General features: G+C 34.5%; 3 protein-coding genes across 9 annotated transcripts in view; 2 read left to right on the forward strand and 1 right to left on the reverse strand.

Annotated features, from left to right (window-relative positions):
- The first annotated feature begins 4934 nt into the window (after positions 1-4934).
- On the forward strand, positions 4935-15405 carry LOC112004055 (receptor-like protein EIX2). 7 transcript variants are annotated; one of them, XM_024036277.2, is made up of 7 exons: positions 4935-7681; positions 11010-11266; positions 12376-12450; positions 13303-13402; positions 13775-14040; positions 14499-14701; positions 14928-15405. In XM_024036277.2, the coding sequence occupies exon 1, from the start codon at positions 4984-4986 to the stop codon at positions 7657-7659; it is 2676 nt and encodes an 891-aa protein (XP_023892045.1). In that variant the 5' UTR covers positions 4935-4983; the 3' UTR covers positions 7660-7681; positions 11010-11266; positions 12376-12450; positions 13303-13402; positions 13775-14040; positions 14499-14701; positions 14928-15405. The 7 variants fall into 7 exon arrangements, with proteins under 7 accessions (XP_023892045.1, XP_065635552.1, XP_023892043.1 ...); XM_065779480.1 differs by lacking the exon at positions 13303-13402 and having other exon boundaries at positions 14457-14701; XM_024036275.2 differs by lacking the exon at positions 13303-13402.
- Positions 15406-16620: 1215 nt separating this feature from the next.
- Positions 16621-21068, reverse strand: LOC112004054 (glutathione synthetase, chloroplastic). The gene is made up of 3 exons (XM_024036274.2): positions 20468-21068; positions 19512-20046; positions 16621-18897 (listed from the first exon to the last, which is right to left on the reverse strand). Exons 1-3 carry the CDS (start codon positions 20482-20484, stop codon positions 18667-18669), a joined length of 783 nt encoding a protein of 260 aa, XP_023892042.1. The 5' UTR covers positions 20485-21068; the 3' UTR covers positions 16621-18666.
- Positions 21069-54538: 33470 nt separating this feature from the next.
- LOC111985143 (protein EXPORTIN 1A) overlaps positions 54539-59427 on the forward strand; it is a gene marked incomplete in the record, with an annotated part of 30212 nt that continues 25323 nt past the window's right edge. Inside the window, 2 exon segments of the mRNA XM_065779500.1 lie at positions 54539-54883; positions 56422-56538. Of these exon segments, the coding sequence (XP_065635572.1) occupies positions 54785-54883; positions 56422-56538 (216 nt within the window).

The following is a 59427-nucleotide window of genomic DNA, read 5'->3' on the forward strand; positions in this document are numbered from 1 at the left end:
ACCAGGAAGACTTTCAACTTAGCAGGAAGGAATCAGCTTACTTGGGAAAAATGACAAAGGGAAAGGTAGCCAAAAGCTAAGTCTGAAAAGGTGGGAACTAGAAGCCTTGGAAGGAGAAAAAACCAAGGTCAGCTCTTCAAGACATACTAGGACAGAAAGGCAGCAGGGGACTTTGGAGAAGAAACACCAAAAGAAGAAAATTAGGAAAGGACCAGCCACCAATGTTGCTGGCACAACATTGGTTCTGGTACCAGGGGAGCAAATGGGGAGAATCAATGGTATCCCGAAAACCCTAGGATGACACTATAAAAGGGGAAAGTAACCAATAGTGAAGGGCATTTAGCAACAGTGAATTAGAGTAGAATCATTGAGAAAACTCTGTTAAAAAACTTAAAGAAAGTAGGGAAAGAAAGGCAAATTTAATGGAACATTTACATTGTTTTAAGGATCCCTAACGTTTACTTTGTGTCTTTCTTTATCGCATTGCCCCTTTACTGTTTCTTACTGTTCAATGCATATATATTTCTTGTTTGCTAGTATGTATGTACTGTAGAATTCCTGCTTGTGCACCACTTGGTTCGTAATTAGCCCATTTAGCTGTGGTGAATCAAGCCCAATCCCTTAAAACAACAACTAAAATGCCCAGGGTCCTTGCTTCTACTTGGGCCTGGACACTGTCCAAAAAAGGACCCGCACACAACACCTTATAAACATACAACATTAACATCAAATACACTCTTTTTTCTATTATGTGAACCCTCTTATGACTAAATAAATTCACACATTGCACAAATCTAAACCAAAAATAAAAATAAAAATTGTAAGAAACTTTAGATCCAAACGTAATAACATGGGAAGAATTTATTAAAATAGACTAATAGAAAAGTTAGAATTTGCTTCATTTCTAGGGATCTATCACAATCAAAGTGTTAAGAAATGAGAATCAAGATACATAGTACATTTGTTTTGGCAACAAGCCACATGAGTGGTGAAGATTTTTGTGATTTAGTCCTCTGGAGTTGTACAAGTCCACGTTACAAGTGTTAGATATGGCGGTATCTAGCCCTCAAATGATGGTGATTTCTTTTTCAAATCAACTATCCTACCAATTCTTTTGAATTCTTGTCATGCTATTTTCAAGTAACTTTAAATATTCCTGAGATAAAAAGGAAAAAAAAAAAAAAACCTTTTATCTAAGTACATATATTGATGAAAAATACCATTTTATATAATCATTTTTATTGAATGTAAAGTTTTTTTTTTTTTTTAATTATCAAATAGTAGACATTAGATTGAATCTCGCCTATATATATATATATATTTTAAACGTATTGATGCGTTTGTAGGAAAAATAATAATTATTATTTAATGATTATTATATATTAAAATTCCATGTACTAAATTGGGCAACGCACCAAATGATGTTTTGTAGTCGGCTAAGAAAAAGCCATGATTTCTTTTTCTATCTTTGGTACATGCATATTGATAATCTTTAGCTTTTGTAGGTTGACTTGAGTAGCATACTCAACGAAGCATTGAACCTCCTTCCAGCTTTATATGCTTTTGCGCAAGATGGACAAAAGATTTCAAATTTTCAAGCTAGTAGTCGGAGTACAAAAAAAAAAACTTTAAATAAGCATCTATGTAGTATTAACAAATTATGACAGATACACAAAATTAAATTTTTTTTAACATATAGATACAATTATCTACTACTAGAGACAAAAAATACAAAATATCATTGTTTTTAAATATTTTATAGTGCAATTATCTATGCAATCTCAATTTATAGATTTACTAGTTTTTAATTTATGAATTTATCTAGTTTAGTGATCTAATAATCTTGGAGGACAAGGGGCCAACTATAAAAAATAAAAATAAAATGTCCAGTTAATGGATGCTCTTAGGGCACACATTAGTCATCTATTTTAGAAAAATTTTTTATGGAAAATTTTTTAGGAAAATACTTTCCCATAAAAAATTTTCTAAAATGATTTACTAACATATGCCCTAAGGGTATACAACCCATAAAAAATTATACTTAGACAAAAAAAAAAGTCATCTTTGGGTTAAGGGGGACTCAGACCCCTTTGTCCCCCTAGGTCGGTCCATATTTTGTGGAAGAAGATGAAGATTGTATTTCCACAATTTGTCTCACACTTTTTTCAAGTTCACGCCACCTTTAACGTTCAACTATTCTTTTTATTTTATTTATTTGAGAAACAAATTAACTGCTAAACACACACACACTTAATTACATTCTTTTACCAAATGTCCTTAACATGAGTTTCTAGCCGTACATGAAAATTATGCCCCACAGTGGAAAATATTGCATAATGGATTAAAGGTCAACAAGTCACCCAACAAAAAACAAAAAGTTGTCAACAAGTCAAATTTTTTATGATTTTGATATTGATGAAAAATCTCTACGTGGTTATGTGAAAGATGGTCATCAGATAGATCTAACACTACATCTTATCACTTGTGTGTGGTGAGCATTGATCTTTGCTCTTTGGGGGGTTTGGCTTAAAGTCTTTTATCACTAAGTCAATCATGTCATTAAGAGCATAAACACATGATATTTTACTCAATCAAGACTTTTACACAAGTGTCCACAATATGAATCTCTAGCCTTACATGAAAATTATGTTGAAATATTGCATAATGGATTAACAGTCAACAACTCACCCAAAAAAAAAAACATGAAAGTTGTTAACAAGTCAAATGTTTGATATTTTAATATTGATGAAAAATCTCTACGTGGTTATGTGGAAGATGGTCATCAAAAAAATTAACTGCTAAACACACACACACACACACTTAATTACATTCTCTTACCAAATATCCTTAACATGAGTTTCTGGCCTTACATGAAAATTATGCCCCACAGTGAAAAATATTGCATAATGGATTAATGGTCAACAACTCACCCAACCAAAAAACAAAAGTTGTCAACAAGTCAAATTTTTGATGATTTTGATATTGATGAAAAATCTCTACATGGTTACGTGAAAGATGATTGTCAAATGAATCTAACACTACATCTTATCACCTGTATGTGATGAGCATTGATCTTTGCTTTTTTGGGGTTGGCTTAAAGACTATGTTATCACTAAGTCAATCATGTCATTGAGAGCATTAACACATGATATTTTACTCAATCAAGACTTCTACACAAGTGTCCACAATATGAATCTCTAGCCTTACATGAAAATTATGCTGAAATATTGCATAATGGATTAACGGTCAACAAGCCACCAAAAAAAAAAAGTTGTTAACAAGTCAAATTTTTATATTTTAATATTGATGAAAAATCTCGACGTGGTTAGGTGGAAGATGGTCGTCAAATGAATCCAACACTACATCTTATCACTTGTTTGTGGTGAGCATTGATCTTTGTTCTTTGGGGTTTGGCTAGATGGTTACGTGAAAGATGGTTGTCAAATAAATCCAACACTACATCTTATCACTTGTGTGTGGTGAGCATTGATGTTTGCTCTTTGGGGGTTGGCTTAAAGACTGTGTTATCACTAAGTCAATCATGTCATTAAGAGCATAAACACATGATATTTTACTTAATCAAGACTTCTACACAAGTGTCCACAATATGAATCGCTGGCCTTACATGAAAATTATGTTGAAATATTGCATAATGGATTAACGGTCAACAAGTCACCCAAAAAAAAAAAATTTGTTAACAAGTCAAATTTTTGATATTTTAATATTGATGAAAAATCTCGACGTGGTTACGTGGAAGATGGTCGTCAAATGAATACAACACTACATCTTATCACTTGTTTGTGGTGAGCATTGATCTTTGCTCTTTGGGGTTTGGCTATGAGGTTACGTGAAAGATGGTCCACAAATAAATCCAACACTACACCTTATCACTTGTGTGGTGAGCATTGATCTTTGCTCTTTGGGTTGGCTTAAAGTCTATGTTATCACTAAGTCAATCATGTCATTAAGAGCATAAATACATGATATTTTACTCAATCAAGACTTCTACACAAGCGTCCACAATATTAATCTCTAGACTTACATGAAAATTATGTTGAAATACTGCATAATGGATTAATGGTCAACAAGTCACCCCCCCAAAAAAAAAAAAAAAAAAAAAAAAACAAAACAAAACAAAAAAAAAAAAACAAACAAAAGTTGTTAACAAGTTAAATTTTTGATATTTTAATATTGATGAAAAATCTCGACGTAGTTACGTGGAAGATGGTCGTCAAATGAATCCAACACTACATCTTATCACTTGTTTGTGGTGAGCATTGATCTTTGCTCTTTGGGGGGTTTGGCTTAAAGTCTACGTTATTACTAAGTCAATCATGTCATTAAGAGCACAAACACATGATTGTTTACTCAATCATAACTTCCATACAGTTTTTTAGCGTTTAAACATGTCAAATGATTCATCTTTATTTCTCATTAAATACACATATGTAAATCTAGAGAAATAATCAATAAATGTAATGAAGTATCTTTTATCTCCTTTAGTTATCGAAGAGTCTAAAATTAATTAAATTATATATATATATATAAAATATATGAGAAATCATCACAAATTTAAAAAAAAAAATGTAAAGATTAAAAATATATATATATATATAAACTAATAGCATGAGTAATTTGAATTTCTTCTAAAATTTTTTATTTTCCTCGTGCATTTACACCAGACTACAACAATAATATTTAAACGTTGGAGGGAACCAAAACATCAACTTGCACTGGCCACACATGATTAAGTAAGAAACTAACTAATGAACCTTACCTAATCATGAAACAAACGCGAGTATTGGTGTTTGGCATTTGGCTTAAGTCAACAAGTCAAAGTCTTCTTTAAAATAATATAATAATAATCAAAAATAGTTGAAGAATCCCTATATATTATCACGAGCTGCAGTAACATTCAATTACATCACCTCCACTACTCACAGTTCAGCTTCTCTTCCTTCAAACTTCTCTTCCTTCGTTACTATGGCTGCCTCTTTTGCAAATTTTCATGTGCTTTTCTTAATATGGTTCCTTTCCGCTACCTTCAGTTTAAGCTTCTACTTCTTCAAAGCAGAGTCAATCTCAAATGTCTCTTGCAATCAAAAAGACAAGCAAGCCCTTCTAACTCTCAAACGTGGTCTCACTGATCATGGACATGTCCTCTCATCCTGGTCTGACCATAAAGATTGCTGTATATGGGACAGAGTTTTCTGCGACAATAAAACTGGCCGAGTCTCTGAGCTCCACCTCAGTTATTCAAGGTTAGGCGGTGAGATTAGTGGTTCGTTGCTCCAATTAGAACATTTGAATTACTTGGATTTGAGTGGCAATGACTTTAATTGTACTCCGATCCCAGCTTTCCTTGGTTCAATGTACAGTCTCACAGATCTTGACCTCTCAAACGCTAACTTCTGTGGACTCATTCCTCATCAGCTTGGGAACCTTTCAAGCCTTCACTATTTGTTTCTTTGGAATAATTCTAACATCTATGTAGATAACCTTCGTTGGATGTCTGGTCTCTCTGCCATTCAATACCTTGACCTGAGCTCAGCTGACCTTCATAGAGAAGTTGATTGGCTTCAAATAATGAGTAAGTTCCCATCTCTTTCAGAGCTATACTTGCAAAATTGTCAACTTGATAGCCTGAATCCATCTCTTGGATTTGTCAATTTCACGTCTCTTCGAGTCCTTTTTCTTTCTGAAAATCATTTCAGTCATGAGATACCTAATTGGTTCTCTAATCTCAGTACAAGCCTTTTAGAGCTTGAACTGTACAACAGTTCTTTGAAAGGCAATATACCACCTAGCATTTTCAATTTAGAGAAATTAGAATATCTAAACTTGGGTTTCAATAAGCTAACTGAACAGATTCCAGAGCCGTTAGGCCAACTTAAGCTTCTAACGTATCTTGACCTGGGATTTAATTCTTTAAATGGTCCTATACCTTCTTCCGTTGGGAATTTATCTCGTATAAGGTCATTATACCTCGACCAAAATCAGTTGAATGGCACCATTCCAAAGAGTCTTGGGTTTCTCTCTAAGTTAGAGACGTTTTTTGTCGGAGACAATTCTTTCACAAGTACCGTAGATGAAGGGCATTTCACAAAACTCTCAAAATTAAAGAGTCTCTATATGTCTAAAGCAAGTTTGATCTTTAATGTCAATTCCAATTGGGTTCCCCCCTTCCAACTTAACTATGCCTCTATGAGCTCAATCAAGATAGGTCCTAATTTTCCTTCATGGCTACAATCACAAAGATCCCTCAGTTTTTTAGATATGTCCATGTCAGGAATTTCAGGCAAAGCTCCGGGTTGGTTCTGGAATGGGACTTCAAACATTACATTTATCAATCTCTCTAACAACCACATAGAATGTGATGTATCAAACATTTTTTTGAGTTCTTCTGTCAAAGTGCTCAATATAGCTAACAACTCATTTTATGGACCCATTTCTACTTTCTTATGCCAAAAGAAAATTAGAAAGAATAAATTAGAGATTTTAGATGTATCAAACAATCTCTTATCAGGAGAACTTTCTCACTGCTGGAAGTATTGGCAGTCTTTGATCCATTTAAACTTAGGGAGCAATAATCTAGTAGGTAGAATTCCCTACTCCATGGGGGCATTGGTTAACCTCCAATCATTGCGTTTACAAAACAATAGCATCTGTGGAGATATTCCTTCATCGTTGAAAAAATGCTCAAATCTGAGGCTCATTGATATGGGTAATAATCATTTGTCCATCATACCACTATGGATTGGAGAAATGACAAATCTTTTAGTTCTTCGTCTAAGAATGAGTGAATTCAAGGGTTATATACCTCAACAAATATGCCAACTTTCTTCTCTTAGAGTATTGGATCTTGCCAATAATAGCCTATCAGGATCCATACCAAACTGCTTGAAAAATATTAGCGCCATGGCATTCCCAAATTCCTATGATATTTCATTTTTTTCTATGTCTTTTTCGTATTCGTATGCATATGAATACTATGTTGCGAATGTTCAGCTGGTTCCCAAAGGGAAAGAAATGGAATACAAAGAGAATCTTAACTTAGTTAGGCTCATAGACCTTTCAAGTAACAACTTGTCTGGATCAATCCCTGTTGAAATTTCAGATCTTTCCGAATTACGTTTTTTGAATTTGTCTCGAAATCATTTGATGGGAAAGATACCAGAAAAAATTGGGAGTATGAAAGAGTTAGAGTCAGTTGATCTCTCACGAAATCATTTATCGGGGAAAATTCCTCCAAGCATGTCTAATTTGACATTTCTTAGTCTCTTGGACTTGTCATACAACAACCTCTCAGGGAGAATTCCTTCAAGCACCCAGCTTCAATCATTTGATGCCCTTAGGTACATTGGAAATCCTCAGTTATGTGGTGATCCTCTTCCAAAAAACTGCACAATTGAGGAACAATTTTTGAATAGATCACCAATTGGCAGTGTTGAAGATGATTCTAAAAACTCCAGCTTCTACATTGGTATGGGAGTTGGATTCGCAACTGGCTTTTGGGCAATTTGTGGAGCTCTCTTCTTTAATAGGACTTGGAGGCATGCTTATTTTAGATTTGCCGATGAAATAAAAGATTGGATTTATGTGACTACAATGATAAAGATGAATTTACTGGAAAAGCTAAGAGTCTGCCTTAGTAAGTGAGGCATCATTATCTAGCCAAAAGGTATTGCTTCAAGTTATATGTCCTTAATATTGTTTCTTTCATATTAATGTTGTAGTTAGCTACTTTGAATATACAATTTATTTCATAGATAAATGTGATAGTCATTTGGATTTTATTTCACAAATATGACATAACATTGGCCTTGGTTTATGACATAACAATTTTACTAATAATACTGTTCCCTATTTCAAAAACGGGTTTCTCATTTTGGAACCAACAAACACTACTCAATTGAGCCAAATCTATGACTTTTATTGAATTGAGTTGGGTTTTTGATAGCAATACTAGTCATAAAGATTAAAACTTTCTTTCATTTGAGCTATACCTTCTTTTTTTTTTTTTTTTTTTTGGTGCATTTGTATGACCCTTTTGCTCTTTTGCAAAAAATATTCACAGGCTGTGAAAACTCTTGCAATCCAAGACAATTACAATTTGATGCAGACATAAATAAATTGTTTTTATATACCGGGTCAATGTAACTATGACTTTGTCGTCTGAATTATCTTGTTTGTTAGCTCTGCATATGAACTATATGCAGCTATTGGTACTGGCTAGTTTCACTAAGGATGTTTGTAGTGCTAGTCATTTAAAGAATAATTATTTTTCCATCAGCATAAATTCATAGTTCAGGTCACTGAACAAAAAATAGTGCTTCCTGGACTCATTGATTTATTTCACAATGACTTTTCTATTCCACAAATTCCAAGAGGCCACTCTTTCTTTCTCTCTCTCTCTCTCATTTTTGTTTATAGTTTTACTAAAAATACTATTCCCTATTTAAAAAATGGGTTTCCCATTTTGGAACAAACAAACTCTACTCTATTGAGCCAAATCTATGATTGTTAATGAATTGAGTTGGGTTTTTGATAACAATATTAGTCATAAAGATTAAAACTATCTTTCATTTATGCTATGTTTGCAATTTTGCATTTCTTCTTCTTTTTTTTTTTCCTCGTGCTTTTGTATGACCCTTTTGCTCTTTTGCAAATGATATTCACAGGCTGTGAAAACTCTTGCATTCCAAGACAATTACAATTTTAAGCAGACATAAATAAATTGTTTCCATGTACCAAGTCAGTGTTACTATGGCTTTGTCATCTGAATTATCTCTTTCGATACCTCTGCATATGAACTGTATATGGCTATTGCCCATTGCTACTGGCCAGTTTCACTAAGGATGTTGTTTGTGTTAATGTTCTAAGATAGGGACCATATCAGTAGTGTAGACCATTTGATTGGTTTTTATTAACCTCTTGAATTAAATTTTTACCCAATTATGTTGATATACATGCTTATGTTGATTCAAAACATATTGAAGCATAATATAAAAATAATAATAATAATAATGAAAAAAAAAAGACTAGATGCTATGGTTCAACCCTATCAATTTCCATATATTGTGTCAGATCTATTTGTAATAAGTGAATGCATTAGTTAAGGATTTTTATTTTATTTATTTATTTTAAATTTACTTAAAAAGAAGTGGTAAATTATCATTGAGATTGTGTTTGGATGACCTTTTTTTGACTGTCTTACTTTGTTTAAAAATACGACTATAGTTAAAAAAATTGAGTCTTTAAAGATTTACGTAAGTTGTTGGTGAAATTAAATTGACATTTTAATCTAAAAAAAACAGAACCTTAGCATATAAAGTTCATGATAGGCATCGACTTTTTTCTAGTTCCTACTCTATGGTATTTAAAGGTAGAATGTAGAATTATAATAACTAGCCACGAATTCGTGCGTTGCGCATGATAATTATTTTTATAGTGATTTTATTAATTTTTTTTTTTACAATTTAAACCAATCTAATAATGAGTAATGTATTTCGCAATTATTATTTTTATTTATTATAGGAAAAGTCATCAATGTAATATAGGAACAATCCAAAACACCAAAAAAACGTAAACTAAAAAAAATTAATAAAACTTAACAATGATTAATTGAACCAATATTAGGATGAAATTTTGTTTTTGATAATCTATTGAGGTTATTATTGTCTTTGTAGAAATTATAATTTCGGCCACCCAAAACATATTATCAAATAAATAATTATTAGCAAAATCTAAGAATTAAATTTCTACACATGCATTGTTATAAAATAATAATAATTAAAATAAAATTGCAAAAGTTAAAATTTGTCACCTATCCGATTATTTTCATTTGGCTAACCTTTACTTTTCTTTTAAAAAAATGGCATTATAGAGTACTTCTAATATAACTATTAAGAGTACTTTGTCCATCACAAAGGATTAGAAAATAAACAAAAATTAGTAAAGTCTCATAGTTTAACATCTAAATTGAGCACTGCAAAAAATCATGATATGTAACAGAATAAATACCAAATTATCCAAATCATGCTATGTAATAGAATATTATTATATTTTTATATGCTATATTTAATTCTTTAGAATGCAATAGGATAACATTTGACAATCAAAGAGAGAAAAAAAAAAAAAAAAAAAAAAAAAAAAAAAAAAAAAAAATCTTTTTTTTTTTTTTTTGAGGAAAAACTATGCATAGAAAAGAAGAGACAGTGACAAATTTATAGTAAGAGAGTGTGAATAAGAAGAGACAAAAGTAAAGGAAGATGAAGGAAAAAGGAAGAATGATATTAATGCAGAGGGTGGTGGGGAGATAAAAAGGGAAGGGAGGGAGAAAGATTGAAGAAGTAGTGGGGAGATGAAATGGTAAGGCTCACACAAAACCCTAAAGCTGAACTAAAAAGGCTTTGTGTTGGGCTTGATGATGAAACTAAATAAATAAGAGGTGGGCTGGATTAATTATACAGATTTATTATAGGATGATAGTGGAAGTAAATAAATAAGTAATGGACTGGATTTATTATAGGGTGATAGTGGAAGTAAATAAATAAGTAGTGGGCTGCATTTATAGGGTTGAAAATTGTAAAAACTATTTTAAAATTGTAGGACAAATTATATTTATAAAAAAAGAAACGATGTGGCAGCTAATGTGGCGCAACGTGAGAACAGCAACATTAAACGCTATGCTTTAACTTTTAGTAATATATAGATAGATTAAGAAATTTAGGTTGAATCACCACTTTTAAGTATACATTTTGTGCCTATTTTGGTTTCAAAACTTCTTAAATCATAATTATTGAAAAAGTTGTATTACTTGCATAGTGATTAAGCCAAAATTGAACTTATAAATCATGGTATTGCATTTTGAGTAGATGTTATTTTGTTTGTTCTCTCTACTTTACCACTTGGCTTCATGTGAATTTATGCTACTTTTGTCATCTAGTGTACTACTTCATTGGTTGTCCTTTAATCTCAATTTTTTTTCTCATGAACCGTTTGGGAAGGGATGTCGATGAGGCAAAAGCAGAGCAGTTCAATGAAATGGCTTGTAAAACCTCTCTTGCTGATCAACAGAAGCAGCTCCAAGAAAACATTCATGCTCAGATTAAAAGTTTTTCTTTGTGTATAAATGAAATTCTCCTACTTTATACTAAAAGGATAGCTGAGGCACAAGAACTGCCTCCACAACCAATAGCTGCTCCATGTCAGAGTGGCCTTGGTTTTGATATTGGCAGGAATGGCCAACCTACAGACCCTCCTGGTAAGATTCTGTTTGTAAAAAAAAAACTTTTCCAATGTTGCATTATGAGCTTAAAGTTGTGTGAGTGTAGCTTGAGATGTTTGGGATCTTTGAATTTTCTTGTGACTCATCCTTGAAGTAGGGGGGTTATCTTGATTCGAAGGAATGATCTTTTGATTTGTCCATTGATTACCCTAACTTCTTTAATTGTTTCCTTAAACAAATTTAGTTGTTTAAAATATTTAAAAGTTATTCAAGTAGAGTTGAAGTCAACATCCAATCATTTTTGAACTGAAGTGTCAACAAAAGAAGTCTACATTTGGGCAGCGAAGTGGATGGGAAGATGCCTTGGGGATACTTAACTTGATTTTATGGAAGGCATCTTCAATGAGTATTTAATTACTATTTCCAGAATACCTATTTGGAGTTTGTTGGTGTATCTAATGCTCTATCTGTTATTTCTAGCTTCTATAAGCTCTTTCTTGAAATCATATTTTTGTGTTTGTGATGTGATTCATAGGTAGTTCTATACTTTTTAACCTTTGTACTTCTAAATTAATATTCTTAGGTGAACTGTTGATTATATATTTATTGGAATGATAATATGCTCTAGTTGTCAGATTTCTTGCAAACTTCAATGTTGCGAATAAGTATTTCACCCTCTTTTAAGAACAATGTGGTAGGTGAGATTGAGGGTTCAAGACCCACCCATATGTTTAACTTACCAATAAAACAAAAAGATTACTTGCAAGCTTTGATGATATTAATACATTATAGAATATCTCTTGGGTTCTTTTCATTGAAGTTAAAGCTCTAAAATAGTATTCATTCTTTTTTGAATGCCATTCTAATTAAAGCTAAACAAGAAATTCAACCAGTTTGTAACCTAGAACATGACATTATTTGGGTTGAAACCTTGGAAATCAAATTGATTATAAAGAATATGTGAAGTTCTCAGTTTTGATTGACATTCGTCAGTGCCTTGATTGGAAGTGTATTGGAGGTAACACATATAGAGGTCCAGATTATGTTATTGCAAGAAAGTGCTAGATTGTGATCAATTCTCACTTTAGTATTTGGATGGCATGTTGCTGGCTAACAAATACATGGATATGTGGGAAAAAAAAAAGGGGATCAATATCTCTAGAAGTACAAGGATGTCCTCCAAGCTGGACTAATGCCCTCCAGTTTAATCTCCTTAAGTGGTAAGAACTAATTGTTTTTCTTTTAATTATATGGTTAATGTTTCAAACTTTTTCCTGAATACATTTCCCAATAACATCAAATCAACCCATGCCGCATTGGAGGTTGGATGAGAGGGCTTCAACTGGGTGCCTGTTTCGTAATACATAGCTGTCAAATATGTTTGATTGTTACAAAATTCATTACAATTGCGCATACAAGCCGTACCCCATATCATAGTCTCTATACTAAAATCAAATTAGAATGTTTCAGCACCCAGATTTGATTGCAAGACTATCACTTTTTGCTTAATGTACTAGACTATATGTATTTGTTTAGCTTGGATAAATTTTGAATTACAGGAAAACATAAAAATCCATAAATTTGTATTGTTGTCTTCTGCTGAGTTGCTTGTCCAACAATTGTGAAATTCCTTAGGTTTCCCTTGGCGGTAACATTGCTTTGCGTTGTCTACTGCACTTAGTTTGATATACTTGATCATGTATCGCCACACTCTTTTGCATCTTGTGGTGCAGAGGCTCTCAACATTTCCATCATCTGACACTTTCATTTGATTTTTCTTGTTGAACTTGCTGTCTTCAATAATTATTGAACTGCTCCTTGTATTTAATAAGTTGTTTTTTTTATCAAATTGTCAACAATGAACTGTTTTTACTAATGCCACTATTAACGTAGCTAAACAATGCCCTTTTTGGCCTACATGTAGGAAACACATGAAGTTAGAATGCAATTTATGTCATTAATTTTTATAATAAAACTTATGAATTTGTGAAGAGAATGGTTTATATGTACAACGCATATTTTTTTGACCATAATTGCATTATTTGGGTTTTAAGTACCTATCTTCTGTTTAGGTACAGAGGAAGTCTCAATTAATTATTACAAAATTTCCACATTTGGTTCTCATTGTTTACAAGCTTGATGGTGAAATACTTCACAAGGAAGCCAGCCAAGGTATATGTTTGGATGGTGAAGCTGATGTTGGTACTGTCATAGCCTTCTAGCCTGGTGTAACTTTGAGAATAACCCATTTTTAATAATCAAAATCCTAAGCTCTTTTTGTAATAAGTGAATAAATTAGTTGTTAAGGCCTTTGTTTTAATATAAATTATGTTTACAAAGTTAAAATTAAATAAATTTTCACAATTGTGTTTGGATGAGCTTATTTTGACTGCCTTACATTGATAAAAAATAAGCAGTAGAACAGTACAACTATTCTCAAGAAATTAATACAACTTTTGTTTGTTCCCTACTTTGCCACTTGGCTTCATGTGAATTTATGCTACCTTTGGGTGTGCTTTAATCACAAATTTTTTCTCATGACAGAATTGAACATCCAGCTACAACCATTTGGGAAGGAATGCTGAAGAGGCATATGCAGAGGTGATCATAGAATGGCTAGTAAAGCCTCTCTTGCTGATCAACAGAGCCAAGTCCAAGAAAATGTCCATGCTCAAGTAAAAATTTTCGCCATGTCTATGGATGAAATTCTTATTCCTAATAATAAAAGGATAGGTGATGCACATGAATTGCCTCCACCATTAGCAGCTGCTCCTCGTTGGAATGGCCAACCTACTGACCGTCCTAGTAAGGTTCTATTTGCAATCCAGAAACTTTTTCCAATGCTGCATTATGAGCTTGAAGTTGTGTGAGTGCAGCATGAGATGTTCAGGATCTTTGAATTTTCTTGTGACCTATCCTTTCTATGTTTGAAGTAGTGGGACTATCTTGATTCAAGGGAAAGATCTTTTTTTTATATTTTTTGTTGATTACCTTAACTTCTTGACTAGTTTCCTTGAACAAATTTAGTTATTTAAAAAGTTGAAAGTTATTCAAGTAGAGTTAATGTTAACATCCAATCACTTTTGAATTGAAGAGTCGGCAAAAGTAATCTACAATTGGGTAGCAAAGTGTGGGAACTATTTCTTGGGGATACTTAAATTGCTTTTATGGAAGGCATATCAAGGAAAACTATTTCTTAGGGATACTTAAATTGATTTTATGCTAGGCAGTGCTGAAGATGACTCTAAGAATTCCAGCTTCTATATAGGTATGGGAGTTGGATTCAAAACTGGCTTTTGGGCAATTTGTGGAGCTCTCTTCTTCAATAGGACTTGGAGGCATGCTTTTTTCAGATTTGCTGATGACATAAAAGATCAGAAGTATGTGACTACAGTGATAAAGATGAATTGGTTATCTAAAAAGGCAAGAGTCTGCCTGAGCAAGTGAAAGACATCATTATCTACCTAAAAGGTATTATTTCAAGTATTATGTCCTTAATATTGGTTGGTTCATGTTAATGTAGCTTTGAATATATGATTTAATTTGTAGCTAATGTTATAGTCATTTGGATTTTGTTTCACAAATATAGATTATCTTTAACTTTAGTCTATATTTGTAGTTAGCCCATTGTGTTTGAAATAAAGTTCATTTATGAATTTATACTTTGTTTTAATGTTTTGAGACCTTTTTTTGATAGGTAGATAGTGGAGGAGGGGAAGATGAGTTTCAACTACAAATGAATCATGCACCATAAAGGATACCATTACCACTATGCTACTATTGGACTTTGTTTAGAGATATTTGAAGTGGACAAAGAGGGAACTCATTGGAATACCCTCAATAGAACGAAAGTTGTACTATGACAGTAGAAATTATTTCTCATATACATAATGCATCAAATAGGTGGTGTAGAGCATTAGTAGTATCATCAGCAACACTTTAAGCCTTAAAGATCTATTTCTTAGTCGTTTTTTCTGTTGGGTTAAAAGAGACTGTAATGCAGTAGCCCATAATGCTGCCAGGATCTCCCCTTTATCATCTAAGTCCTTTATAAGTTGCAATAAACTCAGTCTCCCTGATGTTCTTAGATCTGCTTGTAAGGTTGACTGATCCCATTTGTATCCTGCTCCAGTTTGATTAATGAAATTGAAGATTATCCCAAAAAAAAAAAAAAAGTGGTGTAGAGTACCCTTTTTTTTCTTTTTCAAATACAATGCGTAGCATGATTTCTCACCTCTTGTTGTAAGCTTTAATTCCATAGGAAGATTTACTAATAGAATATCAAATAGGTGGGCTTAACATGAATTCTCATAATTTCGACATGGCGTTATTTGAATTGAAGTTATGATTGATGCCTAGATATTCATGCTGCTAACCTAATACTCACATCACTATACTATTGAATATTGAAATTCATTGTTTATTCTTCAGGAGGTGATACTGGTTCATGCTCTTTTTACAAAAGAAAACTTCTTGATCTTATTTCATTCTGATTTTATCATAAAATACTCATGAACAAAATGAAACAGACTATGACTCCTGTATAGGATGTGTAAGAAGTAAGAACTATTTATCCATATAGTGCTAGTCACTTAAAGAAAAAAAAAAATTGTTTATCTTTTTCCTTATTTTGACTAAGTTAAGTAGATTGACTAAGTGTTTCTTATGTACTTGTATATCGTAATTGTTTTGCTTGTAATGTAAGCTCGTTTTGGTATTTGATTAAAAAAAAATACTCTATAGTCGCAAATATATGAATAATGATGCTGTCAACCGAGTAAACTCAAAAGTTTATGACATGGTCACTTTTGCATATTTGAGGGATAAATAATTTCCTATCAAAAATAAATTATTAGCGTGAAAGATATATTAATTCTACCTTTTTATTTTCTAGTCCCTTAAAACTTAAAAGTCAAATGAACATTCAAAATGTGACATGGTTAGTCTTGCATATTTGAGTGTTTAATAACCTATTAGTCTGAAATATAGAGAGAGACTTACGCAAGCCATTGATGAAATATTCAGAACAGAGAGAGAGAGATATATATGTTGCAGATTATAGAAGCCGCTTTTTGAGTTTTTGGTAACGAGCTATATGAGAGTGTTTTATTTATTTATTTCGCGGTGGTGATGGTGTTTTTATTTTATTTTTTTAGGGTAAAGTAATTAATATGTATTAAATTTTTAAATATGAAATTTGAAGTGTATTAATTTTGTATTAAAATATTTGAAGTTTACCGAAAGATGTAATTCCTATTGCCCATTGGCATTTAGTCACTTACAAAACACATGACACAAGTAACTGGCAACAGTAGAGGCTAAAAATCAATGGGATACTTTTTTTTTTTGGGGGGGGGGGGGGGGGGTTGTTTAGAATGATCACAGCATCATTAAAACCAAATGTATAATTGGAATTATTTATAATAAAAACCAATTATGAAATGTAAAAACCTTGTTACTATACCACATGGATTCTCAAATGACACTTTAAGCTTGTTGGCCTTTGCTTCTACTTCATTCATTCTGACTTGTAGCTTTTCCAGCAACATCTTCTTCTCTTGTACCTCCTCTATGGATTTTCTAGAAAATACTCCAAGGAATATGTGTGTGTGTCCACACAATAATTAATGGAATTATGAGTATTGGTGAACAAACTGAGATTTCTTGATGAAGCTTGTCAACATTCGATGCAGAAGATGCATTTGCTTCAGCACCATATGCATTCTTTACATCTTGCAGTGCTAGTTTCTTAGACATTAAGTTACGCTCTGCATTCAGATGCCGCCTCTAGACACAAACAGCAGAAGCAACAGATGACGACCATTCCAGTAGAAGTAGAATATGTAGCTCTTTTTTTGCCTATAGGTTTGGCCTGAGGCAACTCCAAAGGGCTCTTCTTTAAAAGGGTTCACTACTTTATCATATATATATATATATATATAACCCTTACTAGTGATGAATGACAGTGTGTGTGTGTGAGAGAGAGAGAGACAATTTGACCATAGTGTTGGTGAAAGACAATTTGACCATTTCATCAAACTTAGGTGATGATAAGTTGCGAAATGCATTGGAAGAAGGAAATAGACTCTACAATCAAATTTTAGTCATTCAGAAGGATACGTGTTCAATGTAATTACCTGTCTGTAAAAACTCAGGCGGAGTGTAAGCTAAATTAGTACTATGGCTTTTGCCATCTCGACTATTTTTCATAAGACCAGAACTAGACAAATAAGGGTCACCATCCTGACATGTGAATAAATCAGTCATAATCTAACCAACCAAAAAAACTTTACAGTTTGACATACTATTTGGCCAAAGAAATTGCACATTGATGTTTTTTACCAAATGATTGTGTGTGTGTGCGCACATAGATTCTCAGATCGTGATAACCAAATATGAAATGATTCTGTTTTATCTTTCATCACTTTTATGAGCACACTGTACCCTTCATTTAACAAAACATACAAGTAACTATCATTCTAAATGTATTTAAGTATTTTCTATAAAATCTTTTTTTTTTTTTTTGAGTGATAGGTAAATTACACATGTGTCCAATGGGTTTCGAACCCACAAATTTGCCAACCATCCTGATCTTAATGGTAGAAAAGTGCTACTTGAGGTAAATTCATTGGCTATTAAAAGAAAATCTCATTTATGTACCCTTAAACTTTATAAAAAAAGAATAAAAAAAACACTCAAGTAAATGACCAAGTAGCTCTATAAAGATCAAAAGAAAGCATCTCACAAGAATTTAAGGAAACACATGTGATAAAGACAAGGACAAGCTAGAGTGGTGGTGAAACTATTTTATTAATATGCCATGCAGATACCAAGGACATAGTAGTGCAAAACACATTGATGCCAATCATTAGAGGGAGAGATAGAGAGAGAGAGAAGGGCTAGATGGAAAGCTTAGAAATGATTGGATGGACAGTAGACAACAACAACAAAAAAAGCATTAATCCCACCTTATTGGGATAGTGAGCACAATTGATATGAGCATGTTGACATGGAAGAGTGGCACAGAAAGAAAGTTAATGTTTAAATCTAGATATATTTGCAAGAAGTTGGTGGTAATTCTCAACAGGAACAAGAAGAAAATGGTAGAGATGCTTCAAACTATGAGTCGACTTAATCAAGTCAGTGATTCAGCAATGGAAACCTAATAGGGTGAAATACTGGAACTTGTTTGGTTGGATGATGCTTTGTTCAATTCAATAAATTAAGCTATTTGTTAATATTCATGCAATCGCATACATAATAATAATTGGACCATGTGTTTGTGTGTAGCAGAGAGAGAAAGAGAGTACCTGGACAATGAGTCCTTTACAAATTTTCCATCCAAACTTACTCGATCAACAAGTTCACTGAATATATTGGTTGGATGATGCTTTGTTCAATTCAATAAATTAAGCTATTTGTTAATATTCATGCAATCACATACATAATAATAATTGGACCATGTGTTTGTGTGTAGCAGAGAGAGAAAGAGAGTACCTGGACAATGAGTCCTTTACAAATTTTCCATCCAAACTTACTCGATCAACAAGTTCACTGAATATAGGGGCCAACTCACACGCTTGAGTCCAATGACTTTTTGGGAATGGCACGGGCAATAAGGCAAATGGAGCATGTACCAAGCCTACACTAGGCACTCTTCCTGATCTCTGTAATTTGAAGCACCCAAACATCAAATTCTAGTCTATATTGACAACATAAAGGGCATAATCTCCTACATTGTGTGTCAAGGCCTATACCATCACCCTCCCAAAAGAAAGAAGAAATTCAAACTTAATCTCCTTTGCTAGGCTACCAACAACTTAATATCAATTCCTAATCAGAACAATTAAGATGTAGCTCTCTAGTTTTTTATGAAAATTATTATAAACTCAGAATGTGAGCACCATAGTACCAGGCTCATACGAAAATCTATACATTTTACATTATGCTTTTGATTCACATGAAACTAAAATGAACTATACCCAATCATCAATATATTTAGTAAATGCTGAACCAAGTTGATATTCTCATTTTTTTTAAAAGAAACTACAACATAAATAAATAAATAAATAAATAAATATATATATATATATATATAAATTTGATATTCTCATTTTTTTAAAAGAAACTACAACATAAATAAATAAATATGAAACTTATATTAAACAACCAGAGGGACAGCAAGCCAATCTAAAACAACCAAAAGAAAATACCTTAAACGCCACAAAAAGTTAACAAGAAAGAGAGAGATTCAAAAGGATCATCCTTTATGTCCACTGACCTTAGCAGACTTGTCACCAACAACAAGGCCATGGAGAGAGCTCCAAACAAGAGAATCATAAACCATCTCCTGAATCAAATCCTGATCAATCCCATGATAATCAAACATGGGTGGTGGTTTTCTCACACACCTCTCTTCCTGAGTCTCCACCTCCTCAACTTTCCCACACTTCACAGCCAAACCTGAACAAGGAAAAGAGGTCTGTGCCATAGTTTTTATTGGTTTTGCCAAATGGGTATTGAAGATTTTGTTTGTTGGGTACAAAAATGTGTTGAACTTTGATTCAAGATTGGATTTTGATGAGGCTTTGGTGGTGATAGTAGGAAAGGAGAAAAGGGCCTGAGAGGAAAAAGTGAGGGAGTGAGTGAAGCAGGAGGAATAAGCAGCACCAATGAACAAGCAGTGGAAGAGATGCTTGGACAGAGTATCATTGGGCATGTACTCAGCTACCAAAAGTCGTTCATCTCCTTCAGCACAGCAACCAATCAGATTCAATAATCTCTTATGCCTCATCAAGAAATCCTGCCGCCTCTTCCTGATGACCATGACCAAACATTTTTATCAGCATCATACTCAAAACCAATTTGCTCAAAAAGCCATAAAATGATTAATTTTCACTTGAATGTCCTAAATGATGATGAACTAAAGGCCAAACATTTCACTTTCCTTTTTAAAGTGGTCATAAAATAATTATGAAAAGCCCATATAGAATTGAAAGAAAAAAAATCCCAAAACCCTTGTTGGTTCATAATCCAAGAGTCCACATTCTAATTCCATTTTTTTTTTTTTTTCACTTCATTATTAACCAAAGCAAACAAAAGCATAAACCAAAAAGACATTTTCCATCTCTTTTCCCAAACAATATTTTACCTGTTTCTTTCTTTTCCTCAGCAGCCAAACAGGAAAACCAAATAAATAAATAGAAGAAAAAAGAGATTTCATTTTCTTTTCCTCACCACAAACTGTTGAGCATCGGGCCAAGACTGTTTGGAGAAGCGTTTGACAGCGACTAAGCGGTTGCTGTCGAGCTTGCCTTTGTAAACCACATTGGGAGCTTTCTCTCCACTCTCGGAGACAATGTAATCAGTGCTGAACCCATTGGTGGCCTTGCGGAGCTCATTGAGTCCGTACCCTTTGAATGCTGGGACTTGGAGCTCTTCATTAACTTCAACCCCATTACCTTCAAAACCCAACATTTATCATCAATATTTCAATGTCACTCATTACAACCCCCCAAAAGAAAAAAAGTGAGAAAGCGAAAGAAGCTTTTAGCTTCAAAAACCAATAAATAAATAAATAAATAAACAAAACCCATCAAAAGAAGCTTTTAGCTTGAAACTGATGAAGTTCCAGCTTCAGTGGCTGTAAATGGTGTCCCTAGCTCTGGACTACTAGTTGGAGTCACTACCGGCCCTTGAATAGAACTTAAAGAATCATTCTTCTTTTTAGGATTCTTGTCAGACTCTTTGTCTATCTCTGAGGGTAATGGGCAGGCTACTTCAGAATCAAGGCTTTTAAAGCTTCAAAATCAAGGCTTCATCATGCTGGTCTTTTAAAATTTTATGTGGCATTTGATACAGAGTAATGTTTTAAGATTTTTAAGAATGTTTAAAGATTTTCATGTTTGGTTATAAATCACGCTAGAGAATCAGATGCCAGGGGAATCTAGATTCTCCCTTAAACCCCTCTCAGTTAGAATGTGGATTCCCTTTAAAACAGGTGAGAATCCAGATTTCTAAGCTTAAAGGAAATTGTATTTTTTATAAATTGACAATTTTAACCCTTTTTCCTTATCATTTAAGCAATTAAGATAAAATATAAAACAAATCATCAATATCTTTTCCCTTGTTTTTATCTTTTCCTGCCAAAATAATATAAATAGGATAGACAACTCTGTTGATATATTCTTTAACAAAATTTTATTTAGGTTTCACGTGTGAAAAAAAAAAAGTTTGAAGGAGACTCTCCATTATTGCCAGGTATTCACTTTTGCTATTGTGTGTGTGTTGCTGAACAAATTATTAATGGATTTATTTTCATGGAAAATAAATAATTTTAATGAATTTGTCATAATTAATAGTTTATATTTGGTTTTTCATTATTTATTTAGAGGAAGATTTTTTTTTTTTAAATGACTTGGTAGTTCACATTCAAATCTAATGATAGAGTGGGAAAAATAAATAATTCATTTAAGATTCCTGTGATAGAATAGGAAAAATAAATAATTCATTTAAGATTCTTAGGAATAAACCAAACATTATCATCTCATATTCCTAGGAATTTTAAGAGATTCCCAATGAAACCAAGCATAGGAATAGCTACATTCTTAGGAATGTGATTCCTAGGATTCCTAAGAATCTGGATGCAAGAGTAATGTGGATTCTCCCGTACCAAACGCCACCATAAGGTTTCAACCAAACAGAATGAATGACACAATTGTAAAATATATAATTTTACAAAAACCAGAAATATTACAATGTAGAAGACCCAGGGTTCACATGCTTGTCTTAAATTCAATTAAAGACTGGGCTAGCGTATCAATCCAGCCCCAATAACCCAAGAAACAGAACAAGAAAAAGATCAAGTACATTCCTTATCATTACAGATGATACATTCAATCAATACCAACTCAACTGTTAGTGATCAAACTGTAGCACTTTTGACATGAGGCAAAATTTGATAGGCCAAAAAATAAATTGACCCTTATGATAAATTAACCAATTAATTTAGCCAAGTGAATTAATTAAATTAATTAACATGCAAACGTATGGTAGCACAAACAAATCACCAATAAACTTTATGCAGCGAAAAATAAATAACATGGTGATTTGTTTACGAATGGGGAAAACCTAATAGCAAAAACTCTACCGGGTGATTTTCAGGTCACCACTTCCCAAATTCCACTATTATCACAACAAGCGGTTACAAGTAAATGAATCTTAATACCTTATACCAACCTACAGTTGAACCCTTACCCCAATATCTAATTGGACTTGTTCTGTAATGACAATTTCTCCTTTTGATGCACGGCTCCTAAGTACGTGACTAACCAATTGCGCGGATCCCAATACGCGACTTCAATCACCAACTAGAGAAGATTGTTGGCTACAAAGTTCTTCAGTTCATCCCAACGATGACGATCAAGAAGATGCTTGGTCATAAAACCCTATGGTACACATACAAAGCAACTTCTTCAAGAATGACGAACTAGGGCGAAACTTTGTCTCCGGTCATAATTTGCTTGAATAGAGTTTGCTCAATGCTTATGCAACTTCTGAACCCTTTTACGGCCCTTAAAACAATCATTTTATATGTTTAGGGTTAGGAGAAAAGAAGTGTTAGGTTCTAAAGATTTAGGATTTTATGTATTTAGAACTTTAATGTGTAATGTTGGCAAACTATGATCAAAACAATATGTTTAGTCTTGTTTAGGCTTGCTCAAAGTATGTTTATTTGTAAAACTAGAATCGAGTGATTACAGATTTATTGGACTAAATCTGTAAGGCTCGATCGATCGAAAATTAGACTCGATCGATCGAACTACGTATAGATTTATTTTTCTGCAGAGTTCCAGTTCAGCCCAAACTCTATTTAAATGTCTTGGGGATCAAGTAAAACACTCCTATATATAAGGAAAACCCTAAAACGTTTTTGAGACTTTTGGAGAGAGATTAGAGTGCCTCTTGTGCCTCCTTTTATTTTTAGGGTTTTGTACCCAAACCTCTCTAAGTCTTTGTTGCTCATATTTGAGGTTTATGTGAATCTCTTGTGAGATCCTTAAGGAGTTTTCCTTCACATATACTTAGGGTTTTCAAGGTAGAGATATTATCTACATATTGATGATTAACAAGGTTCCTGCCATTGGAACTTAAAGAATAACAAGCGTGGGTGCTTGTAGCTGATTGGAGAATCCAAGAAAGAAAGAGTCCATGGATTCGGAACTTGCACGTGGTCGTGTCAGTAAGTTCTACTGGTAGGTAGCATTAGGAAGTCAAGCGGGGAGCTTGTAAGTCCTTTTGTATGAATTTCGATTCTTTCGCATAGTGGATTCAGTTTACCTTGAGGATAGCTAGGTTAAATCCTCCCCAGGTTTTTTACCGATTTGGTTTTCCTAGGTAATCATATCATTGTGTTATTTATATTTCTGCTGCTTTATATTTTTTGATATGATTGTATGTTTGTGATAACCTAGAATTGCATAATTTGACTAAGTTAATCACTTGACTAATTAACTAGGTTAATCTAATTGTGTTTTAAGGGGTCTAAATTTTCAACATGTGGTATCAGAGCGGGTAGCCCTTCTTGTTGTAGATCTTTTGATCTAAGAGCTGATCCTTGACCCCTGTTGTCATGGATAATTTGAAGTGTCTTTCTGATCATGTTTCTGCTCATGCTTCTGCTGATTTTATTAATGCCTGTGATGTTTTGAATAAAAAGGACACTACTGTTTCTGTTGATTTTTTTGATGCTTTTGAAACTCTTCGTAAGGAATTATCTAAATCTTTGAAAATTTCTAAGAAATTCAAGGAAGAGTTAAAATTGGCTAATCTTGAAAAAGAGGAATTGATTGTTAGATTAGATGAATCTAATAAAAAGAATGAATTTTTGAGAAATCAAATTTCCTCTCAAGATGAGAAGATGAAAAGTTTGGAACAAAAGTTAGCTGAGGCTGAAGCTAAATTGGAAAATTTGTGTAATACCAAACTTACTGATGATAACAGAAGTGTTTCTGTTTCTCTTAAGTCTAAAACTGAGAAAGTTTATATCCCTCCTTTCAAGAGGAATAATAAAGAAAAGACTTATTTTGCTAGGTTAGACAAAGGAAAAAGTTCTAATGTAGACGCTGAAGTTTCTAAACCTAAGTCTAAACCTACTGTTAGAGAGCATAATAAATCTGTTTTTGTGCCTACCTGTCACCTTTGTGGTATTGTTGGTCATATTAGACCAAACTGTTCTTTGTTGAGGCAAAAATCAAAATCTGAGACTAGATTTGCTATTAGGAATATTGATATTCCTAAATTTGTTCTTGTTTGTCACTTTTGTGGTGTCTCTGGTCACATTCGTCCTAATTGTCATAAATTTAAATTTAAATTTTCTGTGTTTCAATCTAGGATATGTGATGATATTTCTCTTGCCATAAGTCCATATAAATTGTTTCATATTCTTTTGAAAAATTTGAGCTTGTTGGCTTGTGAAAGAAATTTGCAGGATTTTAGTCTTTCTCAGAAGATTGGTGTAATCTCTCAAATACACTCTGCTTCACATGGATTTTCACCTACAAAGCCGAATACTCGTGCTAAATGGGTGAGAAAAGATTGTCCAAGGTAAGTGTTGCTAACTTGTCTTTAATTTAATTCTTTCAATTAATTGTGGACATGTTTTGTTTTAGTTTTTGGTTGTTTTATTTTCTTTGATTGTTTTGTTTTAAAGAAAAATCCAAAAACATTGAAAAATTTCAAAAAGACAAAAATATTTTATTTTGTATCTTGTTTTTTTTTTCTTGAGGGTTATATGAGTTATAATATCTCTCTCTTGATTTAGAATATGTTTGACATTGTGGAAAAACTTGAATAGTTTGTGATAAGCTATTTTTTGATTTTGTATGAGTATGTACTAGTTTGTACATGTACTCATGGGTTAATTAAGAAATTGATATTTCTTGTCTGTGTACCATCTATAGCTTAGTTAAGCACTGTCATGCATTGCTTTTGCATTGTTCATTTAGCATAATATGTGCTTTTTGTTTTTGGTCATAAAGTTTGTTAAAACCAAAAAGATTTTTGTGTTTTGTATTATAGATCTTGGATTTATAATCAAGGTTGGCCACCTTATCTTTACATAACTAGTTTATGTACCTTGTTTAGGTTTGATGAGCTTATTTATTACACTTGACTAGTTGAAATTTTGTAGTGCATGTTGTGTGGGAAAGATGTTTATGGTGTTTTATCACTTTGTCTTAATCTTGAAGTCACATGTTATTTGACTGTCGGACTTAATCCTTTTGAGAAATGCATAAATAACCATCTCACTATTGTTCACTAGTCAATCATGAACACCTTAGTGCATATCATAAGATTTTGTGCTCAAGAAAGTGTAGCACATGCACAAAAAGAACATAAGGTGTAGCTTCTTTAATTACTTAATGCTTAAAATTGGTGTGTATTATTAGGCTTGATGCCAATTCACATAATTAAAACTGGTGTGTACTATTAGGCTTGATGCCAAATTTCACCTAATAATGGGGCAAAATTCAAGAAACTTACATGATTGCAAGCTTATGTTCTAGGAGATGTGGGAGTTATATGATGTAACTCTTTAGGTGATAGTCTCTTTTAAATTCTATGTGATGAATTTTATAGACTTTGTGATTGATTGCTATTCACATATCACCTCACATGTATTTCAAACTTTTGCTAGTTGCACACACTACACAAGTTACTCTTTGCTAAACTTGGTACATTTTATTGTGTGTGATCTTGTTGTGGCCATCCAAGATTAAAAGTTCCTTGATTTTAATGCAAAATGTGTTTAATGTTTGCGCTTTGAGGACAAATTGGTTGAAAATCTTGATTTTGGAAGATCTGGGTTAAATTCAAGTGTTTTTGAAAAACTTTTCGTCTCATACTCATGCATTTTTTTATAAAACAATGTGCTTTGAGAAGTTTCTGCATTAAAATGCTCTGTTTTTTAAAAATCTGATTTTTCCAGACTTTCGATCGATCGAACTTGTTTTTCGATCAATCGAAATTGCGATTAAAATTTTTGGTTTGAGTATGCCTGACTCGATTGATGTTTGATCGATTCTCGATCGATCGAAACTGAAAAATTTTCAATTTCTATGTTTTTTACCAAAATTTTTTTCATGCATCATTTGTGTTTAGGATTCACATGCATTGCATTGTTTTTGTATCCATCTTGTAGTTTTGCAGTCATATCTCTCATTGTTTTCACACATAACATGCATACACTTTGCTACATTGGATACTCAACTTGATTTAAAAATTGATTGATTAATTTTTAAGTTTTGTACGTTCTAGTATATGCTATTTCTTATGTGTGAACTGTAGAAAATATTTTTCTTAAGAGATATGATGGATAATCAATGTGCAAATATTTTCTCTACTCATGCAATTGTTTATAGGTCACATAGTGCCATGTTTGCGTTTTATTGAAAGAGAGAATATTTTTTCTTCATGTGTATCCTCACCTTAGTTTTTAATTTTGGTTTGTGTATTTTTAACTTTGGCCCTGCTGGTGAGGATGTTCCTGATCCTGTTGGTGATGTTGCTACTGCTGATTTCCCCCCCTCCCCTCCCTCCTTTATTTTTCCCCTAAACTGTTTTTCCCAAAACTTGTTTTGTTTTTATAGGGGGAGAAGCTTGTTTTTAACCTTTGTTGTTCATAGGGGGAGTTGTCTCTATTTTCTATAGAGTTTTCTTATTTTGTATCCCCTTGATTCTCTATTTTCTCTTATCATTTATTGTGTATGTTGACTGTTTACTCTTTGTATAAGTTGTCTTTGTTAATATGTGACAAAAAGGGGGAGAAATTATTGATTTATGGGAATCATGTTTGTCTTGTTTAGGGGGAGTTGAAATTATTTTTAAAAGGGGAGAATATAAATAAAAACTTTTTGTTGTATCTAACTTAGGGGGAGAGTTAGTTTACGTATGTTTTTATTTCTGTTTCTTGTTCACTGCTCATTGATTTATATTTATGAGTTATTCATGATATATGTCTTTGTTTTGTGTTTTGTGAAGTCAAGAATTTAATTTTGATTTACTTGTATTTTTTTCCACACATGCGTTTATGCGTTTGTTGAGTGTTTTAGGAAATATACAGGTTAATTCAATTGAGCTACTTGCAACTGATGGATAGTAGTTAAGATTGGATTTGTTGTTATGAGCATTATTTTTGTAATGGGCTTTTACTTTGTAAATTTTGAGCTTTTAGTTTGTGTTTTGTCACAGATTGCCAAAGGGGGAGTTTGTTAGGTTCTAAAGATTTAGGATTTTATGTATTTAGAACTCTAATGTGTAATGTTGGCAAACCAGGATCAAAACAATATGTTTAGTCTTGTTTAGGCTTGCTCAAAGTATGTTTATTTGTAAAACTGGAATCGAGTGATTGCAGATTTATTGGACTAAATCTGTAAGGCTTGATCGATCGAAAATTAGACTCGATCGATCGAACTACGAACAGATTTATTTTTCTACAGGGTTCCAGTTCAGCCCAAACTCTATTTAAACGTCTTGGGGATCAAGTAAAACACTCCTATATATAAGGAAAACCCTAAAACGTTTTTGAGACTTTTGGAGAGAGATTAGAGTGCCTCCTGTGCCTCCTTTTATTTTTAGGGTTTTGTACCCAAACCTCTCTAAGTCTTTGTTGCTCATATTTGAGATTTATATGAATCTCTTGTGAGATCCTTGAGGAGCTTTTCTTCACATAAACTTAGGGTTTTCAAGGTAGAGATATTATTTACATCTTGATGATCAACAAAGTTGCTGCCATTGGAGTTTAAAGAATAACAAGCGTGGGTGCTTGTAGCTGATTGGAGAATCTAAGAAAAAAGGAGTCCATGGATTCGGAGTTTGCACGTGGTCGTGTTAGTAAATTCTACTGGTGGGTAGCATTAGGAAGTCAAGCGGGAAGCTTGTAAGTCTTTTTGTATGAACTTCGATTCTTTCGCATAGTAGATTTAGTTTACCTTGAGGATAGCTAGGTTAAATCCTCCCTAAGTTTTTACCGGTTTGGTTTTCCTGAGTGATCATATCATTGTGTTATTTATATTTTCGCTGCTTTATATTTTTGATATGATTGTATGTTTGTGATAACCTAGAATTGCATAATTTGACTAAGTTAATCACTTGGCTAATTAACTAGGTTAATCTAATTGTGTTTTAAGGGGTCTAAATTTCCAACAAGAAGGCCCAATGACATATTCACGGATCCTAAGAAAATTAGATCAGAATTCTGAAATTCATAAACCTCGACAGATAGGAGGTGTCGAGCAGCTGTCGAGCACACCTAGCTGTCGAGTTTTAATGAACTTGCACTTCTTCAGCTTGTTTCTTTGACAGACTTGATGGCTTCAACACTTGATCTTGAAACCTTGTTTCTTGAATCATTAAAAACACCTAGATCTACCCAATTACAAGTAAAGTGCGTTTTGTCAAATGATTAGCCAATTACATAAAAGAATGACATATGTTCTTAACAAGTAAACCACATATGTCCTAACAATCTCCCCTTTTGGCAATCCGTGACAAAACCACAACAAACAAATGAGATATGAGAGAAGTCATAAATCACTCAACTTATATTCACTTGTTAAATACAATAAAATCTATCCTAACACAAACTCTTGAAAAACTTTGCAAGAAGAGAGTTTATGGCAAGTACACTTTGACAACCTGTATTTCTGAAACACTTTAAACAAAACTCATTGAGGTGTCTTTGTGTGAAACAGAAATAATAGATTGCACACAAATATAAGAAGCATGTGCATAAAGAAAGAAAAGAAACAACACATGTAAGGGTAGGTGAAAGAAACATACATCAATATATAAGGAGAATAAGTACAATGTATGTGTAAAAATGGTCACAAGACCCAATGTACAAGAACAATGTATCTATAAAAGAAATAAAAGAAAAGATACATGATATCCTCACTACATCCCTCATATCAACACACCCCCTAACAAAAATGTCCTATACTAACTCTCTGCCTAAGAATGACTACTCTCATATCCCAAAACTACTCCCTATTTTTGTCATGAGTGACAAAGAGTAAGAGTGTCAAGTAGATATCTCATCGGCAAAGCTAGCATCTCCATCATCATCATCAGAAGCATCATCGTCATCACCATCATTGTCATCATCCTCAACATCAGAATCAGAAGCCACTGGAGGAGGTGGTGGAGGAGAAGCCTCAGAAGCATAGCCACCCATAGCCGCCTGCCGTCGTGTAATATGATCGACACAAACATTCACCTGATGCAACTCAGTAGAGAGTGTATCAAGGCGAGCATCCATGCACTGCAGTTGTGCCATGATGTCTCAAAGTGACACATCACTTGTAGAAGAGGAAGGAGTGGATGTGGATCGAGCATATCGAGATGGAACCGAACATGATGGAGTCGAACTGGAGGGAGGAGCTACTGACTTCTGTCGCGACCTAAACTGCGCCTCACTAAGTTTTACGGTAGCGGTGTCTACGGCACAAATGTGTGTGAAGTGGTCGGACATAGGAAAAGAGATTGAAAAATGGCATAAAATCCTCATGACAGCGGAAAGAAAGATGAGCTTATCACGGGACGCCGAATTTAGATGAACATCTATAATAGAGAGAAAAAAATGGGAAGGAAAGTCTAGAGTAAGATGCTCAAGTAGGGACAACAAAAACCGAGCACAAGGCTCTATAATGGAGTTATAATGAGAGAGAGGATGGAGTACAAAGGTCATCACCATGTTCAAAAACTGAAGGCCTTTTGCAAAACTCGAACAGTAAGTAAACTGTCATTCACCCCACTTAGATGGACACTCACAGAAGGTGGATTTGAGCTCATCTTTGGACACAGTCCTCAGACGCTCACAAGTAAGATAGTCAGGATACTCTACCTTAGGAACCCGAAGTATATCCGTAACAAGTTGTAGTGTGATAGGAATGTGCGTACCTTGAATGCGAGTGAAGAAAAGAGGTACTGAATGATCAATCCCGTGCATGTTGGGGTAAAACTCCTAGATAAGCATGAGAGGACAGGTGACCGAAACGTCACACAGTGACTCCCATCCCCGATTGTGAATGACATCGGGAAGGTCGATGTTGGCGAAGCCCGCCAAAATGACTTGACGTTCCGAATGAACACCTCGTCTAGAAAACTTCTCTGAGAAAGCCTTTTGGGCATCCTTATCACAGAACCAAAGATGAGAGGGAGTAGGATCAGAGGATGAAGAGGCTCCGGAACGAAGAGGGTTCTGAGCTAAAGTGGATTTACGCTTAGGTGCCATAAACACGACTAACGTAAATAATAGAGAGAGAGAGAGAGATAGAAGGAGACAATTAGAAAAGTCCCAAAGCAATTCAAATATAACAAGTATATTGAAAAGAGAGTACGTATGCATGGAAAATGCATGAACATGTGACATGTAAAAGAAATTGCATCGTGGGCTCAGCCCAATCCAAACTTATTAGCACACAAACAGATTGCACACATCTAAATGCATGAAAACACTGTTATAATGCTAATGTGATGCAATGCATGAGATTTTAAACTCATTTAAGTAAAAACCCATCCCAAAATTTCAACAATAACTCATCAATTTTGAAAAACCCCAAAATTTTTCAAAAACCCAAAAAATCTAGGTTTCAAAACATGAAATGCATGAAGAATGAGAGATTAGAAGCTTACCAAGTGATGAAAAACTCGAAAAAGCTTGAAGAAACCTTGAGGAACAAGATTAGAGTGAGATGAGAGCGTTTGGGAGTTGAAAAGAGAGAGCTATTGAGAGAGAGATCGAGAGAAATGAGGTTCAGATCGCATGAGGAAGTATTTATAGAACCTTAGTAAAGCTTGACAGATAATGTGTCGAGAGGTGTTGAGCCATTTGTCGAGAAAGGTTTTGAGAAAATGGTCGTCGACAGATGCAAGTGTTAAGAAGGTATCGAGGAACAAACACCAAGAACAAGAACAGAAGCTTGATCGATCGACCCAGCTGTCGAGAAGCTATCAAGGAGGCAGGAACTTTCTTGATCGATCCACCAAGTGTTGAGGAGGTGTCGGGATTGTGATAAGAAAAAGCTGAAAAAGCTCGACAAATAGCTAGGTATCGAGGAGGTGTCGAGTAAGCTTTTGAAAACAGTTTTTCGAGAAGTGAAAAACACAGATATGAATGCAATCCAACATGCGACTCAACCAATAATCCAATCAACATGTTTAGCTCTCAAAATCATCTCTCAACAGTAATTTTAAGCACATGGATCTCAAAAACACACACACACACACACTAAACAAGTATAACCAATTTTATATTTTAAAAATAAGTCAAGACAGTTTAGTAAGCGTACATTAACACATGTAAAACCTTGTGATGGCTAAATCACATTGTACCTGCACATGTATCAAGACTAGCAAAGAATATTGCGTGTTGTGTGTGAAAAACATCGCAAGATTGCATAAGTGTATACATGTTATGACGATTTGAGATATGAGAAAATCACTTTAACACATACAGAATCATAACTATTTGATGGGGACTATCACCTTTGAGTTACATCCTATAACTCCCACATCTCCTAGAATACACGCTTGCAATCATATTTAAAGCGTTTTGATCTTTTTGCTTTTTATTTTCTTTGCATATTTTTCTTTTTGAGCATATCATGCATGGGCATATAAGAGAGAGAAAAGAAATACCTAATAATTTTAGACATTCCAATTTTGCTATGCCGAAGCACACAAATGTCATTGACAGTGCACTTTTGCTATGCCGAAGCATACAAATGTCAATTCATGATTGGCGGGCAACAGTGGTGAGATGGTTATTTATGCATTTCTCTTAGGATTTTCTAGTCCTTCCTGTCAAAAAGAGTGATACGAGTGTTAAGTACAAGAAATAACTTAATCTTACTTATTACAAACACGAGCCACAAAGCTCACTTGCTTAGTTGTGCATAGAGATGCTCATCTAAGCTACAAAAGATTCAAAGTTTAGAAAATTTTGTTTCAATGGCCATCCAAGGTACACAAGTACCAATGTACACAAAACACACACTGTTTTTGTATTTTTCTGATTTTTCAATTTTATTTTTATTTTTATATGAAAAACAAAAATTAAGCAAAACTGAAAACAAACAAACAAAAACATGTTAAACAAAGCAAAGCATAAAACTAGATTGACTCAAAATCAAAGCAAAACACACAAGTAATGCAACAAACAAAAACAAGAAGATAGAAGAAAGTGATAGAATCACTTAGAGTCCTTTTTCTTCCATACCTTGGAAGAACATTTCCTTTGATTAAACCCTTGAACCGGCGGTGAGGTGGAAGAATTGAAACCGTTCAAGTTTGAAAGGAACATGAGGGCTTTGAGAAGATCTCCAAGAGGAGCAAGAGAGGATTGAAGTTGATTCTGGTTTCTAGATGCTATCATGCTGTTGCTCTGTTGAGTACCTAACCACTTATAGTAATTTGGTCGAGTATGACCGACAGCTCCACAATGATGACAGAGATGCTGCTTCTTCTGTTTAGGCTTTTGAGAGTTAGCATTCTTAGCCCTAGGGTTTTTAACATCCTTCTTATCTTGCATTCTAAGTTCTTACTAGCTAATTCAGTTTTAATCTCATTGTTCTCAATTTCAACATTATTAGCAGGAGGAACAAAAACAGTAGTACTAGTAGAGGCAATATTAGAGGAAGAAAGACCATACCCTAAACCTGTTCGATCTGAAGCAGATTTCTCAATGCTGAGCATCTCATCAAGCTTCGCACTTAAAGTCCTCTCTAATTGAGCTCTTACTTGAAACAGCTTCGCTTCAAGCTTCTTGGTCTTCTCAGCCAAGAAATTGTTCTCGAACATTAGTGCTTCAATAGTCTGATTAGCCTCATCAAACTTTGTGGAAAGCTCTTCACGATCAAGTTCCACATCATTGAGCTTCTTGGTGGCCAACCTATAAAGTTTCTCATGCTTCTTAAAAACTTTGTACAATTTCTCATAGACTATATGGATATCATCTTGATCATCCATCTTCTCAAACTTGGACTCCACTAATTCTTCTTCTTCGTCCACGTCTTCAACAATCCCCTCAGTAGGATTGACTATGGCAGTGAAGGCATTTAAGATTTCATCATCCTTATTATTGGAATCATCCTCAGGCTCAGTGTCACTCAGCGTAGCAGCACGTGCCTTGCTCTTCCCAATGGCCTTGAGATATGTGGGACACTCTTGCTTCATATGATCGAAGCCATGACATCCAAAGCACTTAAGTCCTGCGGGAACAGTGTACTAACCGCCATCCCTTGCATCCTTCTTCCCTTTGTCTTGGCTCTTGAACTGAGAAGAACTAGATTGCTTATGGTCCTTGTCGAAGCCCTTTCCATTGGCATTCTTCATAAACTTCTTGAATTGCCTAGTGATGTAGGAATTCATCTTGGAATCTTCATCATCAGAAGACTTATCTACGTCACTACTCTTGGCCTTCAGTGCCATACTCTTGCCTTTACCCGACTTGCCAATCCTTGATAATCCTAGCTCGTAGGTCTGCAGATTACCAACCAGCTCTGTCAAAGGAATCTTGTCAATATCCTTTGGTTCCTCTATTACCGTGATCTTGGCATGGAATCTCCTAGCTAGAGATCTGAGCACCTTCCTCACAATCTTGGGTTCAGGAATGGTTTCCCCAAGATTGAAGGCTGAGTTCACTATGTCCTTGAGCTTGGCATAGAACTCATTGAACGACTCATCCTCCTCCATCTTTATCTCTTCAAAGCTTGTAGTGAGCCTCTGAAACTTTGAATCCTTGACAACCTTTGTACCCTCATAGGTTGTCTAGAGGTCCATGCTTCCTTAGTAATTTCAGTGGAGGATATCTTCTTAAACTCCTTATTGGTGACTGCACTGAATAAGACATTCAATACTCTGCTGTTGAAGTTTGTCGCCTTGATCTTGGCTTCATCCCAATCGGCTGGCGCTTCCTTTGGCTTGGTCTAGCCAATCTCTACAGCTTGCCACACCTTTTCATCTAAAGACTGCAAGAAAGCTCTCATGCGTACTTTCTAGTATGCATAGTTAGTGCCATCAAATAAAGGAGGTATAATTAATGGCTGTCCTCTATCTATGACAAACAGGGGTTAATAGATCAACACAGCAAAGATTAAACCTAATCAGAGTGTGCCTGCTCTGATACCACTTGATAGGCCAAAAAACGAATTTAACCATTGTGATAAATTAACCAATTAATTTAGCCAAGTTAATTAATTAAGTTAATTAACATACAAACGCGTGGTAGCACAAACAAATTATCAATAAACTAATTATGTAATAGAAAATAAATAATAAGGTGATTTGTTTACGAATGGGGAAAACGTAACTGCAAAAACCCCACCAGGTGATTTTCAGGTCACCACTCCTGAAATTCCACTATTATCACAACAAGTGGTTACAAGTAAAGGAATCACAGTACCTTATACCAACTTACAGTTGAACCCTTAACCCAATACCCAATTGGACTTGTTCTGTAGTGACAATTTCTCCTTTTGATGCATGGCTCCCAAGTACGTGACTAACCAATTGCGCGGATCCCAGTACGTGACTTCAATCACCAACTAGAAAAGATTGTTAGCTGCAAAGTTCTTCAGTTCATCCTAACAATGACGATCAAGAAGATGCTTGGTCACAAAACCCTATGGTGCACATACAGAACAACTTCTTCAAGAATGATGAACTAGGGCAAAACTTTGTCTCTGGTCACAATTTGCTTGAATAGAGTTTGCTCAATGCATGTGCAACTTATGAACCCTTTTACGGCCCTTAAAACAATCCTTTTATATGTCTAGGGTTAGGAGAAAAGAAGGCCCAATTACATATTCACGGATCCCAAGAAAATCAGATCAGAATTCTAAAATTCATAAACCTCGACAGATAAGAGCTGTCGAGCAGGTGTCGAGCACATGGGGCTGAACAGCTTCTTAAACCTCAACACATGCTAGCTGCCGAGCTTTAATGAACTTGCACTTCTTCAGTTTGTTTCTTGGACAGACTTGATGACTTCAACACTTGATCTTGAAGCCTTGTTTCTTGTAGCATTAAAAATACCTAGATCTATCCAATTACAAGTAAAGTGCGTTTTGTCAAAGGATTAGCCAATGGCCTTTCAAAATTAACATAACAATGGCCTTTCCTTCGAGAATTAGGCACAAAAGGGATTAAAAGAAAGTGATCAATGCTGAAAAGGTAACATTAACTTGTATATCACTACCAGTTAATTAATGTTTGAGTAGTAAAGGAGAAAAATCAGCATGGGACAAGGAAAAAAATGCCTGAACCTTATGAAGGAACAACCCCAAGCAATGTAATGCAATCCCCAAGTTGAACAACATGGGTCCAGGCCCACACCAGAGCAGTCTTGGGAATTTCCTTCGATGCTTTAACAACAACAACAACCTTCTCAGCATCATCAGAGCCTTTCTCCTGCTTCCCTTACATTTGTTCTTGACTCATGGGAGCACCCACACATTCAAACCAACAGCTCCTTCTTCAACAGATTCAATTCTAGAAACCCATGAAACTCAATTCAAGTTACAGGCTAATACACATGCCTAAAGACACACACAATCAAATACACTTGCATTATTACTAGGCCCCCACCTTGTTCACCATGTAACCCCATTTCTCAGAGTGGTAAAAATCCTTCAGGTTCTAATTTTCTAATTCACAAAATTAAACTAGTTTCACTATAGTACCCAAAAGCATCAAATTCACTAAACATTAAATGTAATGCCCACCTATACAAATGCTAGATTAAGAGAATAAAGACAACAATTCCACCAACCACCACAAACATCAATGGATTGGCATATCTGAAACAACATCATTTCCACCATATCACCAAAACACACACACACACACACACACACACACACACACACACACACACACACACACACACACACACTTTAACAATACCCTTTTGCAGCACAACCCAGTAACAAAAATCAATTGAAACATGCTATGCTTCTCTTCAAGTTTCGTGATAGCTAATTATTCATTTCATATTAAAAATAAATACCACCTTGTGCATCCATGAATCTCAACAAGGTGACACCACTAAACAAGATAGTTGTGGGAGGCTATTAGATCCTATTACCATGCCATAAACAAGGTAGTTAACAAACCTCTTTTTCAAGGTTTACCAATTTTGCATTTTTTAACTCTCGTGTAATGTTTGGGCGGGGGAGGAGGCTGCCGGGCATCATCCTTAGGCTCATCATCGTGTTGTAAAGACATTAGATGCATACAATCAATACTCGGTGTAATAATAAGCTATAAAGTGAACTACAAAATATATCATTACATTGTAATTAATGTTATCATACGATAGAGCTACCTACACATCCTATTTTGTGTCCATTTGTCCCACAAGTGGGTGCTCTTCTAGCACGTTGTAGTTTACCTTGTAGGGGTGAGGGCTGATGAGGGGGATGCTCATCCGGTACATCAGTAGTTGGCTATACAGTGTCAATCCCAACTGGAGGTCCTAAAGGGTTAGATGAGGATGAGGTAAGTGGGTCTATGGGCATAGTGGGTACATTGGTGCTGGTGGGTGGGTATGAGGGTGTCTCAAGGAGTATAGGAGGGGTCAAATGAAAATCAATACCGAGATAAAAAATGGGCTACGAAGGTGGGGCAGGTGAAGGGACCTCGGACTGAGGAGATGCATATGGGATGGGTGGATAGACCTCGAGCTGAGATGATGTGTGCGGGATGGTGCAGGTATCTCAGAACTAGTTACAACTCGAGGGGTTATTGCACGCTGACCACGGCCCCTAACTGCACTTGTGCTTGGGCTTGCTGTAGCAGGCCGACCATGGCCCCTAGCTGCACTTGTGCTTGGGCTTGGGCTTGCTGTAGTAGGCCGACCACGGCCCCTAGCGGCACTTGTGCTTGGGCTTGCAGTAGCACGCCGACCACGGGTCGGTGTACTTACGGATGCTGTGCTTGTGCTTAGGGTTGCAGTAGCTGCTGATTCAGTCTCATGCCCATTGTTTGCCTGCCCATTTGTTGCAGGACCACCACCAAGCCTAGCCACATTATTTAGGACACGCCGGACATGGTTGTGTGCTCGACTACCTACAGGAAGCATCTCCAACAGCGCTAAATGGCTTTCAATTTAAAATGGAGAAAGAACCAGTGCAATCAGATTTGAGACATTTATGTGTCAATTATAGAATGGATAATATAGTACTTATTAATCTACTCAAATACTCAACTAAGAACTAAAGGTTTTATTAGAATACTATATGTAATAGAAAGTCTTGAATTGGATGTCAGTTAGATCAAACCAGATTTGTTGAAAAAAGAAATCAGTTGATTCTACGTTCATACATGTACTAAAGAAAAAACAAAGTAGGCAATAAAATCTAATTAGAACACATTACCATCATATCTAATTTAGGGCTGTTGCGGTCGACATACTTTCGAGTGACCGACGATACCAGCGATAATAGGTATGATCACGGGGCATCTCACCAGTCTGAAGAGGTGCATGACAAAGTCATTGTTGTCTCATATTCCATGTAAGGATATACGGTTCATGCTCCTCCCTCCAATTCTTTTCCACCTTCCTACGCAAGTCTATTTTATGCAGTCTATCATCGTACACAACATGGTCGGGCTGCTCCTGCGTCAACCCAAACTGTCGAAGGACACGATCTGGGTGGTGTTTCTCTACTATGCAAAAACACACAAGTGGCACCCTTGCCGTCCATGTATCCCTCCCTGCAACGCGAAAGTCAGGAAGGTGGCTGAAGTCTGCCTCATATGGCTGCCACATAATCTACAATAGAAACAAAAAACAATTGTCATAATATCTTAAAATGTGAAACAAGGGAGAATACATAGATAAAGGGAAAAACAAAAATTAAAACAAGAGATATGTTAAAGTAATGATTTTAACATATTCTTAAGGAAATTAACATAACCAAACAGAATTTTTGTATATTATTACTTGGTCTAGCTGCATTCTAACTAATTGCAATGGCATCAACAAGGTGGCTGATGAGAATTCTTTGGCCCACCAAAGTTTTGTTGTCATTTGCCAGAGTAAAACCAAGCAACTCTATGCACAGTTGCCTCTAATCCCCATCCACCACAGCAGTCGACCCAACCAAGACCTCACCATCTATAGGAAGTCCGAAAATGACCTCCACATCTTGTAGGGTGGTTGACATCTCACCATGTGGAAGATGGAACGTATGAGTCTCTGGCCGCCATCGCTCAACTAGGGCCGATATTAGGCAATGATCTACCTCTCTGGAAGGTGCCCTAAACAATACTTCTAGCCTTAGCAACTTGATAATGTCAATCGCCCGATTATCTCACATTGTTATGTTTGCCATCTCCTTAGCATGACCACGGCACGTAAGTGGGCCTGGGTCCTGCAAAATCGATAAAAATTATAGTTGTTGTTAGAACTAGATGTACAACTTTGAAACAACTTGCTAAAAGTCAAAGACAACGTAAAAATTAAAGTGGTTGTTAGAACTAGATATTTCACCTCGCCATTCCAAATGTCCTCTGATCGATGATATCGTTGTCACGTCAACAATGAATCATCTTCTAGACTAAGGCGCACGATCTCTGGCTCCTCATCGATCCAAGGCTCCATACTGTACAACTTTGAAACAACTTGCTAAAAGTCAAAGACAACGTAAAAATTAAAGTGGTTGTTAGAACTAGATATTTCACCTCGCCATTCCAAATGTCCTCTGATCGATGATATCGTTGTCACGTCAACAATGAATCATCTTCTAGACTAAAGGAAGGAAGGGGCAAATTGTTTTTAGTGGGGGGGGGGGGACAGTTCTTACAAAAATGGTCCAAGTCTCCAGTTTTATCTACTCTAAACAATTTTAAAAACGTTTGGCCCTCCCAGTCCCCAACGCAGCTCCACCCCTGAGTCTTACAACCTTTCATCTTTGTTTCTGTTTTACTAAATTTACATTCCATGTACTCTGTTTTAGTCCAACCAGCCCAAAAGCCTTTACATTCTAAAGTATCTCTCTAAATTTCTTACTTAACATTAACTCCACTTCTAGCTTCATTTACTAAAACTATATCATCTACAAAAAGCATATACCAAGGGACGTCTTCTTAATCAATTTAATTAGTCCATCCACAACCAGTGCAAAGAGTCATACCTTGTTTGATTTGTCTCACACATGGGTTTTACACTTTGTAATTCTATTTTTGAGTTCCAAGACTCACTTTAATGTTCTGCTTGATTCTTTGTAATTTATTAAGATACTTTGTGTTCATCATCTAAACATGAAGTAATCTTCTCTTTCAATAAAGATTATACTTAAAAAAAAATTTAAATAATAAACATTGCAAGGAGATATGGAATAAATGCTAAATTAACTTTCAAAGCGAAAAAAATAATAATAATAATAATAAAAGTTGCATTTTTTTTATTAAGCACCTTTTGTTAAGGTGACACTTGAATCAAGGTTCTAAATTTACAAATTCTAAACTAGAGTAAATGACAGAGAGTAGTAGCGGAAGAATGGCAAGTGGAAAGAAGAATGAGCATCCAGTGATTTCGCAATAGGCTTCTGTGCAAGAATGCAACTATAAACTAACAAACTGTCTGGTTCTTCCATCAAACAGTACTTTATGAGAATTATTGTGTATGGGAAACAGGAGTGCAAAGATTCCGGGAAAATAATTATTTAATTTTATAAAAGCAAATAGCACAACTTTCCAACCAGAAAACCTACTCATTCTTCTATGAAGCATTACCTTGTTTTATATATGTAAGTAAAGAGAAATTAAATGAAGCACTACCTTTCAAGCAACTTTCAAAAAATTTCAGACAAAAAGATACTTTTAGAGTCTATGTCTGGGTTCCAGTTGAAGTTTCAGAAATACAACTATAAATGAAACCCCCTTCATTCCTTGGAGGACTTGAAATTTGAAAAACTACCAACATACTCTTATTCTTGAGGAAAGAAATTCAGAACAGAAAATGGAGTGCAAAAATTGTTCGTATTCATTTCTCAAAAATACAAATCTTCCATTCTATCGTTTGCATTCTTCTAACAATCACCAGTTTTTGAATGCATAAAAATCATATCAGCACCAAAGCGCACATGGAACTGGCACTAAAGTTTGTTTACAAAACTGCATTACTTCTACAAAAAGTCCCAAAACTATCAGCTTCATTCATTCGTGTATGTTGTATCAAGTGCAAGCTAAATGCTCTTTTTCAAAAAAAAAAAAAAAAACTGTGTACTTACAATTTAGGAAATTGTGTATTAAATCAAAATCACCACCAAAATTCAGAAATTTTCAGATGACAAACTGCCCTCACTCTCCTATCAAGCAGTAATTCTTAAAGAAACAGTAACCAAACTGGAACCAACAAAATGGGCACTTTAAATTCAGGTAAAAAAATTAGAAAACAAGAAATGGGCATTCAAGATTATAAGAAGGAAAATAATTTTCAACCCAAGTTGCAAAGCCAAAAGTGTTAAACTTTGCAAATAACCACCAACTATTATTTACTGTAGCATTAATTGGAACCAAATGAGCACCATACAAGAACAACAAAGTCAAGCCACATTGACTTGAAAAGGCAAAAGAGAAAAAAAGAAAGAAGAGGCAATTGAGCTAGAACAAAGTATGTACCAGCACAGGATTTCTTGGTGCGAATCTTGAGGAGGAGGAACACAATGCAAAGGAGATGGGTCATGTCCCCCAATAATCTGAACAAGTTCATTATTGCTGCTCACTCTCTCAATTCCAATGTTTTCTCTTCCTTTCTTTGGTTGTGGCTGTGTGGTTAGTGAGACTCTAACAGAGTCTTTCTTGACTACTGTTCTTTTTCTTTTTCTTTTTTTTCCTCAAGTCAGTTCTGTTTACTTTCGGATTTTTTAACGTTGACCCATTGTAAACGCGCGGATCTGCAGCGCGTGTCAGAGACTAACCTTGTTATACCCACGAATTCCATACCTTGCCAATCAAACGAGTCCAACGGTGAGTTTTTTGTTTTTTGTTTTTTTGTTTTTTTTTTGAGGAACAGTCCAACGGTGAGTTTGACAACGACAAATGTGGCTCTTGGCATTAGCAAACGTCCATGTTTTATTTTTTGGGCTGAATAGCAATACGCCCATGTGCAGTTAAGTTATTTTAAAATTTGATAAGTGCTTAAATAAAAGGTCGGTGCCAAGAACATTGTAACTTAATTGAAATATCTTGATGATTTCAACAAAGACGTCCAGTATTCAAATCTTCCACTCTCAATTATTGAACTACTAAGAGCACTCTCATCAGGTGTGCCAAATGCTAAATATTTGGCATTTGGCACACCAAAAGCTACTGTTTAAGTTTCATCAGATGTTGTAAATGTTTTATAATTATAGAACATGCTACAGTACCGTCTCAAATATGAGACGGTACGGACCAAAATGCCATTTCTGTATATTAATTTTTTATTCAACATTTTCTCTCTCCTCTCAATATTTAATTCAACGTTTTCTCTCTCTTCTCATTATTTCCTCTCTCTCCAACCGATGCTCTCTCTCTCTTTCTTCTTCAAATCACCCTCCCTCACCCTCAAATCAGCAACGATCAAGCCGCCATCACCGATCAAGCTTCACCGATCAAGCCGCCGATCACCGATCAAGTCGTCTCATCATTCTACGTACGCCATCGATCAACGGTACGGCTGCCTCATCGATCAACGGTACAGCGGCCTCACCGATCAACGGTAGACCATCATTCTCGCCATCGCCATCGCCGATCTCGGGTTTGTGCCAATGGATGTGGATGTGGGTTGGTGGATGTGGGTTTGGGATGTGGGTTTGTTTGGTTCGATGGACGTGGGTTAGTGCCGACCTCTGTTGTTGTGTTTTTTTTTTTTTTTGAGGTGGCGTTTTTTTTTTTTTTTTTGTGGTGGCGTTGGTTGATGTGGTGTTGTTGCGGCGGTGGTTGTTGGTCGTTGTTGCGGCAGTGATGGTTGTGCTATTGTTGTTGTTGCCGATGATGAGAATGATGGAGAGAAATTAATATATTATTTTAATGAATAATAAATATTATTTTAATATATAGAATTGAAGTATAGAACATCTGATAAATGACATGTTGTAAAATGGTGTGTTAAAATGATAAAGTAGGTTTTTGGTATTGTAAAATAGCATTTTTTATGAGAGAGCTGATGAGAATGCTCTAAGCCACGAAACTAACCAAAACTCCTAAAGAAAATGTTGGTCAAACTAAGGCTCCTTTTGGTCAAGATGATAGAAAAGTATGAGAATATGAAACATTTGTGTTTTTCACTCTGTGTGTTTGGTAGAGATAATGGAAAAAGTAGAATGCTATAAAGTTGTTTCTCAACAAAAAAGAATGACATAGAATTAATTACTATTATGACCTTATTATTAAAGAAAAAGGATGGAAAAGTTGGGGGTAATCATGATATTTACCTTCCTCAAGTTTTCCCCATGTGCTTTCTCTTCATTTTGTAGAGACATATTCTTGTAGGCCTAAGGAGAAAAACTCCCTTAACCCCAATTTCCTTTCACCCCATTTTCTTCCATATCAAACAAAAGAAAATAACATTTTCTCTCATCTTTTTCTTCCCCTATTCCCTAAAACACCTCCCACTCAATGCACTTTAACGGATCTAGTCATAATACACTATTAGAAATTATCTTAACTATCAAACTTAAGGTGGAAAGCATAAATGACAAACTTCGACACTTCATTTGGAAGTTCATAAAAAATAAAAAATAAATGTAATGGGAGATACGTAACCTTATTTGGGTGTAACATAAAAGGAAATGAATAAAATAATTTTATGACAATATTAATATTAGACCCTTATTTTAAAATAAATTGTTGAATGTATGAGAGTATTTTGAAAGTTTTAGTGAAAATTTTATTAAACCTAATTCCATTCTCTTAGATTCCTTCCAATTTTTGGGAAATGAAAATTTAATGATTTAAGGGAATATAGAGGAATGAGGCCTAGGGATGGTAATAGGGTGGGGCGTGGCCGAAAGATGAGATCTTTGCCCCTGCCCCGCATGGTTTTGTCTTGCCCCATCCTCGTCCCACCCCGTATAACATGAAAAATTTTCTTGCCCTATCCTCGTCCTGCCTCATATAACGTGAAAAGTTTTCTTGCCCCATCCCTGCCCCTTGGGACCCTATGAAGCCCCACCCCACCCCGTAAAACTTTACTATTTGTTAATTTGCCCCACAAATATTACAATTTTTTAATAAATCATGTTTCATTAATAAAAATATACTTGAAATTACAACTAAATGTATCCAATCAAATCAAACTAATTTTAGCAAAAACTGTATAATATTATCCGAGTGCATATTTAACAAGATAATATCATAACAAAAACAAAAATTTCAAAGTATAACAAATAACAAAATAGAGGCAAAGAGCCACATTGGGCAAAATCAAATAAGCTAATATTGATATGTTTGTTTAAATAGTAGAGTTTTATGGTGTGAAAATTTTACAATTATAACATTTATCAATGCGGAGTGGAGCGGGGATAGGGGCGGGGAGAGGATAGGGCAAAGCAAGGTAGGGTGGGTCTAAAAAGTCTAAACTCATCCCTGCCCCGCCCTGTGGTGCAAGGCTAAAATCTCACTTCTAGCCCCGTAAAACTTTACTTTTTGTTAATTTGCCCCACAAATATTACAATTTTTTTAATAAAACATGTTTCATTAATAAAAATATACTCGAAATTACAACTAAATTTATCCTATCAAATCAAACTAATTTTTAGCAAAAACTGTATGATATTATCCAAGTGCATGGTTAACAAGATAGTATCACAACAAAAACAAAAATCTCAAAGTATAACAAATAACAAAATAGAGGCAGAGAGTCGTGTTGGGTAAAATCAAATATGGTAATGTTGATATGTTTGTTTAAATGATAGAGTTTTAGGATATGAAAATTTTACAATTATAACGTTTATCAACATGGAGCGAAGCGGTGTGGGGGCGAGGGCGAGGCAAGGATGGGGCAGAGTAGGGCAGGGTGGGTCTAAAAAGTTTAAACTCATCCCTGCCTCTCCCTGTAATATAGGGCTAAAATCTCACTCCATTCCCACCCCAATACCTTTGGGGTTGAGGATAAACTGCGCAGGGAGGGGCCGATTAAGGGAGGCAGAGCAAAATTGCCATCCCTAATGAGGCCAAGAGCCTTATAGCTTAATTGGCATTTTTTCATGTACAAAGTGCTTGGAGGTCTAGGGAAAAAGAGTTTGAGTTGCATAATTAACAGCATATTATAACTATATCAAAAAGGAAAAAAAAAAAAAAAAAGGAATGAGTGTTTTTTTATACCCATTTTATTTCTTCCTACTAAAATATTTGGAATAGAATGTTATAGTTTTATTTTACCACATTATTAGTGTATTAATAGTCTGCTACGTGGTGAAAGCCCATTGTATGCTTCCCAAAAAAAAAAGCATAACACAAAACTTGACATGTAAGACTTAACTTTTATTAATACAACAAAAAATTTATTATAAATGACTTAAATAATTTAAAATAAATAATGAAACTTTTTAAGTTTATACACATATTTCGTAATTCAATTTTAATTATAGTAGTTTTTTTTTTTAATCCCCATCTTATAGTTTGCCATATCTTCAAAAATAAAGATAATAAATTTAACTAAAAAAAAAGACAGTACCCATTTTGTACAACCATATATCATTTTTTTTTCGAGAAATAATATTTTTTCGACATATTTATCTCCTTGAAGTTTTTACTAACGGTAGTAATTATGTTTACATTTTATTATATTAGACATTTAGACCCTCATAGGAAATATAAAGCATGCAAACATTCAAAATTTAATTTTAGAATCCTTAAATATGAGTCAGGCTTGTTGACAAATAGGAGAGAGAATGAAGGGTAGAAAGAAATATTTGATTAACACAATGAGAGAGGGAAATGTGGGCCGTCAACTTGTATGAAACTTTAATGGCTACCAATTTGTCCATTCATCCCAGCTTGACCGTATAGCGATCTAAAATCATTAGTCAACGGACCATATTGGCATGACAAGGAGGAAAAATATGGGGAAAGGTTGGAACACCTTGTATATACATCCATCCATCATCCACGTGCATATGAAGGAATGTGAGAACACTAATAGACATTGTCTATTTTTGAAATATCACATTATTTGTGAGTGTTGACTTAATAGTATCAAAGTAACTCTGGCCGACACAACACCATTATAAACTCTTAGCTCTTTATGATCTTTATAGGTCTTCTAGATTCTAAATGAAACATGTAACAACTGATTTTGAACATGATAAAAAAAAATTTAAAACTATTTATGAATTCTTTTCTCCAAATCAAATGCACTAGAGTTTCATTTTGGGTGTATATGGAGGCATTTCTTGTCCTAAAGGCTACTAGTTTCCATCCCTAGTATATTACAAAGTCACAAATTTATTATATGCCCTTAGAAACTTAGTTAAAATCAAGTGATAATTACACTTTGTCCACCTGTGGTTTGCCTCTAATTCTATGTGTCCACCCGTGGTTTAAATTTTAACACTTTGTCCACCTGTGATTCTAACCGTGAGTGCTTCGTAACCCACCTCAATGCTTTCCGTTACTCTAACACCAAATAAGTAAAAAACACATCCCAAAACGATCAAAACTCACTCTCACTCCCAAAACTCACTCATTCCATCCAACCCAACGAAGATCCTACACAATGCAATGCGCTTCGCTTGAGAACCTAAACTGAGAATCATCTAGGCTTTGATCGAACAAGTAACCTGAGGAAGAAAGAGCTTTGATTTTGGGTTCATTTGAAGCTTGGGTGAGTTCGGATGAGTTCATTATCCTCTCCATAAGAACATTTTCAGGTCTATCAATTTATAAGTTTAATTTTTAGTTTATGTTCAAGATTTATGGTTTAGTTTTTGGTTTGGGTTTATGTTCAAAAATTATGGGTTTACCAAATCTACCGAGATCATTAGCATAACCGCCCCCATGGCCAAGATTATAAGCATTGGCAGTTGCATAATTAGGTCGAATAGGAGGAGGAGTTGTTTGATACATATTTCGCTTCCTTTGACACCGTCGTCGAATGAAAATACAAAACAAAATTGACATGTATATATAACTGGCGCAAAGACAAATCTTCTTTTCTTAAACTATATAGGAAATGAGTTTATGGCCAAAAAAAAAAAAACCAAATGATGACACAACGACATTTTCCTCTATGGCTCCCGCTTAATCTTTATATATTGCTAAGTTGCTAAGGAGCTTTACATACTTACTGTTCCGTATGCGTGTCTAATTCTTTTAATTTTCGGGAAACAACAAAGTCTATATAAAATAATATCTTCTTTATTTGGGTCCAAAATTCTAGGTTAAACCTAGAATTTTTTTAACATAAACCCAAATCAAAATCTAAACTCAAAAATCTTGAACATTGTAGGATCTGCCATAGCTGAACAGAGGAGCAACCGAGCAACTGTGTCTTTCTTCCTCAGCTCGGATCTGCCACAGTTGTCTCAAGCGAGTGGGAGTGAGAGTCAGTTTTGATCTGTTTTGGAATGTGTTTTTTACTTATTTGGTGTTAGAGTAACGGAAAACATTGAGGTGGGTTACGGAGCACTCACGGTCATAATCACAAGTGGGCAAAGTGTCAAAATTTAAACCATGGATGGACACATAGAATTAGAGGCAAACCACAGGCGGAAAAAGTGTAATTATCCCTAAAATCAATGTAAACTTAAGATGCAACCATGCCCTATTTTTCAATAAAGACAACACCTAAATCATTACATTTGAAATTAAGGTTATGTTTGGTAGCGGTGTTTACATATTGGTTTTCAAAATAATGTGAAAACTGTAATTTAAAAAGTATTATAAAAATACGTGTTTAAAGTCCTCATAGTCCCTATATATATATACATATATATATACAAAGTCACAAATTCATTATATGCTACTTAGAAACTTAGTTAAAATCAATGTAAACTTTAGATGCAGCCATGCCCTATTTTTCAACAAAGACAACACCTAAATCATTACATTTGAAATTAAGGTTATGTTTGGTAGAGGCGTTTACGTATTGGTTTTCAAAATAATGTAAAAACTGTAATTTAAAAATTATTATGAAAATACGTGTTTAAAGTATGAGTACTTTAAACACGTATTTTCATAATACGTGTTTAAAGGGCGGCTCTACCCTTTGTTCAGGGGGTTCAAATGAACCCCCTAACTTCAAAAAAAAAATATATATATATAACTCTCCATTAATGCGGCCAGGAGGGTTAGTTGAGTGCATTAAATGCGAGAGTGACAGCTTACCTTGGGGTTAGCCACTCCCTGAAATCACTCTTGTCAGGCCGAGGACAAGGTATCCTCGGCGTGGATTCAAGAGAATAGGCTTCCCCCCTTCTCCTCAGAAATAGCTTGCGCTCCTCGGCATGGGCCTTGGGCCTGCTATATGATGGACCGAGGCTATCAGGCCCACGGACCCCACAGTAAGTGTCACTTTTTATTATAAATTTATATTATACGTGTGTGAGTGTATCTAATATTAATTGTGTGCATTACTTTTGTTATAATGTTATTTGTGTGAATAATAATGTGTGGATATTTGTGTGTACAGTATAAATATAATATAACTTTATATAATTTAATAATTAGAAAATAGAGAGGGTTTATTACATGTGTGTATATTGTTATCATGTTAGAATAACCTTTTGTTATAAAGTTAGAAAAATTCAAGAAGAAAATTGTAAAGTTAGTGATTATTCAAGAATTTAATTGGTTAAATAGACACGTAGAATATTATTTCATGTATGAATGAGTGTAGTTGTGTGCGTCAATAATTAATATAGATCCAATGAGTTAAGTTTATTTATTTAGTTTAAAATATTTTTATAAAAAAAATGACAAATTAATAGATAATAACAACTGCATAAAAATAAAAATGTTAGACAAACTTAACAAAATAAAATGGTCATAGCTATTTACATTAGCAATAAATACTCATAATAAACTATCATGTACCATTTCAAAATTTGAAAACTTGTAGAAGGAAATTGTAAAACTTTTTTTTTTGTTGATAACTTGATATATTCTTTTTTTTTTTTTGAATAGATAACTTGATATATTCAAGTTCTCTTTTTATTAAAAATTTTTTAATGACCCCTCTAAACAAAATTTTTGGAGCCACCACTGCTAATAATATATATTTTCAAAACTGAAGAAATACAATTGGTCATTTGGTATGGGTGTGTGTTTTTAGAAAAAGTATATAACTTTTCTAACATGAACATTGATTTTTTTTTTTTTTTAAGAGAGAGAGAGAGAGAGTCTCATGCCTAATAGGCTAACAACTCTTCCTTTTTGTTTTGTATCTTCTTCCATCTCCCTCATTGTACTTCAAACGATTACAATACCAAATATTGAGCTCAATATCAAATCACCATCACATAACCCCAGCAAAAAAAAAAAAAACCCTAATATTATCTAAAAATAAAATTACAACAAAATTAGAGAGAGATGGGTTTTATGGGTTTCCTTCTTTTATGGGTTTCAGAGTCTCATTGTTTTGAGTCCATCTATTTTTGAATTTAATAGAAACAACTCAAACCAGTGAGAAACCCATAAGTGAAAACAGAGAGAGAGAGAGAGAGAGAGAGAGAGAGAGAGAGAGAGAGAGAGAGAGAGAGAGAGAGAGAGAGAGAGAGAGGAGAGTCATTTTATATTTGTGTTGGTATGTGTGGGTTACAACAATGCCATTAAGCAATGTTACTTAAAGACTAAAAATTGTTCATAATGTGTTTTCAAAATATAGTGTTAAGCACTCTAAATTGAGAACTATGACTCAAACACTCTTGCCACACATATATTTTTTTTTTGTTGACTCACAGTTTTTAGTATTTAAACACTGAAAATTGTTGTTTGGACTCATGTACCAAATAAAATAGCTCTAAGTTTCAATCTCATGATTTCCATATCTACACAACCACATAAACATATGACATTCTTGATCTTGATTGGGTTCTCTTTAGGCCTATCTTTCACTCACAAGTTCTTCTTAGAGCATCCACAGTAGTGGAGCTAAATTTTTAGCTTCTTAGCACCACAAAAAGTTATTTTATCTATTTTACCTTTTTACATCTTACAGCAATGGAGTTATTTTAGCTTTTAACACAATAAAATAATATAAACACTACAATAAATAATATTTCATTCAACCACCAACACACAACCACAAACACCATCAAATCCATAAAAATCACTGCACAACCACAACCCCACCATGCCCATCAAAACAATCGTCTCCAACTTGACTGCCTAAATTAAAATTCAGACATTATAAAATGTTCCAATACACTCTCATTGCTCACTTAGGAGTAAAAAAAAACAACAACAAATTTACCCATGAATTGAATCTAACACAATAAGCCAAATTTATTTCACTACAAGACAATCTCAATCAAACCTAGAAAATAAAAAAAAAAGTACCCAGAACAACAAAAACACACCAATTTGATCCTGGGGTTCACAAAATGAAGAAAAGTGGTTGAAGACAAAATGAACTGGTAAATGGGACTAGCGGTGGCACCGGAAATCAACCTGAAAACTTTGTTGGCGGAGATAGAGAAAGCTTCGGTGGGTATCCATTTAGGGATGGCAATGGGGCAGGGCGGGGCCGAAGCATGGGGTCTTCGCCCTCGCCCCGCATGGATTTTTCTTGCCCCTTCCCCGCCCCGCCCCGCCCCGCATGACGGGGAAAATTTCTTGCCCCATCCCCGCCCCTTAAGGCCCCGCGAAGCCTTGCCCCACCCCCTAAAACTTTATTTCTTGTTAATTTTCCCTACAACTATTACCATTTTTTCAAATAAAATGACTTGTTTCAATAATAAAAATATACTTGAACCCATTAAATGTTATACATTACTAAGTAGTGTGCATTATTTTTTTTTGACTTTGAAGATAGAATTATATTGAGAAAAGGGACTGAAGCCCAAAAACTTACAAAAAGCGAGGATAGTAGCAACCAGCAGCCCTCCAAAAAATAAAATAAAATAAAGTAATAGATTGTGTCCAAACAAAGAAAAACTATAAGAAGTATTGGTTGTCTTTTTTTTTCCTACGTATGTTTAAAAACCAGCACACTCAAGTCCTCTCATTTTGTGACTATTTCATAGAGAATGGGACAAAGTCTCAAACCTATACCTTATAAGTTATAATAGCCAAATGCCCACACACACACACACACAATGACACAGACACAAATATTTAGAGCCTCAGACTCAGACCTGTACCGCATTAAAAAAAAAAAAAAGTTTATGATGAAAAGTAAGTTGAGAAAGACGTATGAATCATGAATGAAATCATTAATTCAATAGTATATAAATTTGTTTCTAATAAAGACAAAATAAAACGTTAAAATTGGTACATTTCCAACTTTGCTATAGAGAAAAAAGAGGTAGAGAGCCATGTTAGGTAGAATAAAATAAGTTGATGATATTTTTGCTTAAATAGTAGAGTTTTAGAGTATGAAAAAATTACAATTTAACCCTTATTAATGTGGGGCGGGGTGGGTCTAAAAAGTGCAAACCCATCCCTGCCCCACCCCGGGGTGTGGGTCTAAAATCTCGCCCCATCCCCACCCCACCACCTTTATGGGGCGGGGAAAACCCGCACGGGGCGAAGCAGGGAGGGGCGATTTCTTGCCCCATCCCCGCCCCTTAAGGCCCCGCGAAGCCCTGCCCCACCCCTTAAAACTTTATTTCTTGTTAATTTTCCCTACAACTATTACCATTTTTTCAAATAAAATGACATGTTTCAATAATAAAAATATACTTGAACCCATTAAATGTTATACATTACTAAGTAGTGTGCATTATTTTTTTTTGACTTTGAAGATAGAATTATATTGAAAAAAGGGACTGAAGCCCAAAAACTTACAAAAAGCGAGGATAGTAGCAACCAGCAGCCCTCCAAAAAATAAAATAAAATAAAGTAATAGATTGTGTCCAAACAAAGAAAAACTATAAGAAGTATTGGTTGTCTTTTTTTTTCCTACGTATGTTTAAAAACCAGCACACTCAGGTCCTCTCATTTTGTGACTATTTCATAGAGAATGGGACAAAGTCTCAAACCTGTACCTTATAAGTTATAATAGCCAAATGCCCACACACACACACACACAATGACACAGACACAAATTTTTAGAGCCTCAGACTCAGACCCAGACCTGTACTGCATTAAAAAAAAAAATATTTATGATGAAAAGTAAGTTAAGAAAGACGTATGAATCATGAATGAAATCATTAATTCAATAGTATATAAATTTGTTTCTAATAAAGACAAAATAAAACGTTAAAATTGGTACATTTCCAACTTTGCTATAGAGAAAAAAGAGGTAGAGAGCCATGTTAGGTAGAATAAAATAAGTTGATGATATTTTTGCTTAAATAGTAGAGTTTTAGAGTATGAAAAAATTACAATTTAACCCTTATTAATGTGGGGCGGGGTGGGTCTAAAAAGTGCAAACCCATCCCTGCCCCACCCCGGGGTGTGGGTCTAAAATCTCGCCCCATCCCCACCCCACCACCTTTATGGGGCGGGGAAAACCCGCACGGGGCGAAGCAGGGAGGGGCGGGTTAAAGCGGGGCGGGGCAAAATTGTCATCCCCATATCCACTTGACCTAGTTCCTAGTTTTGCCATTGCTATCACTCACAAAGGCTCTTATTTTGAAACTTATCTTTAGCTTTGTCTTCAGAGAGCACGGGTGGAGAATAAAAAATCTGGGTGGAGAATATTATTTTAATCAAGGTGGAGAATAAAAAATCAACTTTTTTTTTTTAACTCTCAGTTATAGTGCATAGCCATATATAGTTGTACATTGTAACAATGAAAGTAAAAATTTTTACCTTTAATTTCACTGCTGTGACTCTGTGAGTGCTCTTACTCTCAAAAAAGTATCTTATGCCATCCATCTCACAACATGTGGGTTCCACATGGTTGTGGGCTCTTCTCTCTCCCTGTGCAATCAACTAAATATGAAGTTCATTTCTTTTCATGGAAGTGCATGTCGATATGCATTTTTTCTTGGAAGAGATCCTAAGCTATATGGAGATGAAAAATGTAATATAAAGATTAGTATCGTTGTTAACGCAATTTGCAATTTTTAAAATTAAGAGAATGTATGATAGTTTAGAAAACCCTAATATTGTATTTGTATGAAGAGTTTGGTAGTATACAAAAGTGAAGATATATATATATATATATATTTTTTTTTTCATGTGTTTGGCAGTTGTGGGGGCATTTTTTGCTTCAAGGCCAAGGGCTAAACCTATTGGAGCCTTAGGCAATTTTTGCTTGTCCCATATTGGAAAGATTGCCTTCCTCTTTGCACCTTAATTTCTCTTATTTAGCTTGGTATGAGATAGAGTTGTTTTCTACTCTTTTTTTTTTTTGGAAAATAATTCTAATGCACACAAAACTAAATAAGGGAATTCAAAATATGATTTTCTAACTCAATTTAAAGTTACTATCAAACATAGAAAAATGAGATAGTTTTTTAGAAAATGATTAATTTTCCATAAAAATGGTAATGTTAAAACAGACTTGGAAATGTCTGGTGTTGATTTTGTTTCAAACAAACTTAATTCAAAAGAATCTATAAAAATCACTCACAATGGTAACTTCTTTCTCTTTGCTCTTTTCTTTTCCCCTTTCTCCATAGAGACCGTTGATTGCCGTTAACTAACAGTTTACCATTTTTTTCCCCTAAATGACATATTTTGTTGAAATAAGTCATTTTCTCACTTAGGTTTTCTTGGGTGTAGAGACCGAATTCAGATCTATTTTATTCATTGAGGAGTTTCTCAAATGGCTAAAAATATAAAAAATATGTTTCCACTTAGGATATGCTAAGTAAAAGTTGTTGACCATATCGTTAGCCAAACAATATATATATTCATTTTCAACAGACAATCAAATTAAAAAAGAAAAAGGAAATTTTTTGTTTAGAAAATGATTTTTATCGAAACAAACGGAACCTTAATTTACTTTCTATGATAGAATTGTTCTACTATTATTATTATTAAACATTGTTGTAAAATAAAGTGTAAGAGACTTAAACAAGTTCATAACAAATATCAAATACATAATATCAGTCAACCTATAATACATAACATATCCCTAGTTTTAACTACCTCAACTGATCTTGCTATTGCCGGCCATTTAGATGGTTTAATGGTACCTCCCTATATACTAGTATGGTTGAAGGGGAGGGGAGATGTTTGGGTATCAAGTAGGACATTCTAAACATCACTCAAAAAACACCAAAAAAAAAAAAATCACATAAACATAATACAAGAGGCAAGATATTTATTTATTTATATTTATATTGATTAAAAGAAGACAAAAGACGATCTTAGAAAGTGTATGTGTTTGGAAACAGCTTATGGACTCTTTGCTAATTGCTATTTTTTTGAAAGTAGACTAAAATATACTTATACTTTTAGAAAAGTGAGGTTTGAAAATAAACAAAATAATGTTAAAATATAAACAAAAGAGTCATACACAAACTTGAGAAAAGTGTTTTTTTTTAAGAAACAATTTGAGAGAAAATGTTGTGTCTATAATATTTTCACAAAAAATTATAAGTAGTAAGTTATTTATGGTTCTAATTTGAATCCATTATTGAAATGACTCATTTTGCCTACCGGTAAGAGCTAGTAACAAACTACTATTTAAAATTTGTTGTTAAAATATGGTGGTAGACATTCCATTTCTCTAAACCTTGAGGTAAAAAAAGAAAAAAGAAAAAAAGAAGCCATACATAATACCTCGTTGTCACAGTGACATGCCTCTCCGAATCCCATCCAATAGTTTATTCTTCAGTCTCCTCCTCATAATACACATACGGAGTAGCACTCTCTCATAAAGTAGTAAAAATTCCATAAAACCATTATTCCATGACAACTTGTTGACCAACAAAAGCCCATCTTCTTCTTAAACCCCTTTTTAAAAAAACAACCACACAGTTCACACTCTAAGGGCCCCAAACTCCCTCTCTCACTCACGCACACACACAGTTCACTCTCACTCATTATCACTCGCAAACAGGAGGGAAAGAAAATTAGACAAAGCGTCCATTTAAAAAAAAATAAAAAAAAATAAAAAAATACCCAATTTTTTTAAAGTCCCTCTCTTAAAACTCTGCTTCATTTTCAAGCTGTCTTTTATATGTATGTGTGTATATATATATATATATCTCTCTCCCTCTCTCTCTCTTATAAAACCCCAGCCTCACCTTCTCTCTTTCTCTTCCTCTCCTTAAAACTCTTTTTTGAACCTCTTTCCCTTTATCTCTTTCTAGAATCTTCTTCTTCCTCTTCTCTCTCTATTTTCTAGGGTTTTCGTTCTCGGTGCTTTGGCACTGCTCGGACCGTACGTTTTCTTCTCTAGGGTTTATCTGTGAGATTGTGTTGTGTGGTGGTTTTTCGGCGATGGCGGCCGAGAAGCTTAGGGATTTGAGCCAGCCGATCGATGTGGCTTTGCTAGATGCCACCGTCGCGGCCTTCTATGGCACCGGATCTAAGGAAGAGGTGAGAGATTGCTTTTTTCTTTTTTCTTTTTTGCCTTTTTCTCGTTCTGCTCTCTCTGTTTGGTTCGCAGGAAAATTCGAGGGAAAAAGTTAAACTCTAGAGAGTTCTAGGGTTTAAACTATGTTAAAGAGTTTACTTCAAAGGAGTTATTTGAAACAGTCACTCACTCTCTTTTTAGTTACTCTCTCTGTTTGGCTCGTATGAAAGTTAGGGGAAATGGAGGGAAATTTTCATTTTTCAATTCTTTAGGGCTTAGTACTTATAAACCTTTGCTATCAGTGTATTTAGGGTTAAGTTTGGGTGTGTTTTATCGGGAAATAAATTAGGGTTTTAACTCCTGGTGAGAGGCATTGTGATCTGGGCTTTGTGGTTCAATTTCTACATATTGAGGTTGTATTGTTTTGCCTTCTTAAACCCTGTGTTATGTTGCCCGGAAATTAGGGAAACAATGATTGGAATGTAGTAATTGTTCTACTATTTTGTTCTTTAGAATATAGAAAGTACATTTAGTCTGTACGAATTATTGTGGAAAATGCAATTGAATTAATCATACTTAACATAGTTGGTGTTATTGGTGTGCTTTCATTTTCTTGCTCACTGTTTGGCTGCTAAGAAATGTAACCTGTGGGAAATTACATTGCGTCTTTTTTTTTTTTGGTCCTGGTTTTACGTAGTTCTTAAAATAGTGACTAAACAATGCTTTCTCTGAATACGAGGAATTCTGACTTTTAATTTCTAAGCCTCTTACTTATACTAAGGTAGGGCAAAGTAGTGCATTCCCTTTTTAATAACTCATTATCATTATCTTTCATAAGTCAAGTAGGTGAACCTATATGTATTTAGTAGTGTTTACAAATAAGAACAGCCGGTTAAGCAAACTGGTCTTAACATAGCAAATGATGATTAATATGTATATTGATAAACTCTGTTAATGATTTTTGATTTTTGAGAAGGACTCTTTTAAAAGAAATATTTTGACAGATTTATTCTTTAAGGTGCTTTATGTTTACTGTTGTGAACATAGAGTAATTCCTTTCATGTGAAATAAAATCTCGATTGCTTATATATAAAAAAAAAAGAAATATTTTCTTCTACTTGATTATGTTCAAGCAATTATTTTTCACTTATGAGTTCTTTTTGGCGGGAACTGTTGCAATTAATTGGCTTATGATTTATGCATCCATATTTTTATAAATGAAGTTTGATGTGATGCCTTGACAAACTTACATTATTCTTTTACACCTTTTTGGTTTGCTTGCTAAACTGAATGTTAATGTCTTGGGCTCAATCACAACATTTATGTCAATTGGTAAATTTTTCTTCAGTTGCAATCATTGTAGAACTATCATTTACTCAAATCTGGAATGTTATTTCTGCTGGTATATTGGTCTTTAATCTGAATGCACGGTTTTTTGATATATGGATATTGTAGTGAAATATAAGCTTAATTTTGTATTTTCACTATGCATTTGTTTTATTGTGTGTATATTTTTTTTCATTATTTTTTTATGCCCTTCACACTCTATGTTGGTGACCAGAGGACTGCAGCAGACCAGATTTTGCGTGATTTGCAAAACAATCCAGATATGTGGCTCCAGGTTATGCACATTCTTCAAAATACAAAGAACCTAAACACCAAGTTCTTTGCCCTGCAGGTTAGTTGACTTATTGCAATAACAACTTGTACCAGTAATGCTTTTATTGCTTAAATTTGAATATTCTCAATCATGAGCATCTATTGTAGGTCAAAGGCATTCTACGGAGTGCCATACGTTTTAGGTCATTAGGTGAGATTAAAATGATTAGATATATTGGCATAATTTACTGGCATGATCGTATCTCTTTTAGCAACCATGAATCATGTGTTTATAATATATGTGACTCAGGAAGAACAGCTTGTTCCTGGTCAATACCAATATCTTTGAAATAACTCCTGTTTCTAATTGTTTAACCACGAGTGTCTCTATTGGAACACTAGCCTAGATTTCTGAAAACCCTATCATGTGAGATGAAATGAGTCCCCTGGTTAATTTGCTATGTTATTTGTTATTGATTATTCTTTTGCATCTTATGGTTGTTGGACAGTACTCTAGCTCCATTTTGACAGTCTTGCGAAGATTGTGGAAAAAAATGCAGTCTGGTCTTTAGGTTGTGTTAGTTGGTTAGCTCACAGGATTCAGAAATGGTGGCTGAATGTTAACTTAGTTGGATAGTTGTATCAGTGCACAGAATAGTATTAATAAGTGGGACGAAAGCTCTTGTATTGGAAATGACAATCCCTAGAAATGATTGTCAAGGAACTTTAGTGGTAATCAATTAATACTTAGGCTTGTGCAGTGTGAGTCATCGCAAAATTTTAGTTTCATACCAATGGAATGCTTGTATCAGTAATGTTAGCTTCCGGAGAATTGCATGTTGAGCATTGGATTTTGCAAATTAATGGTTAACAACAAGCTGCTTGTTACTTATAAGTTGTAAGAAATTTTATAGATGAACCAAGAAAGAAATGTTCTTTAAACACTTTGATGCTGTGTGCTGGATTGTTTATTGGAGGGGAAGGGGGGGGGGGTGGGGGGCATAAATAACAGTTAAGCCTGTATAGACTCTACAGAGACTTTATATGGGATCTTATTGCCCCGTGTGGGCTTGCAAGACCAATCTGTACATGTGTCAGAAGGCCTTTTGGCCAGGGGAAGAGTCAAAGATCTTGAGTCCAGGGCTAGTATTTTGAACATCTAAGATGCCTTTTAAGTATTTTTTATCATGCACAAGGACTGTGGAATCTTTTTGGATTCAGGCAAGCCTATGAGCTATGCATAAATCCGATAGACCTAATAGCAATTTATTTCCAAGCAAATGGCGTACATTATTTTCCATGAAGCTTGACCCATCAAATAAATTTACAGGTAGATACAAATACACATTACTGAGATTGATCCATGACCCCATCCCCACATGCCTTTATCTATGAGGGGAGGTGCCATTTGGTCCAAGGCCCATATGCCACGTCACACAGAGAAAACTTATAAGATAAAGTTTTACAAAACTAGAAATATCAACAAAACTACCAACAGATCTAAGAAAAATACTGATGAAGCACTACTCCATGTGCATAAGGAATCCATTGATAGGTTGTGGAAAGATTGAACACAGATGCAACAACAAAATTGAAGAACAGAAAATAAAAGATAAAAAAATACCTAGACACCTAAGGTTGTTAAACTTAACACCAGACCTTCGGAAAATTTCCATGAGCTATTTTATTAATCAATTACACTGTATAATAAAACTAAACCCAGGGTTCCTTAAATAGAGTTGCAATCTTCTTATCCTAGTAGGAATAGAAAATAATTTCACTACCCTAGTAAGAAAAGAAATTAAACTCCTAAGCCAAATAGGAAAAGAAAATAAACCAATTAAATAAATAAATCCTAAACATTTAATTAATCAGGCTTAGGTCTTAAGTCCCAATTAGTAGCAAGCTCCATCCATAATGCCGCAGGTGGAGTTGTCTACTCACTCTTTTTTTAATACATACAATAGGAATTTCAAACCTATGGCATCCAGTCCATCATGATTTCTCTTGCAACGCAGCCAAAAACCAATGGGATTCTTTACCAATTAAGCTAATTGGAACCACGTTGGTCAGACCGTCTTCCTTTTGGGTCTACGTCCATAAGGTTGTGTAATTGGAAGCCTATATCTTGTATCCACATCACTATCTTTCTAACAAAATATAGATCAGCTATTTTCTGGCTAATTTAAACCAAAGTAATTGGATATTCTACCAAGCCCATACAACATGTCCAATCAATAGAAATAGTCAGCACCCCACCATTGTCATATATGATATATTCCACACCAGCGTCATATTCATAGTTAGCACATTCATCATAGTTAAAAGCTCTAGCTCTGTATCAAGGTCACAGTAACGATAAACAGGGAAGAAGAGAGGCAAGGAAATCGAATTTTGACAAAAAGTCCCACACCCAGTTTCTCTAACTTTGGCTCCACTATCGTGATCATGATATTCCTATTCAAAAGTCCTTCCCTATGTTGACAGATAAAAGAAAGTTTATTTTCGAAAGGTAGAAAAAGGTGAATTCTTTATTTCTCAAGCAAAATTAAAATTAGGAACGTATAAAAACTGATGTGCTTACAAACAAAAAAGTAAGAAATCTGAGTATCTAGGCTCTTAGCCCTCTCTCGTATGATTCAATCCAGTTCCCATTTGCCAAAATAAAACCAAATAGCCAAAACATCAACCAATTAATTTCCCAAAACCAATGCTCTCACAGGACCTCATCTTTTCTCAAAAATAGTAACATATTACCATGCCAGCCAGCATTTGGAAAAGACCATGTTTGAATTAGAAGTACAAAACAATCATTTCACTACAATTTTGCAAGCAAAAATTTGTAAAAAAAATTAAAAATAATTAAAAAAAATTTAAAAAAAAAAGGCAAAGCATGAAAATGCTGAAAAATGCATAACTTATATTCACACACGTCCTTCAAAAAACATATACCAAATAAGTGATAGCT

This window comes from Quercus suber, unplaced genomic scaffold (assembly GCF_002906115.3).
Source record: "Quercus suber isolate HL8 unplaced genomic scaffold, Cork oak 2.0 scaffold_13, whole genome shotgun sequence".
In the NCBI taxonomy this organism is placed as follows: domain Eukaryota; kingdom Viridiplantae; phylum Streptophyta; class Magnoliopsida; order Fagales; family Fagaceae; genus Quercus; species Quercus suber.

Bases quoted from the DNA above. Each gene is read 5' to 3' on its own strand.
- LOC112004055 (XM_024036277.2), top strand. From the start codon at position 4,984: ATGGCTGCCTCTTTTGCAAATTTTCATGTGCTTTTCTTAATATGGTTC.
- LOC112004054 (XM_024036274.2), bottom strand. The intron at 18,898-19,511 runs GTCAGTGGACAT...TTCAAATTACAG, and splicing joins TTGGTGACAAGTCTGCTAAG to AGATCAGGAAGAGTGCCTAG.